The sequence below is a fragment of the Microcaecilia unicolor genome, chromosome 10 (assembly GCF_901765095.1).
Source record: "Microcaecilia unicolor chromosome 10, aMicUni1.1, whole genome shotgun sequence".
Lineage (NCBI taxonomy): Eukaryota > Metazoa > Chordata > Amphibia > Gymnophiona > Siphonopidae > Microcaecilia > Microcaecilia unicolor.
This window is the reverse complement of record NC_044040.1, coordinates 37,153,813-37,225,901: the sequence shown is the minus strand read 5'-3', so window position 1 is coordinate 37,225,901 and position 72,089 is coordinate 37,153,813. Positions and strand designations below refer to the sequence as shown.

The 72,089-nt window shown below is 42.7% G+C and overlaps 1 protein-coding gene across 1 annotated transcript; it reads left to right on the top strand.

The window, feature by feature from the left end:
* Positions 1-14,315: 14,315 nt before the first annotated feature.
* Positions 14,316-64,169, top strand: LOC115479045 (chloride anion exchanger-like). The gene is made up of 19 exons (XM_030216761.1): positions 14,316-14,446; positions 23,477-23,616; positions 29,324-29,434; positions 29,628-29,788; positions 30,261-30,425; positions 31,431-31,583; positions 33,797-33,879; positions 35,995-36,142; positions 40,305-40,418; positions 42,089-42,166; positions 46,460-46,555; positions 47,924-48,030; positions 51,288-51,357; positions 51,450-51,542; positions 52,498-52,593; positions 54,737-54,970; positions 58,899-58,953; positions 59,862-60,007; positions 64,041-64,169. Exons 1-19 carry the CDS (start codon positions 14,316-14,318, stop codon positions 64,167-64,169), a joined length of 2,310 nt encoding a protein of 769 aa, XP_030072621.1.
* The last annotated feature ends 7,920 nt before the right edge of the window (positions 64,170-72,089 follow it).

Here is a 72,089-nt window from a genome sequence, read left to right as displayed (position 1 = left end):
TTGAATTAGGATGTTTTTGACATGGACGTCTTTGGTTTCGAAAATCGCTAAAAGTCAGAAATGTCCATGTCTAGGGATGTCCAAATCTAGGGACATCCAAATTTAAGGATTTGGACGTCTCTGAGGGTATTTTCAAAACAAAAGATGGACATCCATCTTTTTCGAAAATACGGGTTTCCCTGCCCCTGGATTTCGCCGTTTTATAAGGACGTCCAAATCGCAACTTGGACCTTTCTTTCGAAAATGCCCCTCCACGTAAACCACTTTGAATGTAGTTACAGAAAGGCAGTATATCAAGTCCTATTCCCTTTAAATTTTAAGGAAAAATAATAAAGTAAAACAAAATAATCTTACCTGGCCTCTCAGGGCTGTGGCTAGTGCCAGACCCTGGGCAGTGGCAGGACTGATGGCACAGACAGTCCTTAGTAGTGACAAAGCTGTTTGACTGGGTTCTGCTGCTAACCCAAAGGTGACCCAGGACTCACAAAACACCCCAAAATACCCCAACTTTAATCTGTTTACGTGCTGGCGCTTAGCAACTCTCTTCAGCTAACTCATGGCCTTTTCAACAGGTTTCTAAGTTCCTAAATGTTATATAACACATTGAACATTGACCCCCCCCCCCCCCCGGTTTCCAACCTCCCTCTCTCTCTCTCTCTCTCTCTCTTGGCCTTTGTTCATTCTGAGTCACTGACATTTCAAGACAATAAAAATGTAAAAGATGAAACAGACACTAAAAAAGTATAGCTGTTTAAAGCTGTAAGAGTTTTCACAAACTACTTGGCATGCAAGTTTATTTCACTTTTATTGGTGTTTTCACAGCTTTTTAGGTCCACAGTGAAAATTTAATTTTTATACTTAACAATGTGGCTCACGTTTCTTTTTGCCCTACAACATTTTAAGACACTGGACGACGTGCAGCAACATACATCTGACAAAGTGGCCTCTTGCCCTCAAAAGCTGGTGCCTCAATAAAGTGGCTAGTCCATAACATGCCACCGGCCTCAGTCATTTTAACAGCCTGCACAGGTGCTTCTGGCCTTGGGGAGAAAATCCTAACTGAGGACATTTTAAAAATCTATTTTAATGAGTTTAAAGGAGCAGCTGCAAGGGGTCCTGTGTACTATTTTCCAAGATGGCGGCATTTGGTGAAGGATGCTGCTGGATGCCTCCATGGACCAGGCAAGTATAATCGGCCCAAGGGGCTCTGGTCCACCAATATGGAGGCTTTCTGGTTGAGGGCTTCCCTGTACTTTGTTTCTTTGAAGGCATGAATAAACATGCGGATAAAGGTGGGCCAGTTGATTTTCAGAAAGTTTTTGACAAAGTTCCTTTAAAAATTTATGGGATAGGAGGCAATCTCCTTCTATGGATTAGGAATTGATTATTGGACAGAAAACAGAGGGTAAAGTTAAATGGCCATATTTCTCAATAGAGGAAGGTGAATAGTGAAGTGTCGCAGGGATCTGTACTGGGACCAGTGCTATTTAACACATTTATAAAAGATCTGGAAATTAGAACCATGAGTGAGGTGATTAAATTTGCTGATGACATAAAACTATTCAAAATTGACAAAACACATGCAAATTGTGAAAAATTGCAGGAAGACCTTAGGAAACTAGAAGAATGGGCATCCAAATGGCAGATGAAATTTAATATGGACAAATGCAAACTGATGCACATTGGGAAGAATAATCCGAATCATAGCTACCTTGATGCTAGTGTCCACCTTAGAAGTCAGCACTCAAGAAAAAGATCTAGGTGTCATTGTAGATAATATGCTAAAATCTTCTGGTCAGTGTGCGGCGGCAGCCAAAAAAAGCAAACAAGATGCTAGAATTTATTAGGAAAGGGATGCAAAATAAGACCAAGAATATTACAATGCCTCTGTATTTCTCCACTGTGCAATCTCACCTTGAGTATTGCGTTCAATTCTGGTCACCATATCTCAAAAAATATATAGTGGAAATAGAAAAGGTTCAAAGAAGAGTGACCAAAAATGATAAAGGGATGGAACTCCTCCCATATGAGGAAAGTTTAATGAGGTGAGGGCTCTTTAACTTGGAAAAGTGACAGCTGAGGGGAGATATGATTGAGGTCTATAAAATCCTGAGCGGTGTAGAATGGGTAAAAGTGAATCGATTTTTCACTCTTTCAAAAAGTACAAAGACCAGGGGACACTCAATGAAATTACATGGAAATGCTTTTAAAACAAATAGGAAGAAATAATTTTTAGCATCAAATTTTAGATTCAAATTCTGGACCATTCTTTAAGATCCTCTAGGTCCCTCCTCATGTTGTCCACACCATCAGGCGTGTTTACCCTACTGCAGGTTTTGGTAGCATCGGCAAAGAGTCAAACCTGACCTTACAGTTCTTTGGCAATATCATAAAAATGTTAAAAAGAACCAGTCCAAGAATCGAACCTTGCACAGTACTAATAACATTCCTTTCCTCAGAATGAGCTCCATTTACCACTGTCCTATGTTACCTTTCATTCAACCAGTTCCTAACCCAGTGAGCCTTTTACAAAGGCACGCTAGCGTTTTTAACGCACACTAAAAATAAGCATGCACTAAATACTAGAGATGCCCATATATTCCTATGGCCATTTCTAGTGTTTAGTGCATGCTAAAAATGCTAGCATGCCTTTGTTAAAAAAAAAACCTCCAATCAATACTTTAGGGCCCATACCGAGGACACTCACTCCCACCCCCCACCACCGCTGATATTCAAAGTTATTTAACTGGCCAGACATGGCCGCTGACCAGTTAAACAGCATATCGGTGCCTAACTGCTAATATTCAGCAGCTGATAACTGGTTATATCTGCTGAATATTGTCAGTTAGTGCCTAGCGCAAAACCAGCTATGTCATTGATATTCAGCGCCTAACCGGATAAGATAAGTGGTAAAATAGGACCACAGTTATCCTATCTTTAACCGCTAAAACGTTAAGCAGTTAGAGCTGAATATCTGCATAGCTGGTTAACATTTTAGTGGTTAGAAAAACCTCACTGATATTCAGTGCTGGTCACTGAAAACACCCTGGCATTGAATATCTGAGTTTAATGCCAGCAACGGACAATAAAAGTGCTGCCCACCACCGGCTAAATATCGGGCACTCAGTTTATTTATAAGTCACCTATGTGGAACTGTGTCAAAGGATTTGCTAAAATCTAAGTACACCTGGTCTACTGCTCTCCCTCGATCCAACTCTCTAGTCATCCAGTCAAAGAAATTCATCAGATTTGTCTGACAAGACCTGCCTCTGGTGAAATCATGCTGCCTGGGATCTTGTAATCCATTGGATTCTAGAAACTACTACTACTTATCACTTCTATAGCACTACAAGGCATACGCAGCGCTGTACATCATACACGAAAAGACAGTCCCTGCTCAAAGAGCTCACAATCTAAATAGGACAAACACACAGATAGAACAACTAAGAGGTAAGGGAATTAAAGAGAGGTGGGGATAAAAGGGTACAGGGCAAGTGAGTAGTGGTTAGGAGTGAAAAGCAGTGTTAAAGAGGTGGACTTTTAGCCTGGATTTGAAAATGGCAAAAGACGGGGCTAGACGTACAGGCTCGGGAAGTCTATTTCAGGCGTGAGGTGCAGCGAGACAAAAGGAACGGAGTCTGGAATTAGCAGTAGAGGAGAAAGGGACAGACAAGAGAGATTTATCCACAGAACGGAGTACCCGAGAGGGGGCATAGGGAGAGACAAGAGTGGAGAGGTATTGGGGAGCGGCAGAGTGAATGCACTTATAGGTCACTATTCTTTTAAAGGTGTTTCCATTTGTTTACTTACCACAGAGATCAGACTAGTTCCCACCTCCTGTTTACTTTTGCTTTTGTGGAGAAGACCCACTTCTGCTGTTCTCCGGTCCTCTGGGACCGCTCCTGCCTCTCGAGATGCATTGTACAGGTTGGACAGTGGAGCCACCAGACCTGCCCTAGGTTTCTTTGGTACACTTGGATGTATGATATCTGCACCATTGCTTTGTTCCCCTTTAGTTCAGCTCCCCACGACCACAATCTTCTGAGGGTCGTTTGGAGACTAATCAATCCCCAACCGACTCAGCTGCAATCATTTCTGATCATTTTTAAATTCATATTCATATTTAGTTACTTGTAATATTGTGAGTTCAGTGTCCTATTAAGTGTTTTATATCTGTTACAATGTTCTTTTTTATTCATATAACTAACTGTAATCCATTAATTAAAGTTTATTACTACCCAAAGCTATCAAACACTTCCTGCCAAGTCATTTTGAGTGACTAGAAATCAATGGCTCTACATTGTTCAACTATTAAACATCCTTGACTTTCTAATGCTTCACTTTGTTCTGAATGCTGCTTATCTTGTGCCACCCTTTAAAACGATAAGGTGTGCTTAATTCTTTTCGCTTTTCTTTCTCTGTCCTCTCCCACGGTCAACGTCACTGTGTTTCACATTTCTGCATTACATAGTTATGAAATTTCCTGGCTACCGGCCAACGACCATGCCTAAAATATTTGCTGGTCAATATTCAGCCCATGGCAGTCAGCATTTTTTATAACGCTGACTACTGCAGACTGAATTAGTCCTGGATATTCAGTGACAGCCTGTATCCAGGTACTGGCACTGAATCTCTCTGGTGGGCGCAAGAAGTTATCCAGGTACCAGTGATATTCAGTGCCTGCACCCAGATACCTGATCAGGCATTGTTAGGACTGCTTTTTGTTCAGTCCTGTTCCTGGTTATTTCTTCATTAAAAGCTTGATATACCACATATTGCACCATAGTGCTGCTAAGTGGTTTACAACATTTAAAAAGTTATAAGAGAGGAAGGAGAATAGAAAAAAAAAGAGAAGAAAAAAAAAACAGGGGGATGAAGAGGAGGTAGTAACAGATAGGGAAAAAGAGATTTGATGGTGTTGTATCTGCATTGGAACAACCTGGTTTTGATGTGTGTTTTAAACTTACTAACTTACTTAGTCACCTCTCCCCTCTCCAGTCGGTTCAAAACTCTGCTGCCTGTCTCGTCTTCTGCCAGGGTCGCTTTACTCATACTACCCCTCTCCTCAAGACCCTTCACTGGCTCCCTATTCGTTTTCGCATCTTGTTCAAACTTCTTCTACTAACCTATAAATGTACTCACTCTGCTGCTCCCCAGTATCTCTCCACACTCGTCCTTCCCTACACCCCTTCCCGTGCACTCCGCTCCATGGATAAATCCTTCTTATCTGTTCCCTTCTCCACTACTGCCAACTCCAGACATCGCGCCTTCTGTCTCGCTGCACCCTACGCCTGGAATAAACTTCCTGAGCCCCTACGTCTTGCCCCATCCTTGGCCACCTTTAAATCTAGACTGAAAGCCCACCTCTTTAACATTGCTTTTGACTCGTAACCACTTGTAACCACTCGCCTCCACCTACCCTCCTCTCTTTCTTCCCGTTCACATTAATTGATTTGATTTGCTTACTTTATTTATTTTTTGTCTATTAGATTGTAAGCTCTTTGAGCAGGGACTGTCTTTCTTCTATGTTTGTGCAGCGCTATAGAAATGCTAAATAGTAGTAGTAGTAGTAGTAGTAATTGAGGATTCAAGTTTAATATCAAGCTGTAGTGTGTTCTGGGCACTGGCATTATTTATGTTTATTAAAATTTTATATATCGCCAGGCTATACCAGGATCTAAGCAGTTTACAAATCCATAAAAATCCATAAATACAAAATTAAATTAAAAAAACGAACTCCACAAAAAATTAGAAAAGACCAAACCTATTCACACAAGAACAATCATATCTCTGGTCTTGGTGGTCTCTGGATAACTTCCAGGCCCATCCCAGCTCCAACCCTGGACCACTCCAGCACTAACTGGATCCAGAAATGCCAAGTTACCCAGTTCCAGGCTGGAGATTTTAAGACAGTCCTGGTTTGGAACTAACATCCCAGAGCAGTGTGGGATTTGTAGTGCCTGATCATGCCCTTGAAATCAGTGTTGCACTCTAGCATACCAAGGGCGGGGTGGTGGAGGCAGTTCACCCCAGGTGCAGGCAGCAAGGGGATGCACGGAACAGTCACTCAGTTGTCAGCTCTGCCGGTTTCCTGTCCCCCTCTGACATTACTTCCTGTTCCGGGGAAGGGGACCGGCGGAGCCGACAGCCATGCATGCGACTGCTCCGTGCACCCCCAGATGGTGAGGCTGATGCGCTTTGGAGGAGGGGGGTGGTTGATGCACCAAGAAGGGAAAGGGGTTGATGCACTGGGGGGGGGGGGGCAGTGATGTATTGGGGCCATAGCGATGACCCACCCTGGGTGGCAGCCAACCTAGGTGCACAACTGGTGCTGCAAGTCCCATAATGTATCAAAATGGAGTGCTCACAAATCCAGGAATGTCCCAGAATCTCCAGCCTGGAACTGAGTAACTTGGCATCTCTGTCATGCCGCAGTGGTCTGCCCATATAGCAGTGGTAAGTGCTGCAGAATATAGACCCTTTCATTTTCAACAGCTGCTGGAAAATGACTGATCTTTATTATTAGAAGCCACAGTGTTTGGCTGTTCCAATTTTAGCTGGAAACATTTGGAAATGTATACAGAGTGGCAAAATTACCCAGTTCCAGGAGGGAGACTTTTGGGTCTGTCTTGGTTTTGAACGTATATCCCAAAGCTGTGTGGTATTTGCAATCCCTGATTCTACCCACTGAAATCACTGTTGCAGGTTCCATAATGCAACACAGTAGGGTTGTCAGAATTCCAGGACTGGCCCAAAATCTCCTTCCTGGAACTGAGTAACTTGGTAGCACTGTGTGTATGTCATACATACAGAGCTCACTATAATAAACTTGGGTTCAAAATAATTTATCTTTTTTTATATATGCACTTTAAAATGCTATAAATATTATAAAGTGTTTTAAATGTGCTCAGACCATACCGTTTACACCCATTATATCTCTCCGTGGCTCTCCGTGGAATGAGGAAGGGTTCCAGAGGCGATCCCACCCGGAGGATTTATGATGCCTGTAAAATGGTTTAAAGGATTAGCATTTTTCCCTTTCTGATGAAGACTTTTGAAACTCAGCCAGAGTTAAAGGGAGCAGTTATTGTGATGGCAAGATTGGGATGGATGAATGATATGTGATTTTAATGAAGCACAAGCACAATATACCCCAAGGGAAGTGAAATAACTGTGTGAATATATGTGTATATCGCATTGTGGGTTGGTTTATGTAAGATATGTGGGGGAAGTGAGATCAGTGTGTCATGAATTAACATATACCTCCTTTAGGTTCAAACAAATGTTGTATTGTAAGTCCTATTATCTATGTATCGGATGGTAATATGGAATGCACCATAATGTATGGGCGGAGGTTTGAGCTCAAGCCTAACAGTATTTAATGTGAGTAGTTTATGACCTATACATATTTATTATAGATATATGCATACACTGGTGATAAAGATCTACTTGGGCTCAGCTGTATGTACATACACAAATATTAGGAGGCGGAACATCGTATGTGCAATGATGGTTCCATTGTGACACCACTACATATTCCTCTTGGGGATATAATGGGTGTAAACGGTATGGTCTGAGCACATTTAAAACACTTTATAATATTTATAGCATTTTAAAGTGCATATATAAAAAAAGATAAATTATTTTGAACCCAAGTTTATTATAGTGAGTTTATGGTTTAACTTGGTTTGTTGGATTTGTTCTTCCTGATTTTTTGTAATTTATACATACAGAGCTGCCAAGTTACCCATTCCAGGAGGGAGACTTTTTGGCCAGTCCTGGATTTCTGCCAACCTCATTCTGGTTTGAATCAGTGAAGAGGTCGACATTGAACCTCGCAACAATCACATGAAAGTCTTTACCCCCCTGAAGCTGCGGGATTTGGCACTGCGAAACTGTGGCCAGCGTCAGGGAGACCTGGTTTCATTGTTCAGAAGCTAAGTGAAACATTTTTTTATAAAAATAACAATGATATAAATTTAAACCCTGAAAGATTTGCATTAGAATATTGGAGGTTTTTAAAGTCAGTATTTATTTATTTATTTATAGCATTTATATCCCACATTATTGAAAGATTGAGGTGTGATAATCATCAACACCCATCAATTTCTTTTTTTCCTCTCTTTTTTATACACACTGTAATGTATTATCTGAAGAACCTTATATACTGAATTAGTGACATTATATTGTTTGCTTATCATCATTTACTTCACTCCTTATGTTTAAGATTTGTGAATTACAAATTTTATCTCATGCATATTCATTGTGGGTATCCTGAAAATCTGACTAGCAGGGTGTATTCTGAGGATTGAGTTCAGAACCCCTGACCTAGAACCACTCCCAATTCTAAGGAAGTAACAGGTCAGTATACATATATGCTTAAGGTCCATATTCAGCCAGATGGAGAGCATACAATCGGAAATACCACGGACGTCCAAATCTTGAAATTTAGGTCATCCCTAGAGATGGTCGTCCCTACACTTGTCTGTTTCTGATTTTCGGCGATAATGGAAACCAAGGACGTCCATCTCAGAAACAATCAAATGCAAGCACTTTGGTCATGGGAGGAGCTAGCATTTGTAGTGCGCTGGTCCCCCTGACATGCCAGGACATCAACCGGGCACCCTAGGGGGCACTGCAATGGACTTAATAAATTGCTCCAGGTACATAGCTTCCTTACCTTGTGTGCTAAGCCCCCCAAACCCCCCCTAACCCCATTACCCACAACTGTACACCACTACCATAGCCCTTACGGGTAAAGGGGGGCACCTAGATGTGGGTACAGTGGGTTTCTGGTGGGTTTTGGAGGGATCGCTGTTTCCTCCACAAACATAACAGGTAGGGGGGATGGCCCTGGGTCCGCCTGCCTGAAGTGCACTGCACCCACTAAAATTGCTCCAGGGACCTGCATACTGCTGTCACGGACCTGAGTATGATATCTGAGGCTGGCAAAGAGGCTGGCAAAAAATATTTTTCAAGATATATTTTGAGGGTGGGAGGGGGCTAGTGACCACTGGGGGAGTAAGGGGAGGTCATCCCCGTTTCTCTCCGGTGGTCATCTGGTCATTTCAGACACCTTTTTGTGCCTTGGTCATAAGAAATACAGGACTAGGTAAAGTCATCCAAGTGCTCGTCAGGGACACCCTTTTTTCCATTATGGGTCGAGGACGTCCATGTGTTAGGCATGCCCAAGTCCCGCCTTCACTACGCTTCCGATACGCCCCGTGAACTTTGGCCGTCTCTGTGATGGAAAGCAGTTGGGGACATCCAGAATCAGCTTTAGATTATACCAATTTGGACGACCCTGTGAGAAGGACGACGCCCATCTTCCGATCTGTGTCAAAAGATGAGCATCCTTCTCTTTCGAAAATGAGCCCAAAAGTATCCCTCCTGAAATGGGAACTTGGTAGCTCTGGGGAAAACAAGGGACATGGATGTCTGAGTGGCAGCATAGGAATGTCCATCTTATAAAATAGCCACCCAGATGTAGAGCAGAGGGCTGTGCACCAAAGAACTCACATAAAAATCACATAAAATGTAAAATCAAACAAATTCCAGCCACACAACTAATACAATAAAAATTCCTATTAAATAATCACACTACACACACATACAATATCTATAATATCGATATCCAAATCTGTCTATAGATAGATATACACATAAATACATAAACTATATTGGAGATGGCATTCATATTCAGAAGTGTATGGAAAGAAATGTTAGGCAAGCATGGAAAGTAATGGGACTTTTAAAGTGCTCCTTTTATTAGCATGATATTACAAGACAGACATATAAACCTGAATCATTCATTTCCAGAATGCTACCTTCCAAACATTTTATTATCCTTAGGTATGTGACCAAAGCATTTTGGCAGGAGAAGAAGACAGGCATCTCGACAAACCTATTACATTACACATATTTATCATGATCATTTATTTTATATAACGGTGGAGTATATTTGCATTGTAAAGTATTTGATGGTACTATAACTTGGACTCGGGCAACAGAAAGTTAAAATCTGGAGAGGGCACATCTTTTGAGATGTTTCGGCACAAAAGGCCTGCCTCAAAGGTCAAACCAATCTAAAAATAAAAGTAATATAAATATAAGTAAATACAAAGATTAGTGTCAGGTCGGTTTTATTCCATTTACAATAAAGACTTCTACATTTTTATATCCTCTCTGAGTCAGCCTCACTCTTTTGTTCTGCTCTAACCAGTCAGTGTGCATTAATGTAGCTGTGTTAACTGATTAGTGCAGGAAGACCCACTGACCCGCCCTTCCCCCCAAAAAATATTGACATTTTTTTTAGCATGTAGATTAGCACATGCTAAAATGGCACTTACCGCAGGATGCCTGAGCTTGTCCCATAATACACTATTTTAAGCTGTGCTAGGCACACATTAGCGCCTAACACAGCTTATATGTTAGGGTACTCCGTTCTGTAGATACATCTCTCTTATCCGTCCCCTTCTCCTCTACTGCTAATTCTAGACTCCGTTCCTTTTGTCTTGCTGCACCTCACGCCTGGAATAGACTTCCCGAGCCCGTGCGTCTAGCCCCATCCTTAGCCGTTTTCAAGTCCAAACTTAAAGCCCACCTCTTTATCACTGCTTTTGACCCCTAACCACTACTCACTTGCCCTGTCCTTTATCCTTACCTATTTATTACCTCACCCTTAATCGTTCTGTCTGCTTACCTGTCTTATCTAGATTGTAAGCTCTTTGAGCAGGGACTGTCTTTTTGTGTATGGTGTACAGCGCTGCATATGCCTTGTAGCGCTATAAAAATGATAAATAGTAGTAGTAGTAGTAGTAGTTATGAAAGGGCCTCAATATTTGTTCAAGGGCCATCAGAAGCAAATGTAACCCTTGGTTTGTTTGGGATTTATGATGGAGTGAGCCCTGGGCAGTAAGTCATTGGGGAAGTGGCTGAAGGACCCAGGAGCTCAGAGGTTATAAAAGGGAAGTTCAGGGGGAAAAGATTGTCCTTGGTTGCCTGAGGTCTGAGCTACCTATAGCCCCTGCCAGGTGACCTATTGCAATTAAGGGGGGGTCCCTGTAGTGCCGTAACCAGTGGATTGAAGTCACAAACAATGAGCTGTTACATTGCCTCAGCCATTTGAGAAGCCATAAGCTTGGTGGATTGGGGAGTCCAGCCATAACCGGGACTCGGGTGGAATGCGATCTACCCATGGCTGAGGTGAGACTTTTGGGGTAGCAGCCCGAAAGGAAAAGACAGTTACAAGGAGTCTAGCCCGGATGGTATTTAAGTATATTGGGAGAGTGAAATTCTCTCTGGAATCCAATTAGGCCACAGGACAGGCATAATGGTTGTGTTAACCCAGAAAATACTTTTGCTGTTGTGACCATCTTGAAAAGCAATTATGATTTAAACCTGAACTGTACTAAGATCAATGCAGTGAAATCATCAGTCATCCAGTTTAATAAATGTTCCAGTTATTCTTAACTTCTCTGAGTGTCGTCTGGTTCCTGAGTGGATGAGCTGTGAAGTGGACTTAAGTGTGAAGACGTAGTCTCTCAAGGCCCCCTAACCCGGATGACTGAACCAGCTTACACATGTATTTCTGGAACAATGTCCGGAGACATTCAAATGTATCAAATTCCTCATAGGTCCACTCCTTTTCAATATTGCATTATTGAATTTGGATTGCATTAAAAATCTCTTTCACTCATGAATAACACTGCCACATAGGGCTATCATAAGAGAAGTTTTTTAACAAAATTTATCTGCATTACCAGTGGTTATTTTATAAAGACAATCTGGCCAATATTCAGCCGGTGGCAGGCCCTGGCACTGAACATCCAAGGCTAATTAGCCCAATCCTCCTGGCCACCGGGACTTATGTGGGTCCTGGCTGAATATTGGCTGGGACTCGCATAACTATTTTGCCTTTTAAAAAGCCTCCCTGATTGCCCTCCTGTCTCCCAAGAAATCCCTCCTCCTTCCGTCTCCCCTCTCTCCAACTCTATGCCGTTCTGAATCCACCTGAACATCCCCCAAAACCCCTCCCCACCCACCCGTGGTCTAGGTAAGTCCCTAGTGATTCTAGTGGTCAGTAGCCCACTCGCTCCTGCCCCTTGCACCTGCCCTAGGAAAATGGCTGCCACAACCTCTTGGCAGCTCGTGGGAAATTATGTAAGGTGAAATCAATATATTATAAAAGGTACTTAGCTGTATTCACCATGCTGACAACCTTCCCAGTCATAGACAGTTCCAGAAGGATCCTAAACCCAGTGAATCCATTGTACTCTATGGTTGATCAGTCTTCTTTGTTGCTTACCCTTGTTACTTATCCTTATTGCTTATCCAACATAGTACTATGTTTCAAGACAAAGTTCTGAATCAGGGACAGTATGCCTTATTTGTGTAGTTTCAAACTCTTCTCAATTGATATGTGTCTATGTCAGAGATAGTAGGCAACTTTTCCACCACCTATCACTGAAGCTCAGTATGATCTTTTGTCTTCTGCTAATCAATAATCTAAAAGCCAATTGTTCACCAGATGAGGGGGTTTCTTAAGGGCACTTAACCCTCCATTGCCCCAGGTACAAAATAAGCAACCTGTATATAATATGTAAACTGCTTTGATTGTAGCCACAAATAGGCGGTATATCAAATCCCATCCCCTTTATATGTTACAGTTAAAATATTCCTTATGTTCCTCTCTGTGGAGATTCTTGCAATGTAAAATACTGATGTGTGTTTTATGAACAAAGCTCTTAAAAATGTGAAGGGAAAAGTACTGAGAGTTAAGCAATCTTGCAAAAGCCTTAAAGAAGTATTTGTCTTTTGTATTGATCATGGTCTCAATGGTCAAGGCCACTCTGAAATCTTGATGCTCCAGTAAAAGTTAATCAGAGTTAATTAGTAAAATCCAACGTATGATAAAGGGTGATGCATGCATATATGGCAGGCTGCAGGGTGAGGAAACTGCAGATGTTTCTTGCCCTACCTCAAAGACACCTGTGAAATGCTGTTCTGTTAGCAAACTCTTGGCAAGAGGGAGCTTCTAAAGGATTCATCTGAGCATACAACAGGTACATTCTACTCGAGTTCTCTATTCCTGCAATGTTTAATGATTCTAAGCACACACAAAAAAAAATCTCTAAATAGAGGTTACTGAATCACTAAGAACTTCTGTTCATTTAAGTTTAGATATATTTATCCCCCGGAGGATAAGATGGTTCCTCCGCCAAAGACATTAGACTTGAACTTGGACTTGACTCAAATAATAGAAGGAGAGAATGTGGGTTTAACAACTGCTACTCTTAAAGTATTTTTCATACTTCAGCCAGATAGAGACTGGATACTTAAGCAATATTTTCTTAATAAAAGTCAGGATTTCTTAGGTTGCCAAATTAGAATGTATCCAGACATCTCTAGGGCGACCCAGAGAAAAAGACAGGAATTCCTTAAATTAAGGCCGAAGGTATTACAATTAGGAGCACTTTTTTGGCTGAATTTCCCATGCAAGTGTGTAATAAAATTGAATTCAGTAAAGTATGTATTTTTTGAGGCAAAGCAACTAAATACTTTTATAGAGGCTAAACTGAGAGAGTCTTCATCTCCATTTCCAATAACTGTAACAACTTCAACTCCATGATTGATTTAAATTCCCGATTGCTCTCACCAGCCACTTTATTCTTAATTAGAAATTGCTTTTCTGATTTTTTTTCTATTATTTCCTTAAGTTAGTAGGGGCTCCCTTTCTATTGTGGACTAAAGATGATAATTTAGTTTATTGTATTTGCCTGTATTGCTTTTCTTGTATAACTGGAAAAGGAACTATTATAATCATCTTTTCTATTCAAGATGTATACTTGATGTAAAAATTAAAATCTTATAAATAAATAAATAAATAAATAAAAAGATATATTTATCCAACAGTTTTTTACGTCGACAAAATAATAAAAATCTATAATTTATTAGATGCTTGATTCTCTCTCTCTTTCTCTCTGTAATAACCTATCCGTTAAGACATGTATAGTATCAGTTGGCGCAGGTGACTTTTTTGCTAATGATTTTAACAATCAATAAAAATCAATCATATCTAATGTAACAAGCGTGCCAAATGGAACGTAAAACTACAAGTAAAATAGAGAAGGTACCTTTCCTGAAGCAGTTTGGGTCTGATCTTTTGTGTGTTGATGACTCCATGTATCCTGCAGTTGACAAAAGCATCGTAAAGTTTCTCTTTTTTATTTGTAGTGGCTACGTTTGCGAAAAAAAAACCCAACAACGAATAGGAATACAAAATTCTTCTGCTCTAGACAATACATCTGGATATAATGATTGAACCCATCGGGAATCAGTATGTTGTGGCCAGGCCAGTCTATTCCGAAAATTTGTTTAGTGAAGAACATCATAAAGTGCCCAGATACCATAAAACATTCTTGGACCACGTCAGGCTATATTTTAGGTAAGTTGTCTTGTTATAAGACACATGTTAAGAGCAATTCCGTAACTGGGTGCCCTGTACATGTTAATATATAGAACACTAGCACTTATGATCATTAAGGGTTCCTTTGTCCGTGAAAGGGCCAGCAGGTCATTTAAATGTTATTTTGTAAGAGCATATATAATTGGCAAATCCCCCCAGGTTCTACATATAGTGCCCAAATTTGGGCGCGCTGCCCAGATTAATGAGCTCTGAACCATCAATAATTGGTGCCAACAATCAATTATTGATTTTAATTGGTACTCATTAAAATTTGTGCATGCATCTGGCTGCATGCTATTCTATAAGGCAGGGTACCTAGCTCCCATAGTGCGTATCTCAAAAAGGGGCGAGGCTGTGGGAGGGGCATGGGCATGTCAGGGGCCTTCCAAAAACTGATGTGTGCAGATATGGAATATTGGGCATGCGCGCCTAACTTGGATGCCAGCATTTACAGCTGGTTTCAGCAGGCATAAGTCTGGCACCCAATGTTAGGTGCAGGAATGAGCACTATGTGGGCACCTGCTCTTTCTAGAATAGTGCTTGGCACTGTTTTTGTTTCAGTGGCCTTTTATAGAATTTCCCACATTTAGTGAAGCTAAAAGAGGAGCATTAACTTTTCTATAACAGCTTTATAGCAAAGAAATACTACCTGCTGGCCAAATAGGAGAAATACACTTCAGGACATAATGAAGGCAGGAAAATATCCAATACATTTTACAGGCTTAAAACACACTGTTTCCTCACACATACCAATAAAGAAAGGAAAAGGAAAAAAACAAAAAGGGGGAAGACCAATGAAATCCCAACAGAAAGGTTAGTATTTTAATAACAACAATAAAAACAAAATTGTACTCTCTTATAAATGATAAATGAAATAGACTGGATGCGGTCCTGTGTTTCAGCACAAGATGTGCCTGGTCTAGTTGACAAATACAGGAATGTTGATTAATGAGTCCAAATAAAAATTACAACTGTTAAACCATCTCCCTTCTGCTGGAGAAACAATGAGCATCTTCCTCCTTTTGTTTTTTCCTTTTATTTTCTTTGGAGATATACATATAACTTATAGTATTCTACAAGTTATGTGCCTAAGTGTGAGTCCTGCCCAATCATTCACCCAGACTCCACATATGAGTACAACTCCCTGTAAAATATATGCTAAGTAAGATATGTGCATATTTGCTGAATAGCACTTAGGTGGACTTCTAGCGTTTATGTGCAGATGTGCACACATACATGCATATGCAATTATTCTAATCATGTATATGGTTGCTCCTGATGCGTGCATAAATTAATTAGTCAATTGGGTGCTAACGACCAATTATCGATGTTAGTTGGAGTTGATTGGCACTAATTTGGATTTGTGTACGCATCTGCCTATATGGTATTCTATAACACTGCGCACCCAAAGTATCTTGTGTGCAACCCCAAATGGAGTGTGGGCATGGGCGGGTCAGGGGCATTCCAAATGTTTAAGTGCGGTGTTATAGAATACTGGGATTATGCGCCCAACTTGCGTGCCAGGATTTACACCAGGTTTCAGCTGCTGTAAGTCCTTGCATCCAAAGTTGGCCACAGGAATCCGCTCTAAGTGCTATTCTATAAAGGGTGCTCAGCCTGGAATGCCCTTTCTAGAATAGCGCTTAGCATGGATTTTTCCTGACACCTAAATTTGAGCTCCATTTACTGAATCTGGTCCTCAGTGTCTATTTTATAGAATTTTTCTGATCTGACAGTTCTAACAGTTCAGTCAGAACTATATTTATGTATTTTATTTTGATACATTTTATTCAGACACTATTTTATATGTTGAATATATATGTCACCTGTATAAATTTTATACTTATTATGTATTTATATTTTAATTTTGTTAGACCCCTGAGGCAGGCGCGATTGTGCGCCAAAACACGGCCCGTGTCGGGTCTGTTCTATTAAAGATTGTATCATTGTTCCAGTTCTGGAGGCCCTTTTGTGCTTTTTTGTGCTTATTGTACATGTAGATATTTTTATGTGAGCAAAGATGCCGAGTTACCCAGTTTCAGCCTGGAGACTGCCCTTTCTGGGCAGTCCTCATTTTGAACTTACATCCCAAAAGCAGTGTGAGATCTGTAGTGCTTGATCCTAACCATTGAAATCAGTGCTGTAAGTCCCATGTTGCACTAGGGTGGATTGGTCAGAAATCCAGAACTGTCCCAAAATCTCTAGCCCAGAAATAGGTAACCTGGCATCTCCACGTGAAGTAAAATAGGGGTATAAAGTTAATGTAATATATGGTAACATATATTAAATGTTTTTTTCCTGGGGCTCTGGGGGGGCTTGTTCCAGCGTTTTGGTGGAGGCTGCTGGCTGGAAAAGGTTTAAAGTTTAGTTTGGGAATTGTTAATGGAGTTAGCTGAAGAAAGTGTGAGATGTTTCTTAAATGTGGTTTTATTTTTCAAGAAATAAACCATGATTAAGTGGGGATTGTACTTTAAAATGTTCCTTTCTGTTTTGGGTACAAGTCAGGTTAAAATTGACTTTGAAATTCTCTGTATAGGAAGTTTTGCATTTACTTCTATGGGGGAGGGAGATTCTAAACAGATGAGAAAAAAAACCGTCTTTCTCTGACAAGGTGATTGGTTGAGTGATGTCAGATCCTCTCTTCTCATGGTTTCCACTATCATCTTTATGCTGACGACACCCAGCTTTATCTCTCCACACCAGAAATCACTGCGGAAACCCAGGCCAAGGTATCGGCCTGCTTATCCGACATTGCTGCCTGGATGTCCAACCGCCACCTGAAACTGAACATGGCCAAGACTGAACTTATTGTTTTCCCACCCAAACCCGCTTCTCCTCTCCCTTCACTCTCTATCTCAGTTGATAACACCCTCATCGTCCCCGTCTCATCTGCCCGCAACCTCGGTGTCATCTTCGACTCCTCCCTCTCCTTCTCTGCGCATATCCAGCAGATAGCCAAGACCTGTCGCTTCTTCCTTTATAACAATAGCAAAATTCGCCCCTTCCTCTCCGAGCACACCACCCGAACTCTCATCCACTCTCTCATTACCTCTCGCCTTGACTACTGCAACCTACTCCTCACCGGCCTCCCACTTAGCCATCTATCCCCCCTTCAGTCCATTCAGAACTCTGCCGCACATCTTATCTTCCGCCTTAACCGATATACTCATATCACCCCTCTCCTCAAGTCACTTCACTGGCTTCCGATCAGATACCGAATACAGTTCAAGCTTCTCCTACTCACCTACAAATGCACTCGATCTGCAGCCCCTCCTTACCTCTCTACCCTCATCTCCCTTACGTCCCTACCCGTAACCTCCGCTCTCAAGACAAATCCCTCCTTTCAGTACCCTTCTCCACCACCGCCAACTCTAGGCTTCGCCCTTTCTGCCTCGCCTCACCCCATGCTTGGAACAAACTCCCTGAGCCCATATGCCGGGCCCCCTCCCTACCCATCTTCAAATCATTGCTCAAAGCCCACCTCTTCAATGTCGCCTTTGGCACCTAATCACTTCATCTCTTCTCAGGAAATCTCATCTACCCCAACTTGACATTTCATCTTTTAGATTGTAAGCTCTTCTGAGCAGGGACCGTCCTTATTCGTTAATTTGTACAGCGCTGCGTAACCCTTGTAGCGCTCTAGAAATGTTAAGTAGTAGTAGTAGTAGGTGGGGGGGGGGGGGGTGAGTTGCCAGGGAGACTGGAGTGAGCAGAGAGACCAGGGCTGTGAACATGGATTGAGAAAGAAAAAACGTATAGTGTGTGTCTGTGTGAAAGTAAGAATAAAAGTATGGATTTTGTGAGTTTAAAGTGAAATGTGATATTGAAAAAGGGTACTTTAATATTGAAAGTGAGTGAAGGTGAGCTTTGGTGCTGAGAATGAGATGATTTGAGCTTAAAAGTGAGTACTTCAATAAACAGACTGCCTTTTTCATAATCGTGTTGCTGAATACATGTGGGGAAAAACTGATGTATTTTGGGTGGGAGAGAGCTGTACTAATAGAAAGCTGTGAGAAGTTTTAAACCAAATTTAGTTTGGTTTGAAGTGAAACAGAGGTATGTATGTCCTGGCATGCAGTGAATGGAATGGTTAAGTTCTAAGGGAATTTAAGGTCATGGAAGGTGGAATGAGAGTCTGTAGGCTCAGGTATTAAGTGGACACATGGCTGCCTACTCTTTTTAGAATAGGGGAAAACAGTTGAGACTCAGGTTCTGAGAGACTGTGATTTCTGCTGGTAGTTATACTAAGTGAAAGAAACTATAAGGGTGTCAGGAAAAAGTGTGTAAGGATTTTAACTCTGACACAGGGGAAGGACTGAGAGGTGAATCTGTGATTTAAAGAAAGAAGCCATTAAGCTGTGTCTGGGGGGAAGGTGTGTTGTTTGTGAGAGTTCTGAGTTCAGTGCAAGCAAGGTTTGGAATCTGACTTCAGAATAAAGAAAATCCAGCACTGCTGTTGTCTGAGTGTGCTGTATTCTCCAGATTGATCTGATAGCTGTGAAGGGAAAAGTTATGCTTTTATGTGAAGTCTGTGAGATGGAATGTTGAAGCCTGCTGGATCATTTTAGACTAGGGAAACAACAGTGAGAAATAGGTTTTGTAGTGAGAAAACCTTTAACTTATTTTATTTCAATTAGAGAGTTTGGCCACAGTATTGAGAATTGGTTAATAGTCACCAGAGCCTGAACAAGAACAGAGGGAGTTCAAGGGTCTTGCCTCCATGTATTTTCTTTATAAGTGAGGTTTAGGGAGAAGAAATCTGGGGGAGTCATCCTCTGAAGGGTTCCAGATGAGCTCCAACGCAAGAAAGACATCACCTAAATAAATTCAACCACAGCTAAGGGACATTGCCAAGGGTGTTGAAAGAAATATATTATTTTTTCACAACATTTTAAGGGAAAACAAAGGAACAGACCATCAGATATTAAAAATCCATGAGATCCCTGCAAAAACACCAATAGTGCACACAAAGAGACCAATTTCTACATCAGGAAAGAGAATAACCACAAATATCTGATTTTGATAAAAGACAATTTAAATACTTATCTGAAAAGGTTCTTTTCCGCCTTTTTAGGTGAAACAGACAAAGTTAAGGGTATACATGTAGTTCTACATTTGAATGTTGAATATGTTATTGCAGTTCTATTAAGCTTCACACTAATTGTGAATTTGAGTTTATTTGAATGAAAATTTGCTTGCATTTGTATTCAATAAAGAAAGAGATAATTTGCAAATCTGAAAGTTTGGTCCTTCCATTTCAGGAACAAATCCTAAATGTAGATTCTTTTCCTCCTTTATTCTTTGAGCGTAAAGGACGAGGTTAGTTTATTTGTTCCACTCCATCGGCTGTGAGTGTGTGTTCTCTGGATATTCGCCATGACTACAACCATCAGGTATCTGGGAGCACATCACTACAGTCCAGCCGAGAGGGGTGGTAACATTAGCTGTATTTAACAACGTGCCATTTCTGTTCCTACCTTTTCAGAAGAAGCTCTTCTGATACATAGGCCCTGGAACAGCTTTTTTATGCAAATAAGTTTTTGTGCATTAAAAAAGTATGAGGGTAATTTGTGAAAGGATCACATATCTTCTATATGTATCGTGTATAAGCAATCTTATGGGTGTGCCTGGTCATCGCTGGAGCATAGTTGCAATGTTTATGTGTATTTTACAAAATATCTTCGTCCATAAATAGAATGCATGCATAAATTTGCATTTTCTTCAGAACAGGTGTAAATTTGTGTATGAAGATTTGTGTGTTACTGGGGATGGTTCTGGGTGCATGTCTTATAAAGCCTGCTAAATAGGAAGCGATAAGGGCACAAGCAGTAAAGGCTGCATGCTAATTTGGAAATTAGCACATGGCCATTAATGGGAGACATAAAAATTCTGCCATTTTAGAGCTGCGCTAAAAAAAATGGCAAGAGCATGTGGGAAACCCACATGCTAAACCTACCACCGGCCACTTTTTAGCATGCCTTAGTAAAAGGACCCCTTAGTTACCAATGCTCATGTGTGTAAAGGCCCAGGTGATGCCATGTCCTTTTTGAACAAATTTCTTTGTGAAAGGCCTGTTGCTCCTGGAAATGTCAACAAATCACAGGCATTTCTCACCATCCTTATACATACTTTACAGAAGGCACTGTGTTTACAGCAGAGCCTTTAGTAAACTGCTCAGGGAACTAAGCACACCCTTATTTGAACATCCTAATTCCTTCCTAGACACCCTGTGCAAAATGGCACATAAAGAGTTTTCTCAGTGTATAACTGGGTTTCTTCAGTTTCTGAATATAAATTTCTGATGTTCAACTGTGTTTGTGCTTTCTTGAAACTAAAGAAAACGTATCTAGCAGGAAAAAAAAACCCTGCCCAGGAGCCCTGAGACTAAATAAAAGTCTTAAGGCCACTTTTTAGTTTATAATTACTAGCTCTTGGAGCAGTTTATGGTAGCCCTTGATTGTGTCACAAAGAAGGAGACAAAATTTGTTTAGGAATCTATAACTCATAAAAGCCAAGAGAGGTGAACCATTCTTACTTCAATTGTAAGACCGTAGGACATGCTCACTGATTAGTCTGGTTTGATAGAGGTTCACCAAAACACTGGGGATCAACGTAACAGGTTTCTTTGGTACAAATGCACACCCTATACTAGAAACCTAACCATTAAAATTAACTAAAACAATCACGTGTAGTATAATAGTGAATGTGCTCAGAATGCCCATGCATGCTACACAGCCGTAACCAGCTTAAAACATAACATTGGGACCCACCAACATAGCACAGCCCTCCCTACCTACAAGTTAAAAAAAACACAATGTTCGATACAGTCACTGTTGTGTTAGATAATAGTAGTGGTGGTACTTAGCTTATAATGTAGATGTCTCATGATGGGGGGTATCCCAACGGGAAACGAGACTGTAGATCCATAGGCATCCTCTCTATTTTTTCTTTTGTGTTTGCTCCTGCTGGTGACGCTAATTATAAAAATCAAAAAATAGTACTCAATCGTGCCATTCAATGTCAGCTGTTCAATGCTTGCACGTTCCCGACAGGCTGCATGTTTCGCCAAAAAGGCGTCCTCAGGAGAATGAGCTTCGCAGAACTCTAAAATCAAAACATAAATGTGTGATCCACTACTATACAACCACAGTATTGCAGATATCAAAAATAATAATAAATCAATATATATTCCTACTTTACATGGAGACTGCAGGAGGCAGACAGTGTTATATCCCCACCCAGTAGGAAAAAACGCCAGCGCATGCGTACACAATATATATCATCAATGACATCACTCCCTATCAATGTCAGCTGTGCGTAATAGTCCACAAATCAATGGTTTTGTTGAGGCCCCTGAGATGTGTAGTTTGCCGATCATAAATAAACTGCGCTTCTTTCCTCAACAACTGAGAAACCACATTGCCACCACTAGTTTGTTGAAGATGAAATAGTACCACAAATAATAAGTCATCCTCACAGTGTCCCATCTCATCCCAATGCCTTACTAACGGGGCTTCATTCTTCTGAATGCGAAGATTACTCAGGTGCTCTCCAATGCGCGTTTTGATTTTACGTTTCGTTTGGCCTATGTACCACATAGTGCAAGGGCATTTTGATGCCATAAACAACACCAACCGTATTACAGTCAGTTTTCCCACGTAACTGTATCATCCGATTGGAAATAGGATGCGAGACTGCTTTAGTTTCCCAAGCATATCTACAGTACGTGCAGCAGCCACATTTACTATGTCCACTTTCCTCCATGGATACAGGCTTCACTCCTCGATACTTAAGTATCTCACCAAGGTTGCGAGATTGTGTATATGAAAATCTAGGTACTGTGGGTATTTTTATGGTTGACCATACAAGGAACACATCAAATCAAATGTGCTCCTAATGATACAATTATGAAACACATACAGCAGAGAAACTGTCATCAATTATTTTACAGGCATCCCCACCCCATCGCACGATAGAGTCCTAGGGACTATTACTGACATCTATACTTAACTTGCAATCAGTAAAGAAATGGGGGCAGCGGTAAACAATGCAAAACGTAGAATTCGGCAGATATACAGCATCATCAAACTGAGATCAACTAAAATCCCTAATCTAAATCATTCCCGCTGCTACTGGCTCAATGGAACCCAGGCTTTCCCCCTCCCCAAACCCTACCCCATCCCACCCATACCCAATCCTGGATAACATGGTATCCGTTTACAAAGAGACTGTGTGGTATAATATCCTGATAGACTCCCAAGTCCTCAAAGGGAATTTCCACTCCCCTACTTTATATGCTGCCTCTTACAACAGTGTTTCTCAGTACCTATTCTGGAGGAACATCTAGCCAGCTGGGCTCTCAGAATTGCCACACTGAATATGCATGAGCTAGATTTGCATACATCTGAAATCCAGTGTATGCTACTCTATCTCATGGCTATGTTCTTTTCCTTCCACAGTTCCTAGGCCCGATTTAGTTGGCAGGACTTGTTTCCCTTTTCCGTATCCTGTTCCTTCCAGCACCTACACTCCAGTTTTCCTGTTCTGGCTTTGTTACAGTAGTTACTGTGGTATTCAATCCCTCCCTTTTTGTCTTCTGCACAAGAGTCTTACTCCCTTCTCAGGACTTATTTATGATGTTGTTTTGGATATTGTAAACCACTTTGATATTATAACTAAAAAGTGGTCTATCGAATAAGGAGAAAACAAATAGATAAATAAGAATAAATATTCATTGTGGGGATCCTGAAAAACCCAACTGGGTAACTGTGTCTGTGGCATAGGGTTAAGAAACACTGTTCTTGAGTGCCCAAAACACTGGCATGTTCATCCACCCTGAAAATGGATGCACTGCGTGCGATAGGCTGAAATACGTTCTGCAAAGGCCCAAAATAACCACACTGTTGCCCCTTTTCTCAAATCGTTACATTGCATGTTTTTGCTTTCCAAAAAATTGAATGTACACTCACGAGACCCATTTGTTGACTGTCACTTTAAACCTGCTTTCAGCTGCTCTCCTCAGAAAGCCAAGAGAATCGCCTTTACCTTGTTTCCTATTGCCTCCTGGCTGCCGATGTATCGCTTTAAGGAATGGATTCTCAGTGACATCGTGTCAGGGGTCAGCACTGGACTCATAGCAGTACTGCAAGGTAATGTCTTCAAAAGGCTCTTTTTCTTTAATCAACATCTTTTGGGACATAAGCTTACATTATTAAGGAGGGAAGTTATCAACATAGGCTACTGTTAAATCAGGTTATTTTACCATCTTGGGTTATTTTGCCACAAGTCGGGTTATTTTAGCACAGGATCCCATTTAATAACCCAGTTTAACAGTAATCCACATTGATAACTTCCCCCTCCGTCTTTGATTGTTTTTCCAGACCTAAAAGATAGATAACAGGATAGGTAGGAATAGGGATGGCAGAGGGTGAGAAACAGGGAAAAATGGATAGGTGATCAGAAGGTGACAAATCAGTATACGTTTATGATGTATAATGTGTTAGTAAACCCTGATCTTTTTAAGACCTTTCTTGAAGTAGTAGCTTCAGCCAGTCCACACAGGCCCGCAGCGGAATACGGAGACATATGCTGTAGCCAGCCTGTAATAGCTCACTTCTGCAAAATGTGGGAGATACAGGATACAGGGGCTGAGCTGTCCAGATAATAAAGGTAGAGAAATAAATATTTCTTTTGGTCTAACGATTTGAATGTGCCAACTTTGGAAATCTGAATGTGCAGCATCTCTGCTATCTTTGCATTTTGCATGGTAATGGAAAAAATGCATTTCTGTTTTTAGTTCTCCATTGTTTTGCCGCAAGCAGAGTCTAGTTTCTTGGTTTGGTTTTAGTCTGCACATTTTGTGTGGCCGTTTATTCCGTATTTGGTGAAGCGTAGGTGTTACAGACTGCCTGAAAAGTAGGCGCCAGCGCTGGCCGAAGTCTATTTGGGGAGCAGTCGCTCCCCTGGCGCCCCACCTAGCTACACCACTGAGTGAGAATCCACTTGTAAGTACAGGAATGGAACCTACAGAATATATGAAGCAGGAGAAAAAACTCTTTAAAGAAGTATATCAGCAAACAAGGAAGAACACATGGCAAATGCACAAACACAATGAGAATATAAAATGCTACTTCAGGAACCCTATGTGGATCAAGCCTGGACACATGAATGATTCAGGAGAGGAGAACTGAAACTTACGGATTAGAGATTGATAATTGCAGTCAAGGACAGCAGAATATGGACAAGATGGTTCACTGCAAGCATAGAAAAAACTGGTACAACTGACATTTGTAAATTCTGTAAGAAAGAGCTGTAAATGGCTACTGATCTTGTAGAAGTGCCGAAAGCAGAAAATTTACAGAAAGGCGCAACAAGTGGTACATCTAATTCATTGGAAACTCTGTAAACATGATAATATCAATGTACCAGAAAGGCATTGGGATCATGAGCCTAAGAGAATTGTGGAAAATGAAGAGATTATGATAACCTGGGACTTCTCAAACCTGACCGATAAAAGGCTGGATGCAAGAAAACCATAAACACCAGAATGGCGTTGATCATAGAAGTATCATTCCTAAGCGATTACTCTGTGAATCATGTAAAGAGAAAGAGAAGATCTTGAAGAACCAAGAAATGCACTCTGAGACCAAGAAAATGTGGCAGCAAGATACATAAATATTTCCCATTATTTTGGGTGCCACAGGCTTGATCAAAAAAGAATTTTCAAGCACACCTGGATGGGTTGCTTGTACATCTTACGAACTCCAGAGGAGAGCTCTTTTTGGCATGATGCAAGCTCTACAGTGAACGTTATCAGTACATTTGAGAGACTGAGATCATACTCCACATAACCTGTGAGGTTTATTCCTGTTATGGTATGCACAAAACTAACCCATTTGGAGAAATTGCATGGGCTGGGGCTCTGGCATTGAAAAAGAATATTATTTATTCAGAGAGTCTTGATATACCACAAAGGGCCAGGCATGTGGCTTCTATGCATTTCCAATAACAACCAACAAAAAAAAGAAAAACAGACACCATAAGGGACAAACATATAGTAAAGCTGAGAGAAACAAAGAGACAAATAATGAAAGCAAACACAAGAGCAGAAGGAAAGGATGGCCAAATATATAAAGAGTTGACAACGCCTTCCTCAGGTATCTACAGAAGAATGACTTGGAGAAGGTCCACGAGTAACTAGCAAAATGAAATAGATGCTGCACCAGTCACAGAAGAGGATATTTGTGAAGAACATGCAGGGCTGAAAGTGGACAAAGCCATGGGACTGGATAGAGTACAACCTAGGATACTGAGGGGGCTCAGAGAAGTTCTGGTGGGTCCCTTGAAGCATACGTTTAACAGATCCCTGGAGATGAGAAAGGTTCCATGTGTTTGGAGAAAAGCAGATGTGGTCCTTCTTCACAAAAGCGGTAACAAAGAGATGGGAAACTACAAGCCAGTAAACCTCACCTCAAATATGGGAAAAGTAATGGAGGCGCTGCTGAAGGTAAAGAATAGTACATTTTGTACAGTCCACTGGGTTGTAAGATCCAAAAGAGCGTGGTTTCACCAAAGGCAAATTGTGCCATATGAATCTGACTGATTTCTTTGACTGGATATGGTGTACTTGGACTTCAGCAAAACCTTTTGATATAGTTCCTCATAGGAGACACATAATCAAATTAGGGCCCAGAAGCATTCAGATTAGTTTTGGTTTAACCTGGAAAAGTTAATGATGAAACTAGCATAAGAAGAATAATAATATTAATAATAATTATTATAATGGCATGGGAAATGCAACTTTACTAGCAAGTTAAAAACTAAAATCAAAGAGAAAATAAACATTCAGAAACATGAGATATACACTGTAAAATCTAAATTGAACAAGTGGAGAACGTTCCATAGTACATTTTGCACATAATCTTGCTCGCACAACTATTTTGTGGAAATTTTACACTCTTGGAAACTATGCCTAGAGCAAACGATGTGCTATTTCCAAACTGTGCAACTATCAAATCAGCTTGTAAGCCTGCAGATGTAAAGTAACCCTGGGCCTGAAAGCACCATGGGTGATGTGAAAACTGATCTCCCCATCTCTCTATATAAAAGGCAACACCAACGTTCTATGAAGCCTCCAGCCGGAAGTGTGAAGGGGGCGAGATATCCGGTTTCCCTATGAGTGTCTGCCCCGCCCTCTCTGTAACACAGTCAGTGAAGGAAAACAGCAGAGCACGAAATCAAATCGCTGGCTCTGTAACAGTGAAGGACTCAGAGGGGGGAGGGGAGAGAGGCCAGAGGGCAGGGACACACACACTCCCACATGCACACAGAAGAAAACATTGCTAGCCCCCGTTTCATTTGCATCAGAAACGGGGCTTTTTTACTAGTGTACAATAACCAGTAGAAGGTGAAAACAGTCATGAAAATTGACTTCCTGCATTTTCAGACTTTTTTTTTAACCTTTGTGACTTTGTCAACAGAAGGTGTTTTTTTTTCTTTTTTTGAATTGCCCAAGAAGAGTCACTCCAACAACCTTAATATGCACCAGGTTTACAGCTTGATCCATATCAGCAACATTCCACATCATCAGCAAATATCCATATAATCATGTGATGATAATAGAGTTCCTCTTCTTTGCAAAATGCTTGCCAGTTATATCAATTATTATGAAAAGGTTGGCATGGCGTCATCATAATTCTTTGATGCACTTCAGGATAAAACAGGGAGGCACTAATTGGGCAAAGCAAAACCAGGTGAGTTCTAGAAGAGATTGACGAGGGTGGGAGAAGTTTTCACTGGGCCTTTTCGGAGCAGGCAAGTAATACGGGGTGTGCATTCTGTTCGTTTAGGCATTTAAAAATGTAAACAATACTTACATCTTAGGTATTTGTCTTTTGAATTTCCTGTGTTGCAAGTATTATCTTTCAATGTCAAGTTTTGTGCTTGAGTCTTTAGAACATTTACAAGAAAATATATTTATAATAAAAATACAATTTTAAAAAATGTAAGCAACGCGCATATCACTATAGATCGGCTAAAGGTAGGCACCAGGATGATACACGCTAAGCACGAATTCTATATTAGCAGTTGGACACGCAATTGTCATTAGAGAATATTAGCATAAGTCTACAGTTTCACACCTAATTTGCATTAGTTCAATGGTTGCCTGCCCCTAAATGTACATTCCTTTCAATAGTCCCAGTGCTTATTCTCATATCAACACAATGTTCTTACATCATGATCGTCACGATCAATTCAGACTATAATATTCTTGCCTCATTAGTGCCAGATTGCCAAATAGTGATTTTATAGCAATTCAAAACAGCACTAACTTCTTCATCGGCTTTTATTCATTTTATATTAATATCTTAAGCACACTTATCTTAGGTGCGTTCGGACTGGGGGCTCAAAGCTGTCCAACATGCATGTTTCGCCTCCCGGCTGTGTCAAGGACCTCCCCCTTACGCCGTTCTAGCACCAGCTCAACCAATTTTACCAAGGGAACTATTCCTGTCAAGAATATTATAGTCTGAATTGATTGTGAAGATCATGATGTAAGAACATTGTGTTGATGTGAGAATAAGCACTGGGACTATTGAAAGGAATGTTAGTTTAGGTGTAAAGTCCCTAGTAAGAGAGTTTAATGTAGTACTGCCTCCATTTTGGTAAGATGCCCCTAAATGTAGGCAGTTTGTGTATACAAGTGAGCACACCCCTGACTAGCCCATGACCCTTCCAGGTTCACACCCCCCTTGCAATTATATGCCCAGTTTATAGACTACCAATTTAGGGCAGTTATGCACATAACTGCTATTTATTTATTGACATTTATATCCCATATTTTCCCAAGTAAGCGTGGTTTCAATGTGACTTACATACAACTTACACTTACATCATAATTATGATCAGGTTTAACAGTTACATAAATTGATTTAGAAGAGACAATGAATATTTAAGTATCATGTAAAGAACATGTTGAATAAGAGGAGATTTAAACTATGGAATATATGAAGCGTAGTTTGACTGATAACACTATAACTAACAAAAATTACACTACTGATTAATTCCTATTAATAATAATTTTTTGAAAAGGACAGTTTTTAACATTGTATGGAAACTTGCATAGTTATTCATGGTTCTGATTTGTTTCGGAAAGGAATTAGGACTAATTAGAGCCAATTTGGGCACCTAAATGTGGGCACAATCCTGAGATGCATGCACAATTTAATTGGCTAACAGGCCATTAGCAAGCAATAATTGGCCAGTAGCAATTAATTACTGATGTTAATTGGCACCAATTAGGATTTGTGAGAGCATCTGGCTGTATGCTAGTCTATAATAATTGGGGATCCTTTTACAAAGGCTTCTAGCATTTTTAGCACGCACCAGAAAATAAACGTGAGCTAAACGCATATGGGTGTCTCTAGCATTTAGCATGCGCTAAGAACTGTGCCGCACCTTTGTAAACGACCCCCTTAGTGCCCAAATCCCAAAATGCGCAACTCAAAAAGGTGGTGTGGCCATGGGAGGGGAATGGGTGAGTCAGGGGCACTCCAAAAAGTTACACACAGTAATAGGTCAGTCTGCCCAACTTGGTGTCAGCAGGTGTATAGAATCACATTTAGTGCCAATCTTTACAGGTGCCCATTTCTGAGCACCATTTATAGAATCCAGTGTCCTAAGCGTAAAATTTAGCGTGCAAGTTTCTAGAATTAGGGAGTTTGTGTGCAACAAAAATAATATGAATAACAAAATGCCTTTTTACAGGAGCATAAAACAAACTATGTTTTGCTTGTGCTCAATCCTACTTGATGAATTCACAAAATTAATTTGTGGACATTTTTTGCTGATTTACAGGTCTGGCATTTGCTTTGCTGGTCAATGTTTCTCCTGGGTACGGACTCTATGCAGCATTCTTTCCAGTCATAATCTACTTTTTCTTTGGAACTTCTAAGCACATATCAGTTGGTGAGTTAAATGTCAGTGTTTATGGATCTAATAGTTGCGACCTGTTTCATGTCTGACCAAATGCTTGCAAAACAAGCATCCAAGTGAATCTGAAGTGCATAAAATCCCATAGGATTACAACTATGGCACTTGGGAAAGTGTTGGGGATGTTTTATAGCCAATAAACATTCATGCAGCTTTTGGTGTTCAATAGGTCCCTTTCCTGTTTTGAGCTTGATGGTGGGACAAGCAGTTACTCGATTAGTCCCGGATAATAGCATGGGAATGAATATTACTTCAGCTGATGCCCTAGCCATAGAGGAAGAGAAAATGATGGTAGCGGCATCTGTAACTGTCCTAGCTGGGATTTTTCAGGTTAGTACCTCAATGGCAACATAGACAATTTCTCAGAAATTGAACTTCTCTGGTATACACATGGAAGTCTTTCATTTCTCACTGTCTCATGTAGTAAAAGCAGTTAGCTTAGCAGGGTTTAAAAAAAGGCATGGATAAGTTCTTAAAAGGAAAGTCCATGAGCCATTATTAAAATGGAAAAATCTACTGCTTTTTCCTGGGATAAGCAGCATAAAATCTGTTTTTTAGGGATCTTGCAGGTACTTGTGACCTGGCTTGGCCACTATTAGAAATGGGATAATGGGCTTGATGAACCTTTGGTCTATCTCAGTATGGTGAAGCTTATGTAATTATATAAACATACAGGAAGAAGTGACTGATACTTGCAGAATCAGAACATTTTTTGGGGTAAAGATGGCTGCTAAATGAAGCTTGAGATGATCCCCTCTGTCTGCTCCTCGGATAATTGTTTATAATTCTGTTTATTTTTCAGTTGGCATTGGGGATGCTACAAGTTGGATTCATAGTCATCTATTTATCGGAGTCCTTAATCAGTGGCTTCACAACTGCAGCAGCTATTCATGTTTTGGTGTCACAGCTGAAATTTGTACTTGGCCTTCCAGTTCCTGGACTTAGTGGACCGCTGTCAACTATTTATGTAAGCAACTTACCAGTTTCGTAATGCAAGCCAGCTCAGAGCAACATACTATTCTAACAATTCTGAGATCTTCTTGAACCCAGTACTAAAGTAATAAAGAAGGCCATTTCCAGGGTCCCCATGGAGGTTGCAGCTCTGTGGGTACACAAGTTCATTTTCAAAGGGAAACTCCTCATTGACTTTTCCTTAGAAAATTTGGGGGCCCGTATACTTTTAGGTTTGTAGTTTAATTGCAGTTAACTCTGTGATTGGCAGTGTGGCTGGCAGGGATCCCCAAGCCTCATGAGCCGAAGACTTCCTTCCCACCAAACAAGCTTACTTCTTGGGTGGCCACCAGCAATGTTCCTGAACCGCTGCTACCAGACACAGGCCCTCCACCATGTGTATCCTCAGTTTTTACGTATGTGCGAAATTGAGCATAGGTGGAGGTCAGTGTCTGGCGGCAGCAGTTTGGGGACAGTGTTGGCTGCACAGATATTTCACTTACTTTGGGTGGGTGGGGGGAGAGTGCCAGGAGGGGATGTGGAAGTTACATTTGGATTTTGCTTTGGGTGGGGGGTGGCAGCAGAGGACATGAAATTTTTGGCCCACCCACTTTGATCTTGGGCCCGCCCTAAATCAGCTGTCTGACTATGCTACTGCCAAATTTATGCCCCCCACTCGCAGTTATGTGCTAAGCAACTTTGGTGCATAGTTTATAGAAAAGCGCCTATCACATACACGCTTAAATGCCAATTATTGGTACCTATAATGTACTTAAGTGCTACTATTCTAGAAATGTGAGCATTTGGCATCTGGTAGTAGGTGCCAAGTTATAGAATTAGCAGAGTATCACCTAAATGTAGGTGTACTCCAGGGATATTTATAAGCCTCCACCTGAGCAGGCATTTACATGCTCGAATGACTTATACATTTTGATATGGACTGCTTTGTACTTTCTGGATCAACTAAGAAAACCTTTTCTTGTGGTAGCAAATGAATTGGTGTTTCTTTCTTATTTTGTAGACTCTGGAAAAAATCTTTCTTGACATCTCAAACACGAACATTGCAGACCTTGTAACATCAATCATCATAATGGTCATTGTCTTCGTTGTGAAAGAACTCAATGATTACTACAAATCAAAACTTCCTGTGCCAATACCCATTGAGGTGATCGTGGTAAGAGTTGTTTCCTACCTTTGTCGGTGATGCAAAACGTTTACGGTTTCTATCATTTAAACAAAATTGTTTTCATATTTGTTCTCATAGTATTAACATGATATTATAAGTCTCTGCCTATTAATTTATCATACTTTTACAATTACAGAAATAGTGGTCTTTTGGAGGACAATTTTCATAATAATTTAATCGTGTCAAAAAAGTATTAACGTACCCTCTTTGAAATTCGCCTCCATCTACCTAGCTAGCTGTATGCATTCTATTTTGCTTTCCTCAGCTGCCCACATGTAACATCACATGTGTAATTGCGCAGGCGTTTCTAGCAGAAAGCATGCAATGCTGAAACACCTGCACAATATGAAACCCTGAGGGATCTTTGAGCATTACTGCCAGAATGTACAAAAGTAATATTCTGTATTCTTATACAAACTGTAATACATATCAGAGTCTGTCCAGCCTGCTGTTTATCTTTAACTGCAGCTAGCTACAAAATGCCATATTACCCTTGAGGTTAATCAAGTCTAAACTGTAATTTTATAATAGAAATATTCTAGCTTCTAAATAATAAACATCATATACAAGTAGGATTTCTTTTATAATATTCCTGTTTTCTAATCTAAGTATATTTGTACAGTCAGATACCACTCTTCAAAAACAAATTCAGAGTGATTTACAATAACTACAAAACCCAACTGAAAATATACAATAAATTCCAGATAAATACAATTCATTAAAAGGCTCTTTTAAGGGGTATATATTCAAAGTGATTTAAATGGCCAGAAATGGTTTCTGGCCATTTAAATCATTGCCCGGGACCAATTGGGCATATTCAGTGGCATTTGACTGGACAGTGCCACCGAAAATGCCCAGTTAGCACCTGTGGGCACTTAAGTGATATTCAGCACTTAAGTGGATAGGATAACTGCATAAATAGGACTGCATAAAACCCAGTCCTATCTTTATGCAGTTCACCAATCACCATAGCCACGTGGCGGCCAGGGCACGCAACCACCAGCAGCAGGCAAGTGGAGTCGAAGGTGCTGAATGCTGCCCCTGACCTGGACCCCCACCTCGATCCGCCGACACCAGAACGACGAGACCGAGCCCCCACCTCGACTTGCTGACACCAGAGCGACCAGACCCAGGCTCCCACCGCAATCGAACAGATCAGCGGAGGAGGACCTGCGTCTAAATCCCTGCGAACCACTGAAGATCAGGAGCCACGAGAAACATCACTAAGAACCTTCAATTGAGGAAAGAAACGAAAACATACCTTTTCAAAAAATTCCATAGCTAAATACATAAGTGAACAATGCACCACCTCTACAAATCTATCTGAACAAATCTACCTCATCAAAACTCTTCAGAAAACCACACCTCTCCGGGGTCCCACGTGTTCTGATGCTGTTTCCTGTTTCCATGAGGGCAGGTCTCAGAGATGAAAGGGCTAGACAGCGGTCACCATTGCCAGCAATCGAGGCAAGTTTGAAAGGCATGGGGGTGAGGGGGGAGGAGAGTGGGAGCAGATGTGAGGGAGAGAAACTGGACCTGCAGAGAGTGGGAAGTGTACATAAACGCTTGGCAGTACGCAAGAGTGTAGGAGTGGAGAGAAGGAGAGAGAGAGAGAGAGAGAGAGAGAGAGAGAGAGAAATGCTGGCTGAACCCAGGAGGGACAGAGAGGTCAGGGACAACAAAAATACCAGTTTTTGTAGTGCTGGTTTTTTGGGTTGTGCTGGCAACTGGCCTGGCCATTGAAAAACCAGCCAGGCTGGCTCAAAACTGGCCGCCCTAGTATAGATGGATGGACTGAAGGATGCACCCTTGACCACAGGCGCTCTCATTCTACCAAAGCACACCTAAGAAAATGTTCTATTCCTTCTTCACGGCTGGCAAAAATTCTGGCCCCTGCTAAAGACAGTGCTCGACATGCCAGTATCGCAGTTCATAAAAGGATGGGCCTCACGGGCAGTGCAAGGCCGAACTCCTGACACTTATTACACAATAAACTATACAAAAACAGAAAAAGGTGCCACCAGGAGAAACCATTGTACAAGTTTACAGACACTGAATATATCAGACCATAAGTGAGAGGCAAAGTTCAAGGCAGATAAGTGTTAAACTGCAGTAACAGGCAATAAACTATTACATATTGACTTGTAAATATAGTCTTTCAACTTGAATCTAATCTTAGTTTATCTTTTTTAATTTTACAGACTATCATTGCTACAGGTATTTCTTATGCATGTAATTTTAAACAGAGATATGGAGTCGAAGTTGTTGGAACACTAACAAGGGGGTGAGTGCATGATTTAATTTTGTTTCAAGCTCCACATTTTTTTTTTTATCATGGTCGCTTCCTATTTTTATTGGTTATTCGAAGCTCTTTATGCTAAAGTGCAAAGTGACTTCACAAAAATGTACATCATGTGAAAAACAGTGCCAAATGCCTAGAAACGTGCAAAAATGCAAATGGTCAGGCATTTCGCATTTCTTTTCACGAGAAGTGCACATTTGCAAAGTCACTGTGCAAAAGTACACTTTGCAGTAGTAAACTGTGGCGTAAAGTCCGCTTTGCATGAAAGTTTATGTAAATTTGGCATTAAGGAGCTGCTGCAAAGCAAAATCATGGATAGAAACTCATTAATGCAAAAAAAAAAACTTTTAAAAACAAGCATGTGAACTAGGGCTTTGTGGGTCCATTTTTCAGAAAGATTGACTACAGCTACATTGGCAGCAAGAAATAAGGGCCTCTTTAAGCAATGGTGACGTGCGATAATTAAAAGGACCATTGGCCCGAATGGGAGACCCCTGGACACCTTTCCTTGGGGGAACCTCAATGCCCTGCTGACCCAGTGGGCTTGATGCTTTGCCTCCCCAGCCCTGATGTGAGGCTAAAACATTTAAATCCCCCATCACCCTTCTTTGGCAATCTGACCCCCCCTAGTGGTAGTACTGCAAGACTATCACTAGAGGTCTGCCAGTGTCATTTTGAAGCTGGCAGCCTATGAGTGAGGATGATCACTCCTACCCCCCATTGCCCCTCTCTCCCGAGCCCCTTGGGGTGAGTTGGGCTGTTGAGAGAGGAGTATATTATCTAATGCTAGAGTCATCCTGGTCCCAGCGTTCATCTTATCCTTGTGTTCTGTTCACTCCCCTCCTCCTATATTGTTTGCTTAGTTGTAATTTCTCCCATCGTCCCCGTCCCCCCCAGTTTTCCTTATATAAAAGTTATTGTAACTTAGCTCCCTCTTGTGTCATGGGCAGAAGGGGGTGTTCCTAGCATGTACACGTGTTGTTATAGAATGAGCGGGGATATGCATCTAATGTAGGCGCATGTGTTTGTACCGTGTTTCAGTTGGTGCAAATGGCCATGCCTAATGTTAGGCATGATTCCCAGGTGTAAGCACTATTCTATAAACCATGCCTAACTTTAAGCGCGGTTTATAGAATAGTGCTTTTTGTCAGCACCATATTTAGAATTCACCCCTAAGTGCCAATTTTATAATGGCGATTGTGCGTGCAGTTGGCGTTATAGAATACTAGCCTAAGTCCACAGTTGTACGTCTAACTTTAGGAGCTAGCTAAAGGCTGGTGTAAATGCTCACACCTAAATGTAGGCAGTTAGACTCATAACAGATAGTATCCTAGAACCTGCACGGGTAAGTGCTAAGCACACCCTAACCCACCCATACCCCTCCTGGGTCCATGCCCTTTTGCAGCTGCATGGGATAGATTTTGCACGCTCAATTTATAGAATACTGACTAAGGGCAGTGACGTGCATAACTGCTAATTAGTGCTAACACCAATTAGAACCAATAATAGGTAGTTCATGCTAATTAGCAACTAATTATTAAATTTTTACGCTCTCAACTGGCACTATTCTATAACTTGCATGCTCAGCTTTGCAGACTAAAGAGTAGATTGTATAAATGGTGCTGGAAAAAAACTCAGAACTATTCTATAACTCACACCAGTTTATTGAATACGCATAGTGCCCAGGCCCACAACTAAAATTAGGAGTGACCTTTTATGCGAAGTAAAACCTAGTGTAAATGCCCGCACCTAACTTAGGTACAGCTATAACTTCTAGAAATGCCCCTGACCTGCCCCTCTCATGGCCAGACCCCCTTCTGAGATCTGCACATTAGAACTTACACGTACCACTTTACAGAATACGCTTGAAAAGTTGCTCACAAGTGCCAATTAGTGCCGACAATTGCTTGTTATTGGTCAATTATCATCGGCAATTGGTTTGTTAAACAATTATGTTGCGTGCACAATTTGGCCGCACTTCCAAATTTGTGCACGCAATTTTAGTCATATATAGAATCCAGGTAAACATAAAATTGTGTGCACAAGTTTATTGAATTAGGGGGAATAACATCTCTGCTTTGATTTCATTTTTTACAGATATGAGCCTCCAATAGCACCTAGTGTCAACGTTTTTCAACAATGTGTGGCTGATGGATTTTCAATTGGAATTGTTGGATTTGCAGTAGCCTTTTCAGTAGCAAAGGTGTATTCAATCAAGCATGACTATGTCATAGATGGCAACCAAGTAAGTGACAACTATAATGCAAATAAGCATTCAGGGATGAATTCTATAAATCGCACCTAAAAAATCGTCACTGAAAAAACCCTGCACAGAATAGCACTTGAGTGCGACCATTTGCACCAGTGAAAACATGGTGCAAATACCCCCACTAATATTTATGTGTGGAACCCCCTTATGATATAATTGCACGTGTAATTTGAATTCATGCCCATGCTCCACCCCAAAATGCCTATGACCGTCCCATTTCTGCACCCCCTTTTCTGGGACGACTTTCATAGGATCAGTGGATCAGTGTGTAACTACACTGGATTTTATGGCATGAATTGTTTGGCATGAGCTTTATTTATATTTATTTATTTATTTAACACATTTATACCCCACATTTTCCCATATACTCAGTGGTAGGTGTAAATGGACACACTTAAGTGTGGCAAAGCACATGTGTTACTTATAATAGTCTGTAAGCTACATACAGAAGGCACAGTCATGGGATAGGAGGTAGTGTGGATTAAAAACTGGTTAAAACATACAAAAAAGAGAGTAGGGTTAAATGGTCAGTATTCTCAATGGAGAAGGGACGATAGTGGGATTCCCCAGGAGTCTGTGCTGGGACCACTGCTTTTTAACATATTTATAAATGATCTAGCGATGGGAGTAACTAGTGATGTAATTAAATTTGCTGACAACACAAAGTTATTCAAAGTTGTTAAAACACAAGAGGGCCTTACGAGACTGGGAGACTGGCATCCAAATGGTAGATGACATTTAATGTGAGCAAGTGCAAAGTGATGCATATGGGAAAGAGGAACCCGAACTATAGCTACGTAATGCAAGGTTCCACATTAGGAGTCACCAACCAGGAAAGGGATCTAGGTGTCATCATTGATGATATGTTGAAACCCTCTGCTCAGTATGCAGTGGCTAAGAAAGCAAATAGAATGTTAGGTATTATTAGGAAAGCAATGGAAAACAAAACTGAGGACATTTTAATGCCTTTGCAGTGCTACTTGGTGCGACCGCACCTTGAATATTGTGTGCAATTCTGGACACTGCATCTCAAAAAAGATATAGTAGAAATAGAAAAAGTACAGAGAAGGGCGATGAAAATGATGAAGGGGTTGGGCCAACTCCCCTATGAGGAAAGGCTAAAGCAGCTAGGGCTCTTCAGCTTGGAGAAGAGACGGCTGTGGGGAGATAAGATAGAGGTCTATAGAATAATGAGTGGAATGGAACAGGTAGATGTGAATCGATCGTTTCCATATCATCATGCTGATCAATCCATAGACTGGTGGGTTGTGTCCATCTACCAGCAGGTGGAGATAGAGAGCAATCCTTTTGCCTCCCTATATGTGGTCATGTGCTGCCGGAAACTCCTCAGTATGTTCTCTATCTCAGCAGGTGGTGGTCACACACAGCAGCAGCTCTGGCTAGGCCTCCAAGCCTAATTTTTAGGTTTTGTTGAGTGCCTGGGGTTGAGGGCTCTTCTTGAGCAAGTGCAAACCTGGTGGCGCCAGGTCCCTCCTTTTCTCCCCCCTCCCGCTGGCTCCGTTAAAAAAAAAAAAAAAATTTGGACGTCCTTAAAGGCGTTTATTTCGACGTTTATTTAAACGTTTATTGCAGCTACTCACTGGGACACCAGGTCGTTACAGCTCGGAGCGAGAAGCAGGTAATTTTTACCTTTTTTATAGCGGGCAGGGGGTTCCCCGATTGATCTCCACGTGGCCTATGGCGTCGGAGGGCGAGGGCGCGAAGAATCGCTCCCCGGACCGCGTGTGCGCTCCTAGCGGGGATGCGGGGGTATTAAAGTCTGATTCGCCCTTGTTGGGTATCAGTTCGGAGGCCGGTCAGTGTCCCGGGTCTTCCTCCGGTGCGGCGGTTTTTCCCGCCATAAACGCCCATCCCCCGCTGCTTGCCTCCGCCATCTTGGCCGGCCACTCTGCTCGGACGGCTTCTTCTTGGACCGCCCTTGAGCTGGGAGACGTTCATGCCATGGCCGCCCTTGATTTGGGCGACGGCAAAAAAGCGGCTAAAGTTAAGCGCCGTTCTTCCCGCGCAGCTCCTTCGTGGAGTGTCGCCCCGGATGCCATCTTGGATGCGCAGCATGTTTCTCCCCCGCTCTTACGAGCGCCGGTTGAGGGTGCGTCTAGGGCTGTGGCCCAGGCTGCTGAAGTGCACAGTCTGGGGGGTTTCTCCCCCGAGTTTATTTTGCTGCTGCATCAGGCCTTCCTTATGCAGAACGCTGCCCCTTCTCCCTTGTCCGATAAAGGGGTTGAAGCCCCCGGAAGTAAACGCCCTCGGGTGGATTCCCAGGCCTTAGAGGACGCTGTTTCCTCTGATGTAGATGAGGGCAGCGTATCTGAGTTCTCCCAACGGTCCTTTGGGGATTCCTTGGAGGAGACGGATTCCCGCTCGGATGGAGCGGATGACCCCTCTGCAGCACGGATCTTTCGCTCAGAGGATTTGCCCAACCTGTTAATGCAGGCCATGAGCATTTTAAAGATTTCCTCTCCGGAGGACGTCTCTCCCTCAGCCCCTGTTGGCTCCGCCATTATGCTGGGGACGAAGCGCCCACCTAGAACCTTCCACGTGCATGATGCCATGCACACCTTAATTTTGGCTCAATGGGATGTCCCGGAAGCGAGCCTCAAAGTGGCTAGGGCTATGTCCCGCCTCTATCCTTTGCCTGAAAGTGAACGTGAGGCCTTTCTTTGGCCTACCATGGATTCTTTAATCACTGCGGTGACTAAGAAAACGGCGTTGCCGGTGGAAGGTGGCACGGCCCTAAAGGACGCCCAAGACAGAAGATTGGAGGCGGCCTTAAGGTCGTCCTTCGAGGCGGCTGCCTTAAGTTTGCAGGCCTCAGTTTGTGGCTCCTACGTGGCCAGGGCGTGCCTGACGATTGTGCAGCGGGCTTCCCCCTCGGATCCTTCCATGAGGGCTGATTGGCCGGCCCTGGAATCGGGCTTGGCTTATTTGGCAGACTTGCTGTATGATGTCTTGAGAGCCTCGGCTAAAGGTATGGCTCAGACAGTCTCTGCGCGGCGGTGGCGTTGGCTGAAACATTGGTCTGCGGACCACGCCTCTAACTCCCGCTTGGCTAAGTTGCCTTTTAAAGGCAAGCTGCTCTTTGGGGTCGAGCTGGACAAAATTAAGGGGAAGCCTTGATACAGCTTGGTGAAACAAGAGTCGGCACAACAATCCCCCTACAACGAAAAAGAAGGAGACTGAGCAATACAGTGCACAGAATCTCCTTTTACCTACCGTAAGATAAGTACAGCATTCTAAGTAAGCTTAGTCCTTAGGGTTCCTAATACCCCCTTCTCCCCCTTCCCCCCATGTACCTTCTGTTGGGACACTCACCCAGTTTTAAAGGTGTCAGGAGGCTGCCGAACATCTGTGGGGAAGGGCAGCGGCGGCTCGACTTCAGCCTTTCCCTTCACTGTCCCGCCCTCACGGAAACAGGAAATACCTCATCAGAGGAAGGCGGGACACTGACGGGAGAGACTGGACTCGAGCTGCCGCAGCGACTTAAAATAACAGCTTTAAACGCAGGGTGGCGTGTCCGGAACGGAATGGAAAGTAATATGTCGGGGAGTTGAGGGCGGGCTCAGCCGGGGGGCGGGAGGCAGAAGATACAATTTGGAGCTAGGTCTTACTTTCGGGGGAGGCCTTATATTTAGCAATTCAGCAAAACCTCTACTAGGTCTTATTTTCAGGGGATGTCTTCTTTTCGGGGAAACAGGGTAGCTAGCTAAAATGGCAGAAGAGCCCAAATTGCCAGTGCATTTCCTGGTGGTGGCTCATGATGGTGGGGGGATGGGGAGAGAGATAGATGATAAGGAAGAAACCCTTGCTGCTGGCTTGATCCTCATGAACAATCACTGAGAGACGCCTGTGCTACCTTTTGTATGACCGTCAGCCTCTCCAACTTTCCTTTCTGAATTGTAGTTCCCCCCCCCTCCCCCCCTTCTCAACTGCTTAGTAAACAGGGGCGTGTGTTTGGTATAAGCTCATTATCCTAATTCAATTCTGTATTGATGTTCTGTATTGAAAATGCAAAAAAAAACCCAAAAACAACCCAACATATATTTATAAGATTATCTACCATGGTTAACAATTTAAATAATTTGGTCTAGAAATGTTTCCTATTCTTTTTTTACGGTAGGAATTAATTGCCTTTGGCCTGAGTAACATATTTAGTGGATCATTCAGGGGATTTGCTGCGAGTACCTCACTTTCCAGATCAGCTGTACAGGAGAGCACAGGAGGCAAGTCGCAGGTATGGAAAATTCCCAACCTAAGTAAATGGAGAACTAACCTGCAGCGTCTATCTACTAACTCATTTAGGGTCCCTTTTACTAAAGCTTAGCGTGTGCTGACTGACATTAGTATACACTAACTCCTGGATTCTAAACAGCACGCCTAGAGATCCACACCAAAATCCAAGCATATTCTATAACAAGGCACGCAACTTAATTGGCTTAACAAGCTAATCAACATTGATGACAGCTCTTAACAAGCAATAATGAGCACAAATTGGCAATAATTAGAATTTACGTGCACAACTCGCTAAGCGCATTCTGTAACACAGTGCGCCTAACTTCTAATGCGCACAGGCGAAAAGGGGTGGGTTACAGGCAGGGAAATGTGTATTTTGTGAGCATTCCGAAATTTACATGTGTAGTTATACAATATGGCCCAGTGTGCCTAAATCCATGTGCTAGAATTTATGCCACATTTTCATTGGTGTAAATGGAGGTGCGTAGTTTTAGGCACTGTAATATCAACTTAGCGTATTCTATATACCATGCCTAAATCTAGGCGCCGCTTATAGAATACGCTTAGTGGCATTGATTTCCGCACCGGTTTTTTAGACGCTATATATAGGAACCCCCCCCCCCAAATGTTGTGTGTCCTATTTTATACCTATGGGCCACATGGCACTTAACATATGCTAATGTCTGTTCACCTGCCTGAAACTTTAGTAAACTGCCCCCTTAAAATAAGCTACACTTCTTTTGTGGAATATATTTATATTCAGGGTCCTGTTTACTAAGGCGCGTTAGCATTTTTAACGCGCCTACAATTAGCACATGCGCTAACCATGTAGGCGCCAACAGGCATATTGTAGGCACGTGCACGGTTCACGCGCGTACATGGTCAATGCATGTTAAAAATGCTAACACGTCTATAACACGGCTTAGTAAACAGGGCAAAGCTGCGTAAGTGCCTATAGGTGCCCAACACGCGCCAATTCCGAGTTACTGCCTGGCTAACGCATGGCCCAGGAGGTAATTTCATTTTTGACGCGCGTCCAATACGCGCGTCAAAAAATATTTTTATTTTCTGGCATGGGCGGTAATTGGTATTTGGACACCCGTTGACCATTACCACCCAGTTAACACGTGAGACTTTACCACTAAGTCAATGGCTGGCGGTAAGGTTTCAGACCCAAAATAGACGCGCGACAATTTTCATTTTGCCACACGTCCATTTTCAGCCTCCACCCCAAAAAAAGGGTATTTTTTACAGGTGCGCTGAAAAATGATCCTGCACACGGCCAAAACATACACCTACACTACCGAAGGCCATTTTTCAGCGCACCTTAGTAAAAGGACCCCTCGGTTTGTTAGCATACCTTTTAATATTTTAGCGCATGTAAAATCTATTTAACCTGCATTAACTCACAAATTATCACATGTACAATCAATTTGCACACATTAAAGAGTTCTAAAGAACATTAAAAAGGTTTTTTTTTAAATTAAATTACATGCCTGATAAAAACAAACAAAAAAATGCCAGAAAATTGTGAAAGTCAGAAAAATCCAAAAACGAACTGAAAGTTTTTTGCCTGTGTGCACAACCTTAATGTTAGCTTCAAACCTCAGTCATCTGTGAAGCAGTATCTTGAGCAGTTGTTTTCCAATGGAATATTTTTTTTTATCATAGATTGCTGGTATCTTGTCTGCTATAATTGTCATGATTGTCACTCTGGCCATTGGATTTCTCCTGGAACCATTGCAAAAGGTAACCCACTTGCTTTTCTTTCATTCATTCTTCTTCCTTGAAGAGTTCTACTTTTTAAATTTTGTCGCCTATAATACTGCACCCCTGACCCGCCCATGTCCCTCCCATGGCCACACCTCTTTTTTTACTTGAGCGCTTTAAAATTTACGCTCACATCTTTATAGAAGAGCACCTAGAAAGATGCACATGTAAATTCAAATTGTTTCCAATTGTATCCAATTAAATGGTCTGGCCAAATTGTATGCACGTTCAAATTTGAACACTCAATTTAGAGTGCCATTTATATAATTTTTGCCTATGTTTACTAAATGGCGCTATGGGCGCGTTAGTATTTTTAACACGCGTAAATGGTTTACGCATGTTAAATGCTAATGCGCCCATAGAAATGTATAGGCGCGTTAGCGTTTAATGCGCCTTAAATTTACAGTCGCGTTAAAAACACTTAACGCACTTTAGTAAACATACCCCTTTGGGGTTAGTGTGGACAGCATACAGGCCTAAACTAAACCTAATATTTCCATTTAGCAGCAATATTCAGCTACTAAACAAATAATTTTTTGAGCCCACCTTTACCCCACCCCAGACCTTCTTGTATGGTTAGCATCTCATTATTATATAAATTGAATTAAACAGCTTGTGTTCAAATTTGGAGAAAAAAATGCCAGCTTTGATTGTTAAAGAACTGCTTTATGTGAAAACAGTCATATTTGCAGACGGATGATTCTGGATTCCTCCTCTTCCACTTCTCCCCTGCTTAAAACAGATTGCTGTAAAATGCACAAAGTAATGGAAAGTAATCTATCAAAAGGGAAACCTCAGGGGTGGCAGGGGGAGCAGGCAGAGAAGTACAAGCTGATCACACTGTTCCAGCTAAAGATTTTGTTAGCCTTAATTTGGAAGTGTTTCATATTAGAAAAATCCAAATTCCTCAAGGTGAAAGGTTTTCTTTTTTTCTTTTATATATTTGCTATCATGTTTTGTTTAAGTATGAGATCTTATTTTGATTTCCTAAAATATAATACTTCATTTGGAGGCATTGCATTTTCGAGTATGCAGATTTTTTTCCCTCAGAACACAGATATGGAACCCATAATTTCACAAGATTCATAGGAGGAATGAGATTTGACAGTACTGTAATGTGGTTATACCAGGAGGTCTGAAATGCCCCTTGGAGGAAACACTTTTATTTTTATTTTTTTATTTATAGCACTTGATATACAGTGGTGGAAATAAGTATTTGATCCCTTGCTGATTTTGTAAGTTTGCCCACTGACAAAGACATGAGCAGCCCATAATTGAAGGGTAGGTTATTGGTAACAGTGAGAGATAGCACATCACAAATTAAATCCGGAAAATCACATTGTGGAAAGTATATGAATTTATTTGCATTCTGCAGAGGGAAATAAGTATTTAATCCCTCTGGCAAACAAGACCTAATACTTGGTGGCAAAACCCTTGTTGGCAAGCACAGCGGTCAGACGTCTTCTGTAGTTGATGATGAGGTTTGCACACATGTCAGGAGGAATTTTGGTCCACTCCTCTTTGCAGATCATCTCTAAATCATTAAGAGTTCTGGGCTGTCGCTTGGCAACTCGCAGCTTCAGCTCCCTCCATAAGTTTTCAATGGGATTAAGGTCTGGTGACTGGCTAGGCCACTCCATGACCCTAATGTGCTTCTTCCTGAGCCACTCCTTTGTTGCCTTGGCTGTATGTTTTGGGTCATTGTCGTGCTGGAAGACCCAGCCACGACCCATTTTTAAGGCCCTGGCGGAGGGAAGGAGGTTGTCACTCAGAATTGTACGGTACATGGCCCCATCCATTCTCCCATTGATGCGGTGAAGTAGTCCTGTGCCCTTAGCAGAGAAACACCCCCAAAACATAACATTTCCACCTCCATGCTTGACAGTGGGGACGGTGTTCTTTGGGTCATAGGCAGCATTTCTCTTCCTCCAAACACGGCGAGTTGAGTTCATGCCAAAGAGCTCAATTTTTGTCTCATCTGACCACAGCACCTTCTCCCAATCACTCTCGGCATCATCCAGGTGTTCACTGGCAAACTTCAGACGGGCCGTCACATGTGCCTTCCGGAGCAGGGGGACCTTGCGGGCACTGCAGGATTGCAATCCGTTATGTCGTAATGTGTTACCAATGGTTTTCGTGGTGACAGTGGTCCCAGCTGCCTTGAGATCATTGACAAGTTCCCCCCTTGTAGTTGTAGGCTGATTTCTAACCTTCCTCATGATCAAGGATACCCCACGAGGTGAGATTTTGCGTGGAGCCCCAGATCTTTGTCGATTGACAGTCATTTTGTACTTCTTCCATTTTCTTACTATGGCACCAACAGTTGTCTCCTTCTCGCCCAGCGTCTTACTGATGGTTTTGTAGCCCATTCCAGCCTTGTGCAGGTGTATGATCTTGTCCCTGACATCCTTAGACAGCTCCTTGCTCTTGGCCATTTTGTAGAGGTTAGAGTCTGACTGATTCACTGAGTCTGTGGACAGGTGTCTTTCATACAGGTGACCATTGCCGACAGCTGTCTGTCATGCAGGTAACGAGTTGATTTGGAGCATCTACCTGGTCTGTAGGGGCCAGATCTCTTACTGGTTGGTGGGGGATCAAATACTTATTTCCCTCTGCAGAATGCAAATAAATTCATATACTTTCCACAATGTGATTTTCCGGATTTAATTTGTGATGTGCTATCTCTCACTGTTACCAATAACCTACCCTTCAATTATGGGCTGCTCATGTCTTTGTCAGTGGGCAAACTTACAAAATCAGCAAGGGATCAAATACTTATTTCCACCACTGTACCATAATTGTTCCCTGAGGCAACTATGCAGTTTACAGTTTCTATTACATGTACTTTGCATTGTCCCTAATGGGCTCACAATCTAAGATATATACAGTATTGTACCTGGGGTAAAGGAGGGCTAAGTGACTTGCCCAGGGTCACACAGATCTGCAGAGGGAATTGAACTTGGTTCCCTAGGATCTTAACCTACTGCTGACTGTCAGGCAGCAGTGGGAATTGAACCCAGTTCCCCAGGTCTGCCACCCATACCCTAACTATTAGGCCACTCCTCAACTTACATTATAAATGATACTAGATAAATTAGCTTGCACTCCCTCCATTGTATGCATCCTACCTCATGCGTATTCATTGATTGGCTGAATGTGTCCCAAGTATAGGTGTTGGAACAAGGTTGGTCACCTGGGCTCTGGCCCTACCAAAATATTCCTCTCACCCATAGGCTCCCTGCCTCTGTGGTCTGGCATCTCTTAATCTCTTTTCCCTCCCCCCCCCCCCCCCATGGTCCAGAATCTCTCACTCTCCATCCACTCCCTCCTCCCCAGTCCAGTATCCCTCACTCTCCATCCCCCATGGCCCTCCAAACTTCCTTTTGGCCAGCAGCTGAAGTGCTATAAACATGCTGTTGCCGGCTAGTCTGAGAACTTCACTCTGCTGCATACCACCTCCTCTGATGTAACTTCCTGCTTCCAGCAGGGCGGGATGCAGCAAAGGGAAGATCCTAGGCCAGCCAGAGCTAGTGTGTTTTCAGTGCTTCAGCTTCTGGCATGAGGCAGGTTTGGAAGGCTGAAGGCAGGTGAGAGAAAGGGAAGCTTCTGGGATCTGCGAGGGTAGTAGGAAAAAGGAGAGATGCTGGACCCTTGGGTGGGGTGGATTCAGGAGGGATGGAAGAGAAAGGGACACTTGTTGGATCCATAAGGATGGGGGCAGGAGAGAGGGAAGAGACAGGGAGAGATACCAGCTCCGGGGACAGGAGGGGAAGGAAGAGAAATGGAAAGGGCAATTCTAGGCATGGGGTGGGGAGATAGGAACACAGAAGGGTGATGCTGGACAGAGGGGGAAAGATATGGACACAGATGGGAGATGCTAGCAGATGATGGGGTGGCAGTAGGAATCTGATGCTGGGAGCAGGTGGTGAAGGAGTCTGATGCTAGGTCTGGTAGAAGGGGCTCATAGGTAACACAGGAACTGGGAAGAAGGGTTAGAGATGGGATCTAATGCTAGGCCTAGGAGAACAAGACAAGGACTTGGGGCTGGGACTAGGGGCACAGATGGGGTGGGATTAGGGGTCGAAATTGGCCTCCTAAACAAAAAAGGCATTCCGCTGCCTATGGTCCCAATGACTGGGTTGAGAACCACTGAATTATAGTGATCTCTGGGGATTCACAGACATCTTGGATTCAGTATCTGTATGCAGAGAAAGTGTTAAAGACATGTAAAACAGAAACTGAAATTAAAATGGCTCTTTCTTTCCTAAACAGTCGGTGCTGTCAGCTTTGGTTATTGTCAATCTAAAGGGTATGCTGATGCAGTTTAATGAAATCCCCATTCTATTCCGAAAAGACAAATATGATTGTGTAAGTAGAACCCTCTTGAATTGTATTGTGTTAGAAAGCATTGCTATTGTCCAAGCAACAGCTTATGCTGTGTTTCCTATGTAAAGATATCTGGTTCAGTACAAGTTTAGAGATGCGTGAGGAGTGCCAGCGTCAACAGCTGAAAGCATATTGCTGACTTCCTCACTGCTGAGGCAGTACCTGGGGGAGGGGGTTTGGGTGGTGGATCTTTTTGGCTGGCGGGGCTTGGGCATTCAAGCCAGCCATTCAACAGTGCTGCAGTTTTGGAGGGGGCCTGAGCCCAAAGTGGAGGGGTGTAAAGCCCCCCCCCATCCTTGCCCTAAACAACTTCAGAAGAGACTGAAAGCCCTTCTGGCAAAGGAAAAACACTCCAGAGTTCAGTTTTTCTCTTTTATAATAATGCTTAAATAAATAAATGATTACAATAAAAATTCTTTTATCCCAGTATTACAGAAAATTTAATTCTTATTTATACCAGTCTAAATTTCAGTATAAGGAAAATAAAATCTCTCTCTGGTCTTTCTGTGTATTTCCCTAGAAGCTTACCAAATCTGTCTGCCACAAGATGTTTGTCAGATTACTGAAGCTTAATTTTGTCCAGTCACTTAATGCCTTATATTTTCTCTCTTACTTATCTGGTATTCTTCAACTCTGATCTGTAAGGTCACCTTCACATAATTGTGCTTCTTTGGTATTTTTCCCAATTATCCATCATTTGCCTTTTGTAACCTCAAATCTTCCTGAATATCTTAACACTCATATTTCCTTCACTGAAAGAGTGTCTCTGTATTAGTTCAGAGCCTGTTTGAAACAAACAGAGGCTTTAAAGTTTATGGCCCATTATTTTAGGCCAAGCAAGCCTGTCTGTTAACTAGTCCCTGAGAAGGCCAAGAAGACACAGGCGAGCTATAGATCATATGTTATATACACAAAGCTGGCTGATCTGCAAAATCAAACAGCTCTATACTAAACATGGGGGGGGGGGGGGGGGGGGGCAGACCCCAAGGCACTTCTCCCGGCTAAGCCACTGCTCTAAAAGATATTTTACATGTAGAAAATTGTTTTTAAAATATTTTAAGTGTGGCTTAATATGAGCCTATAAGTAAGTAAGCATATAAGAGCTCCTGGGGACATGATTTGGGTAGGTACACTTGGCCAGACATATTTAGCTGGTCAGTGGGAAAAGGTTTTCTAAGTCTGAGGTTTTTTGTGCTAATTTCCCACAGGAAGATTAAACCTTTTGAAAATTGACCTGTATGCCTTAGCTTGTTTTGCATGATGTCTGCAAAGTCTTCAGCTCCAGTATGTCAAATAAGTTAGTCATCTGAATGTAGTTAAGCATTCTAGGACTGTGTTTGCTCTTCACAGCTGGTATGGATTGTGACCTTCATAGCTGCAGTTTTACTCGGGCTTGACCTTGGTCTGGCAGCTGGAGTAGGATTTGAACTTCTGACAGTGGTGTTCCGCACGCAGTTGTAAGTAAATGCCCACTATGATGGCTTAATTTACTTTGTAGGTTCATTCTCAACTCTCAAGAGCTGCAGTACATGGAAGAAGCAGAGTTTTTGAATGACAGCATAACAAAGGGCCTGAGATATATAGTACGTAATGGACAAAACTCAACTCTTCCATTGTACGTTTCCCTAATGTGGCTATCCTGTTTATTTTTGAACGAGAAGGCCGGCCATCTTCCGACACAAATCGTGAGATGGCCAGCCTTCTCCTAAAGCCGGCCAATTCGGTATAATCGAAAGCCGATTTTGGCCGGCTTCAACTGCTTTCCATCGCAGGGCTGGCCAAAGTTCAAGGGGGCATGTTGGCAGGGTAGCGAAGTCGGGATGGGGGAGTGGTTAAGAGATAGCCAGCTTCGGCCGATAATGGAAAAAAGAAAGCCGGCCCTGATGAGCATTTGGCCGACTTTACTTGGTCCCTTTTTGTTCACAACCAAGCCTTAAAAAGGTGCCCCAACTGACCAGATGACCAAAGGAGGGAATGGGGGATGACCTCCCCTTACTCCCCCAGTGGTCACCAACTCCCTCCCACCCAAAATAAAATATAAAAAACATTTTTTTGCCAGCCTCAAATGTCATACCCAGCTCCATGACAGCAGTATGCAGGTCACTGGAGCAGTTTTAGTGGGTGCAGTGCACTTCAGCCAGGCGGACCCAGGCCCATCCCCCTACCTGTTACATTTGTGGTGGTAAATGGGAGCCCTCCAACACCCCCAAAACCCACTGTACCCACATGTAGGTGCCCCCTTCATCCCTAAGGGCTATGGTAATGGTGTACAGTTGTGGGTAGTGGGTTTTGGGGGGCTCAGCATACAAGGTAAGGGAGCTATGTACCTGGGATCATTTTGTGAAGTCCACTGCAGTGCCCCCTAGGGTGCCCGGTTGGTGTCATGGCATGTCAGGGGGGACCAGTGCACTACGAATGCTGGCTCCTCCCATGACCAAATGCCTTGGATTTGGCCGGGTTTGAGATGACCGCCATTAGTTTCCATTATCGACGAAAACCAATGGCGGCCATTTCTAACGCCGGCAATCTCTAAGAGATTTGGCCGGCCCCGACCATATTATCGAAACAAAAGATGGCCGGCCATCTTGTTTCAATAATACAGTCGGGTACGCCGCTTGACGGGGCAGGCGTTAGAGATGGCCGCCCTTATAGATGGCCGGCCCCGTTCGGTTATAGCCCTCTATGCCACATGAACTTTATCTTACCACTACATCACTTTGTTTTTGTTCTCACCGGAGTCTGCAAACGCCTCTCCGGTACCATGTAAGCCACATTGAGCCTACAAATAGGTGGGAAAATTCTATAACTAAATGCTGCTGCATAAATATATATGCGCCAGCGTTTATCTGTATATAAAATGGGGAGTGGAGTTAGGTGGCTAAATTAATCTCTGTTTAGGTTGCCCCAATGCTGCACAGTGAGAACCAACTCTTTAAGAATATCTGGGTGCCATGATGGAATACTAGCATAATGTCGTATCTGTGTACCTAACATTTACTTGCCTGCAGTTATGCCAGCCATAGACATATCGGGGTGAATTCTATATATGGCGCTGAAAAATCGCTTTTCTATAAGCCACGCTTAAAGTTAGGCACGGTTTATAGAATAACGCTTACACCCAGGAATTGCACCAACTGAAACGTGCTGCAAATGTATGCGCCTACAATAGGCACGTATCTCCCCTCATTCTATAACAATATGTGTAAGTGTTAGGAATACCCCCATGTTATACACACATATATTTCACTTAATACACACATATATTTCACTTAAATCTAATTAGTTCCGATAATTGGTTGTTAACAAGCCTTCAAGACCAGAGCATGTCCTTTAATTGATAGAAGTACTTCTACATGCTTTTTGTTTTGGGTTGTTTGTTTTGTACTCTGTATCCCTCTCTGTTTGGATATGCAAATTCGGCACATGCCCTAATTTGTGCACGCAGTTTTTAGCAACTTTTATAGAAATAGAGGGATCGTGTAAATGTGGCAAGGATGCATGCAACTTACAGTACTCTGTAAGTTACACATAAGTGAAAGAGCCAACCATTGCCTGCCCATGCTCTGCCCATTTGTATGCCCCTTGCACTATGCGCCATGCCACATGCATGTGCCCTTGCAGAATAGTACATAGGTACTATGCTAGCCTATATGTACATACAGTACATGTACACATTCTGGCAAAAGTATTAATATTCTGTAATTTTATACGTGAGAGGCAACTGGTTATAGAATTGTCCTTTATCATCCTTGTTCTGTAACTTGACATCTACATTTACACATCAAGAACATGTGTAAGTTATAGAATGCTACTACTTAACACACTTCACAAAAAATTGTGCTCTAGGCTCCCACAACCAGAAAATACCATATAAGTTTTATATTTTTTGTCATTTTTATCAGATAATTTTTTTCAGGAAAGAAAAAGCCTGATATATACAGGTCAAATTTCTTCAAGTAACCTATTTTTCATTAATCACTGGCTTCAAAAACACCTCCCACTCTCCCTTATTTTTCAAAAGTATTCATTTTTCTTAAAATAATCATTTTATTATAATCTATATTTTTAAACTAATATTACTTAGCTTGTCAGCAAATCTTTCAAGTCTACCCAGCGTAGGCCACCGTTACTCAGTGCCAAGAAATGTTGCATCAGGGGATTAGAGACATTGGTCAACTCGTGCTCACAGCATCATTTTTTGTTAGTGACATGGCCATGTCGAGTCTTTTTTTTTTCCGTGCCACAGACTTTAATAGATAAATGCTGTATTCATCTACAAAAAAATCTTTTGCTGTTGGATCAAATTGTCTTTGTTTGAGCAATTCCCTACTTTTCCACCTTATTAATGTCGTTATCTGATACATTATTAAATATGTTACAGTGATGCTCAAGGCTGAGATCTTTTGGCTCTAAGGACACATGTCAAAGTCCTTTACGGTATTCTCTGTGGTGTTCTTAATGTGCTACACAATGTCCTGAAAAAGCAAATGTCTCACACTTAGCTTTCATAGTGTGCTCAGTTGTTTCCACTGAAATTTCAGTAGACTTGGAGCATCTTGTGCCTCCATTAAGGGATGAGGAAACTGTTGCCTTGCCGGTAGTTGGTTGCCCATGGTGTCTTGAGTATCAGTCAAAAGAACTGGCAACCATAAGTTACATAATACAGCACAGTGAAGCAGAACATGCAAATAACCCAGTATTTGATTCTTTTCAGTCCAAAATGTACGATGGTGGCAAATGTTGGAGGAAGTGACATCTACAAAAACAGAAAAGACTATGTCAATGTAAGAAACTTTTCAATATATCTGTAGAAAGATCCCAAGATATATACATGTAAATATCATTTACATGCTGACATCTGTGTTTTGTTTACCAGATATATGAGCCAGAGGGAGTGAAGATTTTCAGATGCCCATCCCCAATCTTTTTTGCTAACATTGACTTCTTCAAAGATAAACTTATTGCTGCTGTAAGTTCTTACCTACTGTGGTTTTGAAACCGGAATGCCAGCTTTGGTCACCCAGTGGTTGATGATAGAGCTGTACCGAATAACATATTTTACTATTCGTTTGAATACAAATAATGAAAAATATTATTCAGCTGAATACAAATAATGGGGTTTGAGCTTTAACATAACAAATAATAAAAGAAGTAACATGAAATCAGAGATCAAGTGTTTATTTCAGTAGGATTTAGCACAGTAGAGCCCTGGATTATTTATATTCGAATTTAAATCACTATTTGGCCAAATACGAATAATGTATTTGGGGGCACTATTCAGAGCCGAATCGAATCAAATCAGATATGAATATTTGGTACAGCCCTAGTTGATGGTTAGCTCTGCAAGTGGGAGAGTGAGCCTGATACCTTGTTCAGGCCAGCCAAGGCTAGGGGTGCTGTAGGAGCAGCCCTCACTTCTCTTGGGGGAGATGGGTAACCCTAGGTGTGCCACCTGATTTAGGTCAAACATAGGAGACTGACCCAAGTCTAGGTTTTGGCCCACTGCATCTATGGGCTATTAAGTCTAGTTTCTCTAGGGACTTCAACCCCATAGATTCAATGGGGTAACTTTAGAACGGGATATGCCTTTCAGAGTTCACAACCCCACCTACCCTTGGTAACTTTTCACATTGAACCTGCCACAAAAGACAAAACTTGCTTTCTCTTGCATCTTATTTTTTTCTTGCATGTTTACCATCTTGGTTTATGAGGCTGTTGTGAAGTTATGATTTTAAGGCAGAGCTGAGGTAAAGTTCATTTTAAAGTGAAGCTTCCTTTCAAACAACATGCTATGTCTGGAAATAGGCTCACTACAGCGGATTTCAACACATAGCCAAGAAGTTACTCTTGGAGCATTGTCTAAGTTCTTCAGGTCCAAAGAGAAAAGACAGTTTGAAAATTTCACCTAGAAACATATTTTCCAGGTTGGCTTCAATCCATTGAGGGTGCTACGGAAACGTAACAAAGCTCTCAGAAAAATCAGAAAGCTGCTGAAAAAAGGAGAGCTGCAGATGACACCGGTAAGTCTGTATTATAAATATCTCTTGCTGGGGACCACTCATCGAAATCACATCCACTTTATCAGTCCCAGATTTTCTCCACCACTTCAATCATCAAAATTTTCCAAAAATTTCACAATTGTCTAAAATAATTATTAAACTCTTGCCTCAGTAGAGCATAATTGTCCCACAATAATTTTTGGGCAATACTAACAGCACTAACTTCTTCATCGGCATAAATACTTTTATATTAATATGTTCAGTCCGAAAATATTGAAGATAAGTACTTTGAACATATTAATATAAAAGTATTTATGCCGATGAAGACACAAAAAGGTGCCCTAAATGACCAGATGACCACTGGAGGGAATTAGGGATGACTCCCCCATACTCCTCCAGTGGTCACTGACCCCCCCTCCTACCACCAAAAAATGTGAATAAATATAGTACTCACCAGCCTCTATGACAGCCTCAGATGTTATAGCCAGGTCCATTAAAGCAGCATGCAGGTCCCTGGAGTAGTGTAGTGGTGGTTGCAGTGCACTGTAGACAGGTGGACCCAGGCCCATACCGCCCCCTACCTGTTACACTTGTGATAGAAACTGTAAGCCCTCCAAAACTCACCAGAAACCCACTGAACCCACATATAGATGACCCTTCACCCATAAGGACTATTGTAGTGGTGTACAGTTGGGGGTAGTGGGTTTTGGGTGGATTTTGGAGGGCTCAGTAGACAAGATAAGGGTGCAACGGTGAGATGTGTACCTGGCAACATTTATATGACGTCCACAGCAGTGCCCCATTGCTCTCCTGGGATGTCTGGGGGGACCAGTCTGCTAAAATGTTCTGGCCCCTCCTACATCCCAGTAGTTTGATGTTCTACATTTTTCACTTGTGCATTTTTTCCCGAAAATGGCCTGGAAAAGATAAATGCACAGAGCACAAAACCTTGTTACAAATGGTATTTTGGGGGGGAAAAAAAGATAGACGTTTTGCTTTTTCGAAAATGATCACATGTGCTATTTGGATTTGGGACGTTTACCACAAAACATCCAAAGTCCATCTTAGACGTCATATCAAAAATTCCCCTCTACACATACATATCACCAGAATTTATGTGCACACACTGACACCAGACCTATAGCTGACATAAGTGCTTGCACCTAACTTACAGGCACGTATATACCTGATTCTGTTAGTATTCTTCAAAATAGGTGCCTATGTTCCTTTATGTAATAGGATCCTACCAGGCACCCATTTAAAGAATTAGCCCCAAGGGGCTCTTTTACTAATGTTTACTGCACACTAACAGGCATTAGTGTGCACTAAATGGCTGGAGGTGGCAGATAGTGTGTGCTAACTCATCCGGAGGTGCAAAGAAAGTGTGAGCAAAATCCAAATAAATAAAAGTTTAAGACCAGATAATGATATTCCGTGTGAAGAGATAGTGTGAAATTCCACATGGCTTCATAGATCAGTTTTAGGTGATTGTTGTTTTGTTATTCCTTGTGCTATACTGCTCCCATATTTTCTATATTAGCTTTAAGACTGACAGTTGGATGGTCTTACAAGTGGGCTAACCCATTTTTCACACCTAAGGCAGTTGGCCCAGTTGTCCATTGCTGGGGAAATTTTGTTCAATCACATGCAGAAATCTGCAAATCATTGGCTTGAAGATTAGTCCACTTGTCTGTAGGTAAATATTTATGTCTTGATGTACTAGATCCAAAAGACCACAAATCAGCAACATTGTGGGTTAGACCACTTGTCTATGAAACCATCCAGTTAAAAGTTGGTCCCTTGGCTCAGACCTGCTCAACTCATGTCTTCTATCCAACAGGGTCAGAAGGGGTCAGGCATACTATGGAGGTGACATGTTCAGTCCCAGGGAGGAAGGACTGGAAAAGGGCTTCCATTACTGCAGTAACCCCTGCCAGTCCAGTGGACACCACTGGAGAAACTTGCATCTAGTCATCCTGGCTATCATGGACATTTGCATCATCTGGGTGGGCTGTCTGTGGGGACTGGGGTCCATAAAATGAAAAAATAAATGTATGTGAGATTAAAAAGAATATAAAAAAATGATTACAGTCTGGGTAACTTGTAAAGCTTCATTCATGATGTAAGATAAAATGCTGATATATCCTTTATTTGTTTAATACAGAAGGGTATGATTTGCACTTCTTATGACTACAAAGATTCAGAAGAAGAACTGGACAATAATGAAATAGAAGAGCTCGACAAGCCCACTTATACTGCAGACCTGCCAATTCAGATAGACTGGAACTCAGACCTCCCCAACAACATTAGTGTCCCAAAGATCGATATGCACAGCTTAATCCTTGATTTTGGAGCAGTATCCTTCCTTGATGTCTCTGCCATGAAGGGCTTTAAAGCGGTAATTAGCTTTTCATGGAGTAATCTTTTTTTAAGTATTATACCCCCCAATATTCAGCCGTCGGTGGGCAGCGCTTTGACAGCCCGCTGCCGGCATTCAACCCAGATATTCAGTGCCGGGCCATTTATGGTGACCGACATAGAATATTCAGGTTTTTCAACACCAGCTAGCGCATGACCGATTAAGTCCATATTCAGGCTTAACCGGTCATGGTTTAGCAGGCAAAGATAGGCCTGCTTTTTATCTGGCCTTATTTGGCCACTAAGCCTGGCTGGTTAAGTTCCAAATATCGGGACTTAACCAGTGATAGACCCGGAATGCCCCCATCATCACTGGCTTTATTTTTGGAGCTAACCGGGTATTTTCAGCAGCGATAACTGGTTAAATAATGCTGAACATGACCGGTTATCCATCGAGATGCGAGTTAACCAGTTGGCGGCCGTTCCTGGCTGGTTAACTGTGCTGAATATCGGGCCCATAGGGTTTCTCTCATTGTGAGTGTCTATCACAAACCAATTCCTCTGTGTCTGCATGATACACATTATATTATTAGGAATCAGTTTCCCTAGGGCTGCCAAATGTGTGAAGAAGGTTCTTTTATAACAGGGTATCTGGATTAAGAAGGCAAGAAGGTGTCTACGTAGGCTTTATTTTATTGAGACTCGTATTTCATAAAGACACATAAGGCCTGATATTTTAAAAGGTTTAATTGGGCTGAAGAGGCTCCTGCCTGATAAAACCATGTTGAGCAGGCTGGGGGGGGGGGGGGGGGGGGGAATATTCAGTAACAATTAACCAGGCAGTGCCACTGAATATCTGCTCTGACTGCTGTAGCACTGTCCGGACTAGAGTTGGGGAGGAGCCAGAATTTACCCAGTTAGCAGCAATATTCACTCTGCTAAATGGTTAAATAAGCGGAAAAAAGTTAGGACAGCAAAAAGGCATGGTTTCAACCATGCAGTTAAAACAGATGATGCTTGAGCTGTGAAGGGCTCTATAGATACAGATCCCCATGGTTCATACTGAGGAGGTTGCAATCGTGTGGCCCAACCCCTAGGAGGAGCAGAAAGGAGCTGTTATATAATCTGGTACCACCAATGCCAATACCAGAGCCAATGCCCCAACCAGACCAGCTTACAGATGCTGCCCCTTGGATGGGATATGGAGATGAGGGGGGGGGGGGGGGAGAAGGGGATCAGAGCAGAAGATGGATGGGAGTTGGGGGGAAGAGACAGAGTAGAAGATGAAAAGGGACTGGGGAGGGGGGAGAAGAAGAACAGTGCAAAACATGGATCTGATTTGAGAGGAGAGGAGAAGTACAAAGCAGAAGGTGGATGGGATTTGGGAGGAGAAGGAGAACTCTGCAGAAGATGGATGAGACTCAGGGGGTAGAAGGAAAAGAGAGCAGGAGATGGATGGAACTTGGGGAGGGGCAAGGAGAAGGTGGATGGGACTGGGGGGGGGGAGAGAGAAGGAGAACAGAGCAGAAGATGGAAGAGACTCATGGGGGAGGGAGAAGAGGAGCAGAGCAGAAGATGGATGGGACAAGGAAGAAATGAGACTTGCAGGCTTATTTTCGAAAGAGAAGGGCACCCATCTATTAACACAAATCGCAAGATGGGCGTCCTTCTCCCAGGGTCGCCCAAATCGACATAATCGAAAGCCGATTATGGGCGTCCTCAACTGCTTTCCGTCGCGGGAACGACCAAAATTCATGGGGGCGTGTTGGAAGCATAGCGAAGGCGGGACTGGGGCGTGCTTAACACGTGGGCATCCTCGGCCGATAATGGAACAAAGAAGGGCGTCCCTGATGAGCACTTGGCTGACTTTACTTGGTCCATTTTTCTTGCGACCAAGCTTCAAAAAGGTGCCCGAACTGACCAGATGACCAAAGGAGGGAATTGGGGATGACCTCCCCTTACTCCCCCAGTGGTCACTAACCCCCTCCCACCCTAAAAAACAACTTTAAAATATTTTGTGCCACCCTCAAATGTCATATCCAGCTCCCTGACAGCAGTATGCAGGTCCCTGGAGCAGTTTTAGTGGGTGCAGTGCACTTCAGGCAGGTGGACCCAGGCCCATACCCCCCCTACCTGTTACACTTGTGGTAGTAAATGTGAGCCCTTCAAAACTCACCACAAACCCACTGTACCCACATGTAGGTGCCCCCCTTCACCCCTTAGGGCTATGGTAGTGTTGTACAGTTGTGGGGAGTGGGATTTGGGGGGCTCAGCACCCAAGGTAAGGGAGCTATGCACCTAGGAGCAATTTGTGAAGTCCACTGCAGTGCCCCCTAGGGTGCCCTGTTGGTGTCCTGGCATGTGAGGGGGACCAGTGCACTACGAATGCTGGCTCCTCTCACGACTAAAGGGTTTGGATTTGGTCGTTTCTGAGATAGGCGTCCTCGGTTTCCATTATCGCCGAAAACCGGGGACAACCATCTCTAAGGTCGACCTAAATGTTGAGATTTGGGCGTCCCCGACCGTATTATCGAAACAAAAGATGGCCGCCCATCTTGTTTCGATAATACGGGTTTCCCCGCCCCTTCGCCGGGACATCCTGCTAGGACGTCCTCAGGAAAACTTGGGCGCCCCGTTCGATTATGCCCCTCCATGTGATTCAGTGGGAGTTATAGGAGCAGAACAAGGAATTATGGATGGGAGAAACTGAGTGGGAATTTGGAAGGGATAGTGAGGACTTGGAAATTGGTAGGTATGAGTGGAGAGTGTGCTGATGGGTTGGAATTACTACTACTATTACTACTACTACTACTTAACATTTCTAGAGCGCTACTAGGGTTACGCAGCGCTGTACAGTTTAACAAAGAAGGACAGTCCCTGCTCAAAGGAGCTTACAATCTAAAGGACGAAATGTCAAGTTGGGGCAGTCTAGATTTCCTGAATAGTGGTATAGTGGTTAGGTGCCAAAGGCGACATTGAAGAGGTGGGCTTTGAGCAAGGATTTGAAGATGGGCAGGGAGGGGGCCTGGCGTATGGGCTCAGGGAGTTTATTCCAAGCATGGGGTGAGACGAGGCAGAAAGGGCGGAGCCTGGAGTTGGCGGTGGTGGAGAAGGGTATTGAAAGGAGGGATTTGTCTTGAGAGCGGAGGTTACGGGTAGGAACGTAAGGGGAGATGAGAGTAGAGAGGTAAGGAGGGGCTGCAGATTGGGTGAATTTGTAGGTTAGCAGGAGAAGCTTGAACTGTTTGCGGTACCTGATCTGAAGCCAGTGAAGTGACTTGAGGAGAGGGGTGATATGAGTATATCGGTCCAGGTGGAAGATAAGATGTGCAGCAGAGTTCTGAACGGATTGAAGGGGGGATAGATGGCTAAGTGGGAGGCCAGTGAGGAGTAGGTTGCAGTAGTCAAGGCGAGAGGTAATGAGAGAGTGGATGAGAGTTCGGGTGGTGTGCTCAGAGAGGAAAATTATAGTGTGAAATGGAGTTAACAGAAAGGGGATGTAGGGTGGGGAGAGGCTAAGACATGGTGTAAATGACCTGGAGCTTGCAGAGAGGTTGAATGGCATTGAAAAGGGATGGGGGTGCTCTGCTGTAGAGGCACATGAGAGAGGCAGTGGATGGGTCTCTGAGCGGTTCAGTGATAGTGGAAATGGGTTAAAAAGATGGTAAAAGAGAGGCAAAAGGAAATCGTACTGGGTGCCCCATTATAAAATTGCTGTCCACAAATACAGTAGTTTTACTTTTAACAAAATGTAGTCCCCTTAGTACGTCTAACTCGATAACATGAAATCTAATGTTGTGCTATGGTCGTTTGTATTATATTCATTTTAAATGGAAAGCATACAAAGTAAAGAACTAAGCAGAATATTACAAATGTCCGCCTCTGAATGTTTGTTATTGTCATGATCTGTGTACATTGTTACTGAGCAATACTTCTTTGTTTTGTTTTGGGGTTTTTTTGCACTACAGATTTTGAAAGAATTCATCAGAATTGAAGTTGATGTGTACATTGTTGGAACAGACAGTGAGTTGCTTTATGAGTGTTATTTATAAATACAGTTCTTCATAATGTATTACTCCTTCTGGAGATGTGGAATTGAATCTGGTCTTAGACAACTGTCCATGCCATAAAACCAGACGTAAGACTCTAAAAAGAATTTTTAAAAAAATATTTATTTATCCAGTTGACTGATGAGATCCTACAACCAAAAAGCGGACCAAATTCTCGCCAGGGACGCCCATTTTTTTTCCATTATCGGCCGAAGCCGGCCATCTCTTAACCACGCCCCGGCACGCCCCTGTCCTGCCTTCGCTACCATTCCGACACGCTCCCGGGAACTGCGGCCGTCCCAGCGACGGAAAGCAGTTGGGGATGCCCAAATCGGCTTTCGATTATGCCGATTCTGGCGCCTCTGAGAGAAGGGCGCCCATCTCCCGATTTGTGTCGAAAGATGGGCACCCTTGTCTTTCGAAAATGAGCTGGACAGTCTCCTAATATCCCAAGGTCCTCCTGCAATTTCTCACAATCCACATGCAATTTAACAACTGTGAATAAGTCACCTCTCATATGCAAATTCAATCACCTCACTCACAAATGGCTTTGAAAATTGTCCTAATAAAATCTACAGTAAAACTGAAATGGCCCTTGTATTGAATTTGATGAGAATGTCGTCCCGGCAGAAAGAACGGTTTCTGATATAACTGGCTTGCTTTAAATTTGTCTGGTCTACCTGTAAAAACAGATTACCACATAGTAATTAACACTTGAGATTAAAGTACAAATTTAGATACATGTTTTGTCAAGGGTAGGGATCTGTGCCTTGCAATTCTGCACATGAAACTTAATCTCACTTTTTGATTGGGGGGGTAGATTTTTTTTTTTTTAAATAAGGAATGCAAGTAAGTTTTCTATTATATTCTGTTATCCTGCAGGTGATCTTCTGGAGAAACTTCAAAGATGTGATTTTTTTGATGATGAAATTAAGACATCTATGTTTTTCCTGACCATTCATGATGCAGTGCTATATGTACTGAGCACAAAGGACCTGTACCACTTATCAAAACGCAAAGCCATTGAGGTAAGAATCACGTCTTCTACATGGCTCCGACTTTTAAAGCAGTGGGTTGACAGCTTTAAAATATTCCTGTATCGTTACGTATCATGTGACTATACGCTACATATGAATTAAACCTGAAGAATGATTATTTTAGGAGCTAGCAAGATTGGGCAAGAGGAAGGCATAGTCTGACGTCAGTTCCTGTGAACATCTTGCAAAGCTAGCCATTCTATTACAATGACCTGAAGCACCGTTCCTTCTAAGTTGAACGGGAGTCCACCAGGGTGGTGCATCAATATTGTGTTTTCAGTGGCTAGAGACAGGCAGGTTCCCTGGATCCCTGCAGAGCTTGCCTGTCCCTCAGTATTGAAAATGTGATAGTGAAACAGCACTCCCCCCCCCCCCAACCCCACTGGCACGACTATAGGTGGAGGACTCCCATTGAGCTTAGAGGGAACAGTGTCCTGAAAGGTCATATTAATAAGTTAGAAACTAGAACATACAGTCCAGCAAATATGTAAGGGGTCCTTTTACTAAGATGTGCTGAAAAATGGCCTGCGCTGGTGTAGACACGTGTATTGGACGCGCACAGGTCTATTTTTCAGCGCACCTGCAAAAAAAGGCCTTTCTTTTGGACGAAAATGGATGTGCTTCAAAATAAAAATTGGTGTGCATCCATTTTAGGCCTGAGACCTTACCGCCACCCATTGACTTAGCAGTAAGGTCTCATGCATTAACCAGGCGGTAATCGTCAACGTGCGCACACTGCTGATTACTGCCCGGTTAGCGTTGTGCGCCAGAAATTTTTCGGTGTGCATACTGGACACGCGTAAAAAATGAAATTACCACCCAGGCCACACGGTAATTGGGCAGTAGTTCTGAATTGGCATTCATTGGGCGCCTATGCTTAGTCTAAGGGGCCTTTTTACTAAAGGACATTAAGCCCTTAACACACAGTTAGCAGTTGAAAACAGGCTTACTGCAAAATGTGCAAAAGATTTTTTGCAGTAATTTCCTGTTTTCATGTGATGTGCATTAGTGAATTTTTGAAAATATTTATTTTGAGGGGGTGTGACACGGGCAAGAAATGGGCATGGAAGCATTATCCAGCTACAGTATTATGATTAACATGCGCTAAAGGAATAACAGAGTTAATGCAGGAGCAATTATCACTTTCCTATTCCTAAATAGGAGCAGGTTAGTGCTCTCGTTTTAACTTTTTCCAGGTGGTATGCACAAATAGGAAAATTAATTTGCATCCTGAAAATGGAAAAATAGAAACACCCTTAAAGTATGGCTTCGTTAGGATTACCATATTTTGTCCTCTTAAAAAGAGGACACATGTCCCGCCCCTGTCCTGCCCATGCCCCACCCCTTTTGCATCATCGCCCCGCCCCTGTCATATATTCCTCTCCCCTCCCCCGGGTCACATATTCCCCTCCCCTGCCCCATCACCTCCCCTCCCCCTTCTCACATATTCCCCTCCCCTGCCCCCCGCCGTCACCTCCCCTCCCGTCACCTCCCCTCCCCCTTGTCACATATTCCCCTCCCCTTACTTACTATCTACTGCCCTGGTGGTCTAGTGACCTCTTCAGGGCAGGAAAGAGCCCCCTCTTTCCTGCTTGGAGCGCTGCCTTGCCCTGCATCCTTCTCGGTCTTGGCTCGGGATTCAAAATGGCCGCTGAGAGTTGAAGTCTCGCGAGGCCGCTTCAACTCTCTGCGGCCATTTTTAATCCCAAGCCGAGACTGAGAAGGATGCAGGGCAAGGGCAAGCAGCACTCCGGGCAGGAAAGAGGGGGCTCTTTCCTGCCCCAAAGAGGTCACTAGACCACCAGGGCAGATAGTAAGTAAGGGGAGGGGAGACCCACAGTGCCGCTCGCCTGCCCGCCCGTTTGTCCAGAAATCCGGACAAACAGGCGGGCGGGCAAAACCCGGCGGACGCCCCGGACATGTTCTCAAAAAGAGGACATGTTCGGGGAAATCCGGACATATGGTAAACCTAGGCCTCGTTAAATCTGGGCTTAGCCTGCGGTAAAATCTTACATTAAAATGAATTAAGCCCAGCTTTTAACGTGTTTTAGTAAAAGAGTCCTTACATTAACAAAAATGGCACAGAGGCTGGTGGCACCCTATAGTCTATCTGATTTATTGGACCCTTGGATTTTGATGACAAGAGTCCACTTCTGAGAAAAATTGAAACGTTAATAGATGGCAGTTTCTATCAATTAATTGTCCCCCAAACATGCAGCATCTTTCTCATCAAATCTGACGAGAAAGGTGCTCTTGTTCTCGATAGCTCAGGTCTGTAAGTAGCCATCAGCCTCTTTATCGCTACTGCATAGATACACTACCACAGTACAGTTTAGGATGTTTGCTTAGCCATATACAGTGGGGGAAATAAGTATTTGATCCCTTGCTGATTTTGTAAGTTTGCCCACTGACAAAGACATGAGCAGCCCATAATTGAAGGGTAGGTTATTGGTAACAGTGAGAGATAGCACATCACAAATTAAATCCGGAAAATCACATTGTGGAAAGTATATGAATTTATTTGCATTCTGCAGAGGGAAATAAGTATTTGATCCCCCACCAACCAGTAAGAGATCTGGCCCCTACAGACCAGGTAGATGCTCCAAATCAACTCGTTACCTGCATGACAGACAGCTGTCGGCAATGGTCACCTGTATGAAAGACACCAGTCCACAGACTCAGTGAATCAGTCAGACTCTAACCTCTACAAAATGGCCAAGAGCAAGGAGCTGTCTAAGGATGTCAGGGACAAGATCATACACCTGCACAAGGCTGGAATGGGCTACAAAACCATCAGTAAGACGCTGGGCGAGAAGGAGACAACTGTTGGTGCCATAGTAAGAAAATGGAAGAAGTACAAAATGACTGTCAATCGACAAAGATCTGGGGCTCCACGCAAAATCTCACCTCGTGGGGTATCCTTGATCATGAGGAAGGTTAGAAATCAGCCTACAACTACAAGGGGGGAACTTGTCAATGATCTCAAGGCAGCTGGGACCACTGTCACCACGAAAACCATTGGTAACACATTACGACATAACGGATTGCAATCCTGCAGTGCCCGCAAGGTCCCCCTGCTCCGGAAGGCACATGTGACGGCCCGTCTGAAGTTTGCCAGTGAACACCTGGATGATGCCGAGAGTGATTGGGAGAAGGTGCTGTGGTCAGATGAGACAAAAATTGAGCTCTTTGGCATGAACTCAACTCGCCGTGTTTGGAGGAAGAGAAATGCTGCCTATGACCCAAAGAACACCGTCCCCACTGTCAAGCATGGAGGTGGAAATGTTATGTTTTGGGGGTGTTTCTCTGCTAAGGGCACAGGACTACTTCACCGCATCAATGGGAGAATGGATGGGGCCATGTACCGTACAATTCTGAGTGACAACCTCCTTCCCTCCGCCAGGGCCTTAAAAATGGGTCGTGGCTGGGTCTTCCAGCACGACAATGACCCAAAACATACAGCCAAGGCAACAAAGGAGTGGCTCAGGAAGAAGCACATTAGGGTCATGGAGTGGCCTAGCCAGTCACCAGACCTTAATCCCATTGAAAACTTATGGAGGGAGCTGAAGCTGCGAGTTGCCAAGCGACGGCCCAGAACTCTTAATGATTTAGAGATGATCTGCAAAGAGGAGTGGACCAAAATTCCTCCTGACATGTGTGCAAACCTCATCATCAACTACAGAAGACGTCTGACCGCTGTGCTTGCCAACAAGGGTTTTGCCACCAAGTATTAGGTCTTGTTTGCCAGAGGGATTAAATACTTATTTCCCTCTGCAGAATGCAAATAAATTCATATACTTTCCACAATGTGATTTTCCGGATTTAATTTGTGATGTGCTATCTCTCACTGTTACCAATAACCTACCCTTCAATTATGGGCTGCTCATGTCTTTGTCAGTGGGCAAACTTACAAAATCAGCAAGGGATCAAATACTTATTTCCCCCACTGTATTTTCAAAGATATTTGAGAGGAAGAAATCCATCCTTGTTCATTCTGTGTATAACCAGTAATGTTTGTTGGCAGTTGAACGATGGAGATAAATTCTACATGAATGGAAATACAAGTGGACAGTTACGCAACAGAGACTGTACAGTGAGTGAAATATTTTTCTGTCTTGATATCTATCCCGATGATCAGCAAAAACTGTTCTAAGACCAAGATCTGGCCCATAAAGCTTGCCCTGTATACGAGCACAGCTTTTGCTTTATGATTTTATCTTAGAAAGATGTGGTAGCCGTGTTAGTCCACTCTTAAAGGTTATCAATAGAAATCAAACAAAATAAAACATGGAAAAGAAAATACGATGATAGCTTTTTTATTGGACATAACTTAATACATTTCTTGATTAGCTTTCGAAGGTTGCCCTGAGAGCGACTGCTCCGGACCAGGGGTGTATCTGCGTGGGGCCTCAGGGGCCTGGGCCCCCACAGATTTCGCCCTGGACCCCCCTACCGCTGCCAACCCTCCCCCTCCATTGCTCGCCTACCTTCGCTGGCGGGGGACCCCAACCCCCGCCAGCCGAGGTCCGCGTCCTCCTGCCGCTGCCGGCTGCCTTTAAAGAATTCCGTCAGCTGGCGGGGGACCCCCCAACCCCCGCCAGCCAAGCCGAGGTCCTTTCATTTTTCCACTGAAGCTGGCGCCGACGAAAGTTTCTTTTGAGTCTGACGTCGCTGCATGTTGTACGTGCAGGACGTCACACTCAGAAACAGAATGAAGCTGTTTCTGAGTCTGACGTCCTGCACGTACAACGTGCAGCGACGTCAGACTCAAAAGAAACTTTCGTCGGCGCCAGCTTCAGTGGAAAAATGAAAGGACCTCGACTTGGCTGGCGGGGGTTGGGGGTCCCCCGCCAGCTGACGGAATTCTTTAAAGGCAGCCGGCAGCGGCAGGAGGACGCAGACCTCGGCTGGCGGGGGTTGGGGTCCCCCGCCAGCGAAGGTAGGCAAGCAACGGAGGGGGAGGGTTGGCAATGGCAGCGGCTGGGGGGAGGGGGATCGGCGGCGGCGGCGGCGGCGGGGGGGGGCTATAATGTGCCCCCTCACTCTAGCCCTGGCCCCCCCTACCGCCGCAGTTCAGATACGCCCCTGCTCCGGACTCTTTTGCTTCCGCCCTGTGCGAGGACTCAGACTTTGCGATGAGCGTTCTAGCTCGTTTCCCTTTTGCTTCCGCCCTATGAGAGGGCTTAGACTCTGCGGTGAGCATTCTTGCTCGTGTCTCTTCTGCCCCCAGTCTGCGTGAAGGCTTGGACTCTGCGGTGAGCGTTCTTGCTCATTTCCCCTTTGCTTCCGTCCTGTGTGAGGGCTCAGACTCTGCGGTGAGCATTCTTGCTCGTGTCTCTTCTGCCCCCAGTCTGCGTGAAGGCTTGGAATCTGCGGTGAGCGTTCTTGCTCGTTTCCCTTTTGCTTCCACCCTGTGCGAGGGCTCAGACTCTGCGGCGAGCGTTTTTCCGATCTGACGAAGAAGGGCAACCTTCAAAAGCTAATCAAGAAATGTATTATGTCCAATAAAAAAGGTATCATCTTATTTTCTTTTCCATGTTTTATTTTGTTTGATTTCTGTTGATAATCTTAGAAACAGAAAGAAGAGCATGTATATGCACCAGCCTCCCAGTGGAGATGGTAGGGGCAGAAGCAGTAACAGAATTTAAGACACTATGGGAGAAGCCCAGAAGATCCTTAACAGGGCAGAACTTAGGTTAAAGCCAAAGGTGGCATTGCAGTAGGGTGAGAAAAGGGGCAGATGAGATAGGCTGATTCCACAAAGGATCTATTTCTCATAGCTCATTTACAGAGATAAGCAAATGATATCCCAAGTCTACCTGGTTAATAATATGTTATAGACTTTTCCTCCAGGAACTTGTCCAAATCTCTTTTGAACCCTGTGATAGTCACCTTGATCACATGAGTACAATAGAATACTGTAGTGAATAAGTCCATATATGATATTTTCACCTAGAATGATCATCCTTCATTGGCCACAGCTAAAGCTAGCAAAATATTCATCCTTCCAACTAGTACTTATGTGAACTTGTTTGAAATGGTGATATTCTTTTTCAGTTACACAAAATCTGTTAGATTTTCTAATTCAAATAGTCCCCTTTTCTACTGGATGTAAAATGGTACAAATTTATTTATTTATTTGTTACATTTGTATCCCACATTTTCCCACCTATTTGTAGGCTCAATGTGGCTTACATAGTACCGGAGAGGCCTTTGCAGGCTCCGGTGTGAACAAATACAGGGTGATGTTGTGGGAAGATCAAGTTCATGTGGCACAGCCACATTAGGGAATCGGAGAACTGAAGAGTTGTGTTATGTCCATTACGTGCTTTAGTTTGGTTGTGTTGCAGAGATTAGGCATTTAAATACTTCTTGGTGTGTTTTTCTAGGTTCCAGAAACAAAATTCTAATGGCCCCAATTACCAGGTTGACAAGATCCTCACTTATGAAGAAGAAAATATCATTCCATTCTGACTTACAGAAGAGGAAAACAATTATATATAGATATATATATCTGTGTGTTTGTATAAATCTGTATAAATATTTGCTGTACAAATGTACATATGAGGATGTTTTATTACATAGTTATATTTTTATTCCATTTTGGAATTTGTATCATGGAGAGTAAAGTGGTGTGGTAGCTGTGTTAGTCCATTTTTAAAGGTAATAAATAGAACTAAAACAAAACACAGAAAAGAAAATACCTTTTTTATTGGACTAACATATTTTTTTATTAGCTTTTGATGGTCATCCTTCTTCTGATTTGAAGATTTCTGATCTGAAGAAGGGTGACCTTTGAAGGCTAATAAAAAAAATATTAAGTTAGTCCAATAAAAAAAGGTATCATCTTCTTTTCTTTTCTCTGTTTTGTTTTATTTCTTTTTATTACTTATCAAGGAGAGAAAATAGGAAAGACGTGTAGGAGGCAATTCTATAAATTGGTGCCTCCATTTAGACACGCCAGTGCCGAGTGTTTTGTTCCAATTCTGTAACAGCATCTGTGTGCCAAGATGCAATTATAAAATATTAGTGTAAGTTTAGGCATGAAGATTCACATCATCTCAATGGCAGGTATATATGGTTGTGTCTATATGCATAAAGTGATGAATGTAACTGATAAGTTCTGCACTTCACCTGAAGACATACCCATGGTCTGCCCATGCTCCACTTATGTATACGCCCCCTCCTGCAGTTAAACGCTATGGGCTAGATTCTATATATGGCACCCAAAAAATCAGCGCAGAAAAAAGCGTTATTCTATAAGCCACACTTAAAGTTAGGAAAGGTTTACAGAATACAACTTACACCCGGGAATCACACCTCACTTTTTTGGCACGGTCACTTGCAAAAACTGAAACGTGGTGCAAATGTATACGCCTAAATTAGGCATGTATTCCCCCCCCCCCCCTTATTCTATAACAATGTGCATAAATGGTAGGAATGTCCCCCATTCCACCCATGCCCCTCCTATTTCCATGTTAAATTTACACAAAGTCCAATTAAATTTAAATTAATGCCAATAATTGCTTATTAAAAAGCCAACTATTGGCACTAATTGGCTTCTTAGTCAACTAAATTAGGCGCACGTCCAAATATGTGCGTGCAATTTTTGGCGGCTTTTATAGTATTAGAGCGTATAGTACTTAGGTGCTACCTTTTAGAATTTTCATGTAGCTACCAAAGATTGGTGCCCTTGAGCTTTGGCCTCCTGAGCCACTGTCTCACCTGGCTCATGCCTTAAGCCGGCACCAACTACTAATGTAACCCAGTATCAGTGTGCCTAACATTTCCGTGCGCGCAATGATACTGTCATAAGTGCAGGTTCCTAAATACAGCAGGGACGCATGTAACTTCCAATATTCTGTAAGTTATGGGGTCCTTTTACAAAGTAGCGGTAAACCCAACACGGGCTTTCTGCTCGCTAAAAGGGAAGTACCGCTGGGCTACTACAGCAGCCCAGTAGTAGATCCCATGCGTCATATCTGGCGCTACCAAAAATTTTTATTTTTATAGAGCCAGTGTGTACCCAGCAATAATTGGACAGTATCGCGCACTGGCCAGTTATCGCCGGGTTAGCGCGGGGCCCTTTCCACCTGTAGAAATATGAGCACAGGTCAGCATCCCAGCACAGGTCAAAAAGGGCACAGGCTGACAAGCCGGTGCACTCTGGAATCTATCAGAAATTGAGAAGCCTGTAATTTATTAAGGAACATAAACCTTTTAAACTCAGGAATTTATGATCTATTATGATACCCTTACAAGCAGGCCTTGGGAAAAGAAACTAGTATGAACAAGAGAATGTGATTTAGTAACAAGGGAAAATTGATGATGAGAACAGAATGATCCCTGAAGAAGATAAGTGCTGAAGTAATGTGAAGCCTCGCTTAACACAAAAGGTATATAAACAATTGTACCAGAGCATTACGTTGGGGAGAGGCAGAGGCAGACCACATGTTTGTGTCCCCTGTGCTCCCCATGAGAAACTAGCATTTGTAATGTAACTTACTCTTGGTAATACAAGAATTGCTTTTCTCATATGCATGTAGCTTTGGTTTCTTTTACTCTTCCCAGTTGAGAATGGCTGGCCTATGCTAATCTGGGAAGGGATACAAGCAGCCTAAAAACAGTGGTGGTAAGTGTTCCCCCCTGAAACAGCTGTGCGGCAAGTGCTTCACTTTCTGCACAGCCATTTCCTGAAAAAAACAAAGACCTGTGTTTTACCTTACCTTTTAAAGGGGGCCTCAGCACGGATGCCAGCACAGGCCCCCTTTTGCCGCAGCTTCGTAAAAGGAGCCCTTTGTACGTAAGTGGGACCCCACCCATATATACACCCCCTTGCATTTATGAGCTATGTAAGTTAGATGTGCTGTTACAGAAAAGTGCTTAGGCATCCTGCTGGCACAGTTGCTAATATTCTCTATATTTACACTTGTATAGGGAGTGTAAATGTAGAAACTCAGCTATAGAACGGCCCTTTACATGTACTGTATACTAAATATGTGCATAGCTTTCTTTCATAATATTTTGTACATTGACGAAAAACATTTATACTGTATTTCCACTATTGTATTGATAGAATACAGTAACGACATGACTCTATCTGTATTTTTCTAATTTCATATGGTTACATAAAGGTTCTTATGACAATAAAGGTGTAATAGAGTGATATAATGAGTTTGGCATATGAGCACATAACACATTGATAGCCATCATCACTTGCTAGAATTAGAAAATGCCACATATATATTGTTAATTGCATGACTTAACTTGCTTGTGTGTTTAGTATGTTAAATAAGCATAGATGTAAATATTATTGTAACTATAACGTTTCTGGCATGTATATTCTTTAAATCATGTAAAGAAGTACCATTGGCTCACTTATATTGTGTTTTTATTAGTGATGTTTTTATGCCTTTTATATTTGACTAACTTGTGATCCGTCCTGGTCCAGGCGGAATATCTATATATATAAAAGGCAACCCCAACGTTTTGAAGCCTCCACGGAAGTTGAGGCGCCCGAGATATCCGGTGTGCCCTGGAGTGTCTGCACCGCCCTCGCGTCAAAACGTCATGACGCATCAAAACGTCATGACGTCGAGGGCGGAGCTATTGACACTCGAGGGCCGAAACGGCCCACAGCGAACAAGGCAAGTAGCTTCGAGGGACGGAGGGAGGGGGCCCCTTGCTAGCGCCCGTCTCATTCCGCTCAGAAACGGGCATTTTTTCCTAGTTAATTAATAAATCATTAACCATGTCACAGAAACCAGAAAGAGCAAGAAGAAACATTGCAGAGATATTGAATTGGGAGTACCACTACTATATGCTGCCCTGACGAAACTTATTTGTCAGAAATAAAGCACTGGTACATGGGAGGCACATTGGAATAAATGATACAGATTTATACATTTGGAGTACTTGAAATGGTTTCATTTTTAGTTAAGATGCAGTTGATTTTTGAGGTTTATCGGCACTGAAACCAAAACACTTGAAAAAAGGAGAATTCTGAGATTACACTAATCAGAACTTGAATTTTCTGCCATAGCATTAACAGTTAGACTCTAGAAGGCACAGCAGGACCTCGTTCAGTCCTCATTCCCACCCCCCCTTCCCAGCTCCCACCCACCCTTAGCTCAACTCTTCATTTATAGTCAATTATTCTAATCAGAAGAACAAGAGGAGAGTTTTCATTAGAGTTTTAATTACATTTAAATTAGTTTCTGAGAAGCAAATACTAAATAAATGACATATTATACCATATAATTTTAAGGCTCTTTATATTCATCTGATATCCCTAGTAGCTTAAGAAGTTTTAATTAAACCACTCTATAATACTAAGATGCAGACAGCAGTCCAGCAGCAAAAGGGGTGTTTTCCAGTCTTTTCCATTGAGTGTCACATGTTTGATTATCTCCCAGCTGATGAGAGGTTATATGTGTGTGCTCGATGAGTCCATTCTCATGAGGCTAGAGAAGCAGACTTGGAAGAGCTGAGGGAGACAGAGAGATACACAGAAAAAGCCCATAGGGATGTTGTAGAGAAGTCTCACCTCCAGTCTGGCAGCCCCTGTGCTTTCTTGGAGGAAGGAGGTCTTCTAAAAGGACAGCATTACCCTGGTGAAGCTGGAAGTAATCCTGTAGCCAGGACCAGCCCACCAGGGGATGCAACATGCTCTTGTACATAGGATGTGTCTCCAGGAGCTTCTGCCCAGGAAGGAAGAGTTAGGATGGCTGTTGTAATTGGTGATTCAATTATTAGGCATGTAGATAGCTGGGTGGCTGGTGGTCGTGAGGATCGCCTGGTCACTTGCCTTCCTGGTGGGAAGGTGGCAGACCTCACACATCAAAGAAACAACAAGTCAAGCGGAAGATATTCAGAAGGACCAGACTGAAGTCACAGATGTTGACAGTCAAAAACGATGGTTTTTGACTGTCAACATCTGTGACTTCAGTCTGGTCCTTCTGAATATCTTCCGCTTGACTTGTTGTTTCTTTGTGTGTTTTTGCGGGAGAATTGGACTCTCTTTGTTGTTCTTCAGACCTCACACATCACCTAGATAGATTTTAGATAGTGCTGGGGAGGAGCTGGCTGGCTTGGTACATGTGGGTACCAATGACATAGGAAAATGTGGGAGGTAGGTTCTGGAAGCCACATTTAGGCTCTTAGGTAGAAAGCTCAAATCCAGAACCAATATGGTAGCATTTTCTGAAGTGCTCCCCATTCCACCTGCAGGGCCCAATAGATAGGCAGAGCTCCGGAGTCTCAATGCATAGGTTAGGAGATGGTGCAGGTAGGAGGGGTTTAGATTTGTAAGGAACTGGGCTACATTCTTGGGAAGGGGAAGCCTATTCCGGAATGATGGGCTCCACCTTAACGAGGGTGGGACCAGGCTGCTGGCATCAGCATTTAAATAGGAACCAGCACCAGCAGCTTTTAAACTAGAAACTGGGGGAAGGCCGACAGTCACTCAAAAGTGCATGGTTTGGAACAAGGGATCTTTCAAAGATATCACCAAAACAGGGAAGACATGGTATCCCGATAGCGAGGTTGTAATAGAGACCATAGTAGATCAGGTGTCTTTAAATAAAAAGCAGACAAAAGATTGCAAATTATCACTGTCAACTGCTGAGCAAGATATAAATAAGAACAACAAATATAGTTTGAAATATCTATATGTGAATGCCAGAAGCCTAAGAAATAAGATGGGAGAGTTAGAATATATTGCACTAAATGAAAAATTAGATATAATAGACATCTCTGAGACCTGGTAAAAGGAGGATAACCAGTGGGACAGTTTCAAACCAGGGTACAAATTATATCATAGTGATAGGGTGGATCAAATTGGTGGAAGGGTAGAATTGTATGTAAAGGAGGGCCTTGAATCAAATAGATTGAAAATTCTGCAGGACACAAAACACATCTAGGAATCTCTATGGATTGAAATTTCATGTGTAAAGGGGAAAAGGATAGCGATAGGAGTGTAGTACCGTCCACCTGACTAGGATGAACAGATGTAGAAATGTTATCAGAAATTAGGGAGGCTAACAGACTGGGGAACACAACAATAATGTGTGAT

Excerpts from the sequence above, each read along its gene's own strand:
- LOC115479045 (XM_030216761.1), top strand. The coding sequence starts at position 14,316 with ATGATTGAACCCATCGGGAATCAGTATGTTGTGGCCAGGCCAGTCTAT. Across the intron at positions 23,617-29,323 it reads ACTCATAGCAGTACTGCAAG|GTCTGGCATTTGCTTTGCTG; the intron begins GTAATGTCTTCA and ends GCTGATTTACAG. Across the intron at positions 60,008-64,040 it reads CAAAACGCAAAGCCATTGAG|TTGAACGATGGAGATAAATT; the intron begins GTAAGAATCACG and ends GTTTGTTGGCAG.